This window comes from Mauremys reevesii, linkage group 10, assembly GCF_016161935.1.
Source record: "Mauremys reevesii isolate NIE-2019 linkage group 10, ASM1616193v1, whole genome shotgun sequence".
NCBI classification, from domain to species: Eukaryota; Metazoa; Chordata; order Testudines; family Geoemydidae; genus Mauremys; species Mauremys reevesii.
The window spans coordinates 59063963-59136051 of NC_052632.1; the positions used below are offsets into that span (position 1 = coordinate 59063963).

The following is a 72089-nucleotide window of genomic DNA, read 5'->3' on the forward strand; positions in this document are numbered from 1 at the left end:
GAGTCTCCCTTCCCTCCCAGCCAATTAGGCTGAGCTCTGGGAGGGGGTCCAGCATATACGAGGCCTCCTCCCTCACAACAATAGGGGTGATGTCACTCTGAGAGGCTTTGCATGCTAAGCTTTCCTTGTCTGAGGACAACTGTCCTAACTGGGGTCAAAGGGCTAGCTGGAGCTGAAGTTGTCTGAGACCCTACAGCTGGCCTAAAATGTAACCCGCCTCCCAGCAGAGCTGGGAACTCCTTTCTTAAGGAGAGAATTAATACCTGCCTGAATCCTCCAACTCCAGGAGGAGGGCTGGCACTCCAGTCTTAAGTAGAGACAGAAGGACTATTTGAAGTATGACCAAGCTCCAGGAGGAGGTCTCAGCAGGGGGAAAGGAAACATACAGGATTCTTATGTGGACCCAGAGCAAGAGTGAATTTAAAGGATTAAACAAGGCTTTGTATTTTGTAAAGAGAGTTAATAAACCAGACTATGAAGCAAGGGGTGAGGGGTATTGGAAATAATCTGATTTTGGTAATTGATTGGAAGTACTGGGGTGAGGCACCTGCAGGGCCATGATGGGGGTGTTCTCTGGTGCTCTTTATTAAAAGGACACTGCAAAGGAACCTGATCACTGTAATGTATTTTAATTGAGCAATGCATAAACAAAATACCTCTTCACAGTATGGGGAATTTCACTGCTGTTCTGAGGGACTAAGACCTCTTAAAAGACCTTAAGTAGTATTTAAGTTGAATATAAGCCTAGTGCTAGCCCTCTGGATAGAGGAGTAAATTTCTTCCAATAACAAACAGTTGTAAATTGGTGTTTGCTTGAATAATGTCCTGCTGTGTGGTTGTTGTTTTTTTTGTTCACTTTAGTGATTTGCCAGCTCTATTAGGAACACAGGAACTGCCAAACCACTCAGCTAATCCAGTGGTTCATCTCATCCAGATCCTGTCTCCAGCAGTGGCCAGATGCCACTGTCACTGAGTTTTTTTTTATTTTAATGTGTTAATAATTTGTAGTCTGCTTGCTTCTAAAGTAAAGTTATTAAGCAGAACTATCTACCAGTACAACAGAAGGCAACCAGGTATCCATGAAATGGTTCTGTGCAAGAACCTGACTAGAATAGCTTAATTGTATGTTTCTGTTTTCAGGAGGGAGCGGGGGTACCAATTAAGAGGATTCTATTTGAGTACCAGATTATTCAAGAGGGAAATAGGGTCAAAACCAAAGAACCCTGATCTTAAACTGAGAGAATGGGTCATGAATGAAAATTCGACTAACTTGTGGCACAGATTGCACTGCTGCTGCTGGCTGTGAGAGTCAAACTTGCAGAGAAGAACATACCTAAAAGGAGTTATTGCAGGTGCTTAGAAAATAGAAAAAATTACAGTTTAAAAAACTGAAGAAAGATGATGGCTGAGGTGGTCTATCTGGGCACTCCAAAAAAAAAATCTACCTTATCACTCTGTCTCTAGCTGAGTAATGCCATTTAGGCTCTTGTTCCATATTATGGGCTCGTTTTGGATGACATCTAGTCACCAACAATATGAATGTTAGAAGGTGGAGAAATAGAAGGAATGACCATCCTTACAGATACGTTACTAATGAAACTCAGAGATGACAAACTGAAATAATTGATTGATAAGGCTACATCAACAATTCTAATACCAACCTTAACAGCCACTGTATACACACACACTCTAATGAAAATATTCTAATGACCATCCCCCCTGCCTTCTCAGGTCTCAATTCTTCTTTGGGATCCATTATCATGGACACCTTTCCCTTTGCCAGTGGGCTTCTGAAACAGGACTGGGGCTTAGTAAAACCATTGACATACAGAGGAGGAGGGACAACTGAACAATCACATGTCTGCAATTTACTGTCAATTTTTTTAAACAAAATTATGATAGAGTAGAGTAGATGCTAACTATTCCTATCTGCCCCACAACCTAGCCTGGGTACAGGGCTCCAGGCCAGCAGATCCCAGTGCAGATTCAGGCTCTTAGACTGTAAGCCCTTCAGAATAGGGACAGTATCTCCATAACTGTTTGTACAGAGTGGCAGAGAGGTTATGCGGAGTGTGTATCACTGTGTCAATATGATGCTCAGTGATTTGAGGTAATGCAGGCCGTGGATGGGGTGCTAGGCTCACAGGTATTTTGGGGATAAGGTACGTTGCAGTGGTCCCTGATGTGCACATTCTTTTTCAGCTAGTTATCCTGTAGCTGCGTGATGTGACTGATTGCCTGTAGTTGGTACTGACCACTGTCCGAGGCAGGATACTAGACTGACCAGTGTAATGATCTGATTGGGTGTGGGAATTCCTATGTTCCCATGAAACGTTTTTAATACAAAAAATAGACACAAGGTGAATGCGGTGTTATATATTATATATTTTTTTGAACCAGCTTTTGTTGGCGAGTGATGAGCTTTCCAGCTTACACAGAGCGCTTCTTCAGAAAGCTCAAACGCTTCTCTTTCACCAACAGAAGTTGGTCCAATAAAAGATATTATCTCACCCACCTTGTCTCGTTAATATCCTGGGATCAGCACAGCAACAAAAATGCAGTGTTTTTATATAAAAAAAAAAACAACCTACAACCTTTTGTAGAAGAATAAAGCTGAAATAACTGGGAAAAAATAATGGATTAGGTTCAACAAAGGGCATAAATGAGACTTAAATTGTACGTGTGTTTTGTGCTGATTCCTTGTGTGGGGTAAATTTCAAACTTGGGTGTAAAAATCCTGGCCTCTATTGAGTGGCAAAAATCCCATTGACTTCTGACCCAGCATTTCTCTCTTGGTGAATAAAGAGAGTAAATTAACTTATATGTGGCAGTTCATCTAAACATCAATCCTAAAACTACTTTAAAAATGGGGGGTGAGGGAATATGTGCAAAAAAAGCCCATTTTCTTTTTTGGTTGAAAAATTTAATCAAAACATTGAATTTTGAAAAACATCAACTGTCCCTATGGTCATTTCCAATTCAATAAGTTATTGTACTGAATAGGAAAAAGGTTATGCTTTTTGCTTAGAAGCCTACTTGCTGAATGTGTCTTCTTGAATATCTTCAACATTATTTATAGGGCATGTATCAAAATGGTCAGAGATTTACTCTCAGTAACAGCAGTTCAACACTAGTGGCAAACAGCATGATTTCCCTGGTGCTTATGTTGTAATACAGCATAAATGATATGCAATGCACAGCTGGTTTTCCTGGTTTGTGTATAGTCATCATACACTTTAAAGGGAACAAGCTATTGAAAAAAATATTTTCAATGCGTGAGTAAAAAGCAGCACTGGCAAAGTCGAAAGTGGGAATTACAAAAACACTCATTCCCAGCATTGTGTTAACAGTAAAAAATAAATTATAAAACAGGGCAGGTCAGATAGAAGGAGGTCACTGTGACTTGCTGCCAACAAGGCATTAATAGAAAATATAGTCATTCTACTGCAGTTCTGTGTCACCTAAAGATGTTTTATTTACATCTCGGCACCTATTACCATTTTCTAATAGCAATAATGAACTAAGAGCAGGAGTTTGCATTCAACAATGCTTGGGAAGATTAGTTTACGGTGAGTATTTGAACACACATGCAGCTTACAGATCATCATTGCTTTAACCTTTATTTTCCTTTCCCTCCCACTGTATAGTTTAATCAATCAATAGCTGCTCTTGGAACAGGGGATCGATACATTTAAAACTGGTTAGCATGTCAGGAGGACACCACCTCTACCAGTAATAAAATATTGAAAACACACTGGTAAATATATAGATCACATAATAGAAAGGAATCTGATAAACAAGGAGACAGATCCCTCCCTATGCAAAAGGTCTGTGTAATGGTTTTTTTTTTTTAAATAAGCAATAGCTCAACACTCACCATATTCCTTGACTAGCAACTCTAGACTTACCCAGGTATACATGAGATGAACGTAACACAGGAGTAGAACAATATCCTCAACCTACAATGGATGAAAGTAGAGGCCAGAACGGATACTGTGAACACTGTTCCCAGTCCTTTGAAGTACTAAACACCACCTTCAAAGCACTGAGTCCCTCAACTCCCATTAAAATTGTTGACCTGAGGAGCCCAGCACATTGGAGGATTGGATCCTAAACCAGGAAAGTGAGGGTGGCTACTATGTGTTCTCTAATCCCTGTAGTAAACTGATAGCTTCAATCTAGAGTCTCATAAATATTTTCCTCCCCCCCCCATCCTATATACACTGTAAGGTATTATACAATCAGTCCAACTTCCTTCTAGGATATAATTCTCAAATTCATCTCCAGTGTGGAACTTTGCCAGATTTATTCTTAAAAGTTGCACTATGTTGTTCTTTGTCTCTTTGCCTAATCTAGAATTAACACGCAAACAAACTCCATGTTAAAGACAAACTACTGGTAGTTTGAACATAACAACCATACTGGTTCAGCCCAATGGTCCATCTAGCCCAGTATCCTGTCCTCCAACAGTGGCCAATGCCAGGTGCTTCAGAGGGAATGAACAGAACAGGTAATTATCAAGGGATCCATCCTTGATCAAGTTAGTCTGAACTATTCTCACATGTGACAGTAAACATGAACTCAAGGCACAGCCAAATTTTAACCCTATACCACTCTGCAATTACATGGGGAAACATATAGTTGGCATGAAATTCCTTACTTGACTGAGCTTTCAGTTTCCTCTGTATGAAAAATAAGCAATTCTTTTAGTAATGAGAGTTTTTCATTTACCTGAAAATGTTGAGAGGCACTAGTTTATAGGTTGCAATTTACAGATTTGGCCAAGCTTTCAGTTCATGTTCCTTTGTGCAAAGCATTTATAATTTTTTTTTAAACAAAGCAAATCTTAGCTAGCAGACTTAATGGAAAACATGAACCATCTGTGAATGTTACTTGCAGCTCATTTGCTTCATTGGCAAATATTAAACTGTGTTGTAAAGATCCAGTGGAATTATGGAAATGGGTTTTAACATTAAAATCAAAGTGCAGTTAGAACATTTCACTGTATAATTGTTTGGCAGAATATGATAGTAAGCAGAAGATACCCAGCTTTCTGATTTATTGGTCACAGGTTGTTTCTTTAGACCTACATAAGCTGTAGAGGGGTAGGTGTGCGTATGTTAAAATCTACATAGGCATGAAGAGAGTTCATGCATTTTTATTTTGTCGCTTTTTTTGTTTTCAGTCCATTATCTGCATTTCCTCTAACCCAATATTAGTTGCAGCTTGTACAATTCAGTGAAGAAAAGACAGCAATGACTTCATGCTCTACTTTTGTGTATGTCCTTGTACAAAAGGTATAGCATATTTGTTTTTAATTAGCACTTAGATAGACATAAGAGAAAGCGGTTAATCACTGACATGGCCCAGAGTGTTTTGTAAGTAAACACCATATTGCAATAGACATGCAATTAATTACACAACATACCAATTAAACATGTTCAGAATTTAAAAGGAAGATATAAAAAAGGATATCAGCGATTCAGTGCTGAAATCCCCAAGCAATTAAAAACCACCACAACGTAGTCAACTATGTTAAATAAAAGTTTTTTAAAAGTTTGATATCCTTTCTCAGGATCTAATTCTTTCAATAAACAATGTGCCCATTTTATAGATGAATACTAAGAGCTGGCTTCTGCCAGCCTTACTCACATTCTACGTCCCTTAGGGCTGAACTGTGGACTCTTGACTCCCTTTGGTGAACAGTTACATGAGATTGTCTGAGAGAGTAAATGCTCATCAATGAGAGTAAGGGCTTCACAGTACAAGCCTCATTTCGTAGTCTCATTCAAATCCGTTAGAATGAGTTGTCCCATAGAAATCAGTGGGATTACTCACTGTAGGCCAAACTGTGAACCTCTTACTCCCACTGGAATATGATTACTTATATGAATAGCCCCAGTAAACTCAGCTGACAGTGAAGGGGTTCATAGTCTGGTCCCAGGCAAGGCACTGTTCAGTATGAGTAAGGTTGCCAGAAAGGTATTGGCCTCAAACTTATATAGAGTATCTACTTTACAACCTGATTCTGCAAGCTCTTTGGCAGCTGGAGTTGCACCTATCTGGCACCTGATGCATAGAAGCTCTGTTGACTTCACCAGGGGTGCTGGAATAATTTGTATAGTGGGGGTACTGAGGGCCAATGAACCAAACTTAAACCCTGTATATAATGGAAATCACTTCAAACCACAGCACCCCTAGTTCCAGGACCTATAGACTTTGTTGAGTGTTCAGCACCTCAAATTCAACATCTTGCAAGAATAAATGAAACTTGTGCCCAGTTCTACTTAGATCAGGGGTAGGCAACCTATGGCACGCGTGCCACCTTCGACACGCGAACTGATTTTGAGTGGCACTCACACTGCCCGGGTCCTAGCCACTGGTCCAAGGTGTGCTGCATTTTAATTTAATTTTAAATGAAGCTTCTTAAACATTTTAAAATCCTTATTTACTTTACATACAACAATAGTTTAGTTATATATTATAGACTTATAAAAAGAGACCACCTAAAAACGTTAAAATGTATTACTGGCACGTGAAACCTTAAATTAAAGTGAATAAATGAAGACTTGGCACACCACTTCTGAAAGGTTGCCGATCCCTGACTTAGATGGTAAGCTTTTGATAGCAGGGACCATCTTTTGGTACAGCATCAACGCAAGGGGGTTCTAGTCCATAACTGAGGTTCCTAGGTACTACTGAAATACAAATGATAAATGTAATTGCACGTGGTGGGATTACAAAATCAGGTTTGGAAGTAGGCACTATAAATACCTCTGATATTGGAGATTTACTTAAATTCCTACATAACAATGTATAGGCTGGTTATATGAAAGATAACATTAGTCCCAGGAAAAAAATGGTGTCAAGCTTTTAAAATGTATTATTGATTTCAGCTGGAGTTCTTGGCACTGTGCCAAATCTGACCTATTTCAAGTAAAGAAATATAGCAGATATAACAACCACTCCACTGAAATGGTGTAAGGAGTATTGTCCATTACAAGACAAGAGATCTAGCTTTTGCTGTGCTGTGAAAGTGAATTATTCCTCAGGTGGCAGTGATCTTGCTGCATGGACAACAACAGGGTTGGGTTGAGGGCTTCTGTTAGATGGATACTGCTGTTGGTTACTGAAGTTGTAATGAAGCGGCTGTTGTACAAGTCAGCAACAGGGGGGGTAAGGAGGAGACCAAAGCTCATGTCCCTTGACGCAAGAGGATAATACTATGAAGTAGTCGTTCCCATGGTAGTTAATTCAAAAGCCAGGCATTTCCAGCCACTCCAGCAACAGTTCTGATGTCATGTCCTTGTCACAATATCATGGACCTCTAGCTATTGTTCTAGCTTAATGGGTTTTAACTAAAGCAAAAATATTTCAACCTGAGTATGCTCTTTTAAAAAAAAAAAAAAAACAACCTCCAGTTGCTTCCTTCTTCCTGTGCTTCTCCTCTTATTTTTTTACATGCCCACTTTTTCAAGGTGATATTTCTTTAAAATGCTCCTTTCCCCTTCCCCGCAGCGCCTCCTGATGCCACGGGCGAAATATCTGATCTGTGGTAGGTGCTGAGAGGGAGGGGGAGATGCTGACTGGCGGGGCCTGTGGGTAGGCAGGAGGCATTGTGGGGAGGGGGAGTTTCTGCAGGAGGTCTCCTCACTCCCACCCCCACTGGCCTGCCACTCGCCACCCCATTCACCTCCTCACCCTACTTGCCCTCCCGCCTCACCTCCCTGCCTCCCTCCTGTGGGGTCCCCCAAAGCACAGGGTCCAGAGAAGTTGCCTTAATTCACTGTACCCTAGGGACAGCTCTGCTGGTGGTTACTCTATCATGAGTTTATACCAAGCCAGTAACAAAAGTAAACTTCTAGCTCATCACACGGGTTAACAAGAAGCCAGAAATGCAGTCTTCTTAGGCATTCCAGCCCTTGTCTTGCCACCCAGACACTGGACTCTATGACGGGTGGATACTGAAAACGAATTTAATCAAATAGTGTATTCTTCTAATTCCAAGAGATCAGCCACTTAGCCAGTTCAAGTTATGCCAGATCTTACCCAATAATCATGCTGATATCAATCCTTTAGTAACTAGAGGTTTAAAAATAAAATAAGATTAATAATGGCTAATAGATCATATACATACAAATAATTGTGAAGTCCTCATATCAGGTTGGTAGCAGTGGTGGCTTCTGATTTCTCTCTGTTAACTTCCAAATGATCGGAAGGTCCTCAGGCCATAGTTCAAAATGCTCCTATTACACTGGTCTACAATTTTTGAGAAGTCGTCTGCTTCAGAGATAAAATGTGCTATTTATTATGTATTTTGATGTGCTGAATTCAAATATGACAATTAAAACAACTGATTGGCTACTGTTTCTAAGATATTTAAGTTTTTACATTTTATATCTATGTATATTGTGTAGATAGTAGAGTTTTAATCATAAATTGTAAACCTAGGTCTTTTCATGTGTTTATGATTGCTTTACATGATAATATTTCACCTGTCCTGTTTATGTAACCCTTTAAAAATCAGCAAAAGGGTTATATAACTACAATTTATTATGAAACAAAAGGCAAAAAACTATTATGTACATAGTTTAGTCCTATTCAGTGTCTACTCGGCGCTTCTTGGCTTGTCTCTTGTATTCAATAAATGGAGCATCTCTTGTCACTGTCCAGCAATAGTCTGCAAGCATTGATGGGCTCCATTTGCCCTGATAGCGTTTCTCCATTGTTGCAATGTCCTGGTGAAATCGCTCGCCGTGCTCGTCGCTCACTGCTCCGCAGTTCGGTGAAACAAAATCTTGATGAGAGTGCAAAAATTGTATCTTTAGTGACATGTTGCAACCAAGGCTTTTGTATGCCTTGAGGAGGTTTTCCACCAACAACCTGTAGTTGTCTCCCTTGTTGTTTCCGAGAAAATTTATTGCCATTAACGGGAAGGCTTTCCATGCCGTCTTTTCCTTGCCACGCAGTGCATGGTCAAATGCATCATCTCGAAGAAGTTCACGAATCTGAGGAACAACAAAGACACCTTCCTTTATCTTAGCTTCACTTAACCTTTGAAATTTTCCACTGAGGTACTTGAAAGCTACTTGTGTTTTGTCAATGGCCTTGACAAAGTTCTTCATCAGACCCAGCTTGATGTGTAAGGGTGGTAACAAAATCTTCCTTGATTCAACAAGTAGTGGATGCTGAACACTTTTCCTCCCAGGCTCCAATGACTGTCGGAGTGGCCAATCTTTCTTGATGTAGTGGGAATCTCCCATTCACAGAGAAAACAGCAGTACTTTGTGTATCCAGTCTGCAGACCAAGCAAGAGAGCAACAACCTTCAAATCACCACAGAGCTGCCACTGATGTTGGTCATGGTTTATGCACCTCAAAAGTTGTTTCATGTTGTCATAGGTTTCCTTCATATGGACTGCATGACCAACTGGAATTGATGGCAAAACATTGCCATTATGCAGTAAAACAGCTTTAAGACTCGTCTTCGATGAATCAATTAACAGTGTCCACTCATCTGGATCGTGAACGATGTTGAGGGCTGCCATTGCACCATCGATGTTGTTGCAGGCTACAAGATCACCTTCCATGAAGAAGAATGGGACAAGGTCCTTTTGACGGCTTTTGACGGTCACGGAACATGGAAATCCTAACATCACCTGCCAGGAGATTCCACTGCTGTAGTCTACAGCTCTGCCTTACTCTTGGGTAGTTCCAAATCCCTGACAAGGTCATTCAGTTCACCTTGTGTTATGAGGTGTGGTTCAGAGGAGGAGGATGGGAGAAAATGTGGGTCCTGTGACATTGATGGTTCAGGACCAGAAGTTTCATCCTCTTCCTCTTCCTCGTCTGACTCAAGTGAGAATGATTCTGGTGCATCAGGAACCGGCAGTCCTTCTCTGTGGGATACTGGGCGTATAGCTGATGGAATGTTTGGATAATGCACAGTCCACTTTTTCTTCTTTGACACACCTTTCCCAACCGGAGGCACCATGCAGAAGTAACAATTGCTGGTATGATCTGTTGGCTCTCTCCAAATCATTGGCACTGAAAAAGGCATAGATTTCCTTTTCCTGTTCAACCACTGGCAAAGATTTGTTGCACAAGTGTTGCAGCATATGTGTGGGGCCCACCTCTTGGCCTGATCTCCAATTTTGCAGCCAAAATAAAGGTGATAGGCTTTCTTAATCATAGTGGTTATACTGCGCTTTTGTGATGCAAAAGTCACTTCACCACAAACATAGCAGAAGTTATCTGCACTGTTCACACAAGTACGAGGCATCTCTGCTCACTTTGGTTAAACAGAAATGTGTCCCTTTGCAAAATCAAACACTGACAAATAAGAGAGCACAACACTGTATGATTTCTAGAGTTGATATAGGGCAATTTGTTCAGCAGAGTGATGTAAGCTTCGTTATGATTGCATCATCCATGACTTCTAGGAATAACATGATGCAATTCATATCATGTATGACGCAATACCAGCTTCAGATTGCATCATTCATTGTTTTGCCTAAAAAGCAAGTACTGTCCAAACCCAGTCATAGATTTATTCATAGAGCCTGTCAAAGATGTATTTTAGTTTCTGGTTTAAATTGAGATCCCTTCCCTTTATAACTCACTTATCCTCCGCTATTCCCAAGTCAAGGGTCGCATATACTGACCCAATAGCATAGCTTGAAAACTAGAGCCAATCAACAATTTTAAGCATCATTTTTGTTCTCAGTGACCCAGAATTAGTAAAGTTTGACTACATTTATTTCAGAAGCATTTTGGCTGTAGAGCAGTGTTAGTTGTAAATCCACAGTCCAGAGAATTAGGGCAGAAAAGAGGCAAAAATCAAAATATCTCAGGGATCTTTTATATCCTCTGTCCATATACCTGGAAATGTATTGTCTCAAACCAAGCTCATAGCCCAGGGTAACATGAGCATATTGCATGTCCTTACATGCTTTGATGAATCATGGGACAGCCATTGCCCATATTCTTGCTGATGTGACCACAGGAAGAGCTATCTGGGAGGAATGAGTTTCTTATATGGCCCATTGTGAGAGCTAAGTTTCCTTGATGAGCCATCACTATATAGCAGTCTGGCCTTAATGTAAATTTTATCCAGTGGGTGTTACCCATAAATACAACACATGTATAAAATAACTGTACTAAGCCCATATTCTTAACTTCAGCTACATGTATATAAACAGGGTAATCATACTTAACAAATCATAACTTTTCCATTGACATCTTACTTGACATAAATGATCTGGAAAAAGGGGCAAAATTTGCAGATGATACAAAATTACTAAAGATAATTAAGACCCAGGCAGACGGCGAAGAGCTACAAAAGGATCTCTCAAAACTGGGTAACTGGGCAACAAAATGGTAGATGAAATTTAATGTTGATAAATGCAAAGTAATGCACATTGGAAAGCGTAATCCCAACTATACATATAAAATGATGGGATCTAAATTAGCTGTTACCACTCAAGAAAGAGATCTTGGAGTCATTGTGGATAGTTCTCTGAAAATATCCACTCAATGCACAGCTGCAGTCAAAAAAGCAAATTATGAAGGGGATAGAAAATAGGACAGAAAATATCACGTTGCCTTTATATAAATCTATGGTATGCCCACATCTTGAATACTGTGTACAGATGTGGTCGCCCCATAGCAAAAAAGATATATTGGAATTGGAAAAGGTTCAGAAAAGGGCAATGAATATTATTAGTGGAATGGAACAGCTTCCATATGAGGAGAGATTAATAAGACTGGGACTTTTCAGCTTGGAAAAGAGATGGCAAACGGGAGATATGATTGAGGTCTATAAAATCATGACTGGTGTAGAGAAAGTAGATAAGGAAGTGTTGTTTACTACTTCTCATAACACAAGAACTAGGGGTCACCAAATGAAATTAGTAGCCAGCAGGTTTAAAACAAATAACAGGAAGTATTTCTTCAAACAACACACAGTCAACCTGTCGAACTCCTTGCCAGAGGATGTTGTGAAGGCCAAGGCTATAACTGGGTTCAAAAAAGAACTAGGCTTTGGCTACACTTGCATTTCAAAGCGCTGCCGCGGCAGCGCTGCCACGGCAGCGCTTTGAAGCGCTAAGTGTAGTCAAAGCGCCAGCGCTGGGAGAAAACTCTCCCAGCGCTGTCCGTACTCCACTTCCCTGTGGGGAATAACGGACAGCGCTGGGAGCGCGGCTCCCAGCGCTGGGGCTTTGACTACACTGGCGCTTTGTAGCGCCGCAATTTGCAGCGCTGCAGAGGGTGTGTTTTCACACCCTGCTGCAGCGCTGCAAATTTGTAAGTGTAGCCAAGCCCCTAAATAAATTCAGGGAGGATAGGTCCATCAATGGCTATTAGCCAGGATGGGCAGGAATGGTGTCCCTAGCCTCTGTTTGCCAGAAGCTGGGAATGAGCGACAGGGGATGGATCACTTGATAATTACCTGTTCTGTTCATTCTCTCTGGGGCACCTGGCACTGGCCACTGTCAGAAGACAGGATACTGGGCTAAACAGACCTTTGGTCTGACCCAGTAGGGCCATTCTTATGTTCTTACTTTGTACAAGATTATTGCAATTGTATAACAGTGATAATATCAATGGCATAAATGGTCATATTCAAGCATACAGCATCACATTGCATTAGGAAGATTGCATTGCCACTGTCTGTGCTGGATCTATCCCATAGAATGTCAGTCTGGAATTTTCCACCAGCACTAAATTTACAGACCAAATAAAAACATTTTTCTAAAGATAAAGATACAACTAAAAATCTCACCAAGGATCATGCAAATGAATCCATCTTCTCAATATCATTTTCTGACTTCTTGCAAACATCAGCAGTACAGTGTAGGTCTTTATAATGTGATAAATCAGGCGACGCAGCAGGGGCCTTACTGAAGGAGTGGCAACTTTTTTGAGCTCCTCTGGAGACTAATTGATGAAAGACTTTAAATTTGATAATCTCAACAGGAGGATTTAGATGTCATCTAGAAAATAACACGTTGTATATCCTTTCCTACAAAATATTTATTTAGCAGGAGTTGTTACTGTGAGCAACTGAGATAATCTGTCCCTCTAAGTACATAATTATGAGTTTTCCAGATTTAATCTTAAATATCTGCATATCACTGTGAAGTCCAAGATTATTTCAGATTTCTTCTGGGAGTTCATACTTCAGTCTATGTACACATTAATCCACAGGGCAGATTTAGCAAGGAGATGACTTCTTAGCTGTAAATCCCCTGTGCAAAAGAGAGCGAGACAAAACAAAGGACTAAAGCAACTTTGCAATATCAAGCTGGCACACAGTGCTGATAAACTGTTGACATTGGCACAGCTCTGCTGTTTAGCTTTCAACAGTGCTAAAGTTTTGCTGCTACCACTGGGAAAACTAATAATATAACAAATGAAACTATTGTTCGGTTTCATTAAAAAGAAATCTGATAAGATGGGTAGAATTGAATTAGCCAATCTCAATAGAGTTCCTACTTGTTGGTGCAAAAGGACTATTATCTCTAACAGAAAAGTCCCAGATAATTTTGGCTAGACCAAGCATCCACTGTCTGCAAACAAGATTCATACTGAATGGAACAACTAATGTTAGCATTAGTGGGTCAGCAATTTTTCCCCCCTCCACAACGGCTCTACAGCCAATACTGGCAATTATGCTGGATAGATCAATGTGATAAACTGATGGATCTTGATCGCTCTTGGCAAGATGGACTGGCCTTCCCTCCAATGAGGCTGATATTCCACTACTAATGCTTCTGTCAAGTAAACATTCCCTCGAACGCTGACAGGATGAATCTGTGCGGTATCCAAAAGCAGACGTGGTTTACTGTGGAAAGAAAACAGATTTTTAAGAATGAAATGCCAATTATATAAATATAGACTTCCTTTTATTGCTTGTGGAAATAAATGCCAGATAATGGAATGCCAGCTATTTTAGTGATAGCTGTAATTGACGTTAATGAAACAAACTGCAACAAAGGTGTGACATGGAGTAATGGTAGATGGGCATGTTGCTCACTGAAATGATGCAACTTTGTATATGGCTCTGTTGCAGCAGAGCATTTCAGATTCTGCCCGCACTGGTACCTGTAAATCTACATTAGCATCAGGTGGGCTTGCACATGTGTCAGGACAAGTGCAATCTGCCTTACAATACCGCTGTTACTGATGATGATGCATGAGCTGGAGAAAATCCAGTTTCACTGCTAGAATCTAGGCTGAGTTTGTGTGGATGACAGTTAAACTCCCCCATCTATTTCTTTGAAAGATAAACGTGTGATACTGTGTGGGGCCCAGTGAACATAGACACCCTCCCTCCACCCCCCCATGCCATTTTTATAAAGTCCTCCTCTAGGGCTGAACAGCATGTGAAATACAAATACATTGTTAGAGTCTAATGTAACTGTTCCTCTTTTTGATCCATCTCATCACTTACATTTTCTTTCTTTAATCTACATGTGTTTTGCTTCCTCTGTTTATAAATAGTTGTGAAGCTTTGTGACACGTTGCTCTATGTTAATTCACCATAAGTGTCTGTGTATAAACTGAAAACTGAGTGTTAAAGTTCCATTATAAGTTTTGGGTGATTTAGCTTAATGTTCAATTATGGTAAAATTAAGAGTTTGGGAAACAGAGGTGAATGTTGGGGCTGTAGAAAAGCTTTATAAAGTCAGGAGGACCTTGGTAGACGGGAAAGAAGGTGCTTCAAAGAAACTATGGGTCACCAACTGAGCCATGGGCCAGAAACTGCCTGAGTGAAGAGCAAGACTGCAAAGAAGACAGAACAAGGTCTCACAGATACTCAGTCTGTGTTACTGAGAGACTGCACAGGTATTCATAAGAAGAGTATTAGGCAAGGTTTGGTTAGCCTATATCAATAACTTATTTTATAAAAGGATCTGATATTACAACATCCCTGTGCAGATCAATATTATTACGTTAATATTACAGAAAGGGAAATTGAAGCATAAGCGAGTGTACAAAGCAGCTCTCCTCTAAAAAAATTCCTTTTGGAAAATTTCTATGGGATTTAATGAAAAATACACACCTGTCTGTAGATTTTTATGTAATTTCTATAGAACGCAATTGGTTTTATCCATATAAAATTAGGGTGATTCTGTCCAAATGGCACCATGGGTTCTATGTTTATTGTATTTCTATATCAAGTTTGCTCATTTCTTTTCTTTTTTTTTTTTAAACCAAACTTCCAGCCCTGCATACTCAGTCAAAGCTCAGAGAGTCAAGCTAGATTCTTAGACCCAGATCCATAAAGGCACTTTGATGCCTAAATAAGGGGTTTAGGGACCTAAGTCCCAGTTTTAGGCTCCACCATGATCTGCAAAACTCCCATCTAAGGGGAAGGTAGGACCCACCTATCTTGCATATGGGGTCTGAGCCAATAGTCCTGCTCAGAGGCTGACCCATTCAAATTCTGAAAGGAGGAGATGCCACTTTTAGTGTAGGGGGTAGAGCATTCACCTGGGATGTGTGCAGTAAGAGAGGTGCCTAACTCATTCTTACAAAAAATGACTTAGGCACCAAAGCCATCTGACTCTAGTAGAGGGGTTCCTGGTTGTGAATCACTAGCAGAAATAGCTGCCTCCCTGCAGTCTGGATTTAGACAGTACTTAACTTGATGAGAGGGGTTGAGTTTAGGACACACCCCTTGTGTTGGTATCTCCCACTGGCTAGTTCAGGTGACTTCCCGCCTAGCAGGCTGACTTTTGGAGATCACATTCTGAAGTGCCTAACTCAGGCTTTGTGGATTGCAGTGTTGTTCCTGTGATTTTTCTAGGTGCCTAAAAGTTAAGCATTGTAACGCTCAGCATCACAATGCCTAAGTCCCTTTAAGGATCAGGCCCTTTCCTTCTTACACATCAGTAGCAATGCAAAAGAGACTGCAAGCCAATTTTTGAGCTGGGTGACAGCTGTGCAACCCTAGTGCCTGTAGATTATTCTCTCATTTGCATCTAGGAAACCCTGTTGGCCTCTACCTGCACAAGTGTTGGCATAAATCAGCCCACAAATTCTTTATTAGAGGTAGTGATGGTTAAGCCAGAAATAAATTAGCTTGATTTTCAGAGTGTAGGTGTGTTTACAGGAATCCAGTGCAAGAATCCTGATTCCCAATTCCTGCCTTTAATTGTTCAGACAAAACTGATTACACTTGGGTTTTGTTTTTATATTGTATATAAAATTATGTGTTTATTTTTAGAATAGGGAACCTAGGTGATTGGTTTATAACCTGGGCCAATTATCTCCTTGTGGCTTTCAAAAAGATAAACAGTTAGTGTCTGTAGTGAGGTAAAAAGACACTTTCCTTGGATTTCTTAGGATGTCTGACTTGGTCATCATACAGCCTGGTTCTCCACTGCCTTGTGAAGTGATTTACCCCCAGGCAAAGTGATTATAAAATGCTATCAGATCAGAATGGTAGTCCCATACTCCCACTTCACATTCATGTCAATAACTATGCAAGACAGTGGTGAAATCCAATCCTACATCTCTAACTAATGTGCAAATACATCAATGCAACCTGAAGCAAAATTTTATATTATTAAAGCCCATTGTAATGGAGGGTGTAGCCTTTATCCACTATTTAGCAGTATGAATATTAAGATAATCTCAGGTGAAGAGGAACTAAGGTGTCTATAGAATATGAGGGTTAGAAGAGACCTCAGGAGGTTATCTAATCAAACCCCCTGCTCAAAGCAGGGCTAATCCCCAGACAGATTTTTGTCCTAGAGTCCTAAATGGCCCCTTTAAGGATTGAACTCATAACCCTGGGTTTAGCAGGCCAATGCACAAACCACTGAGCTATTCCTCTCTGCCTGCTAGTGCACTACAGACACTGTAATAAGCCCACATAATGGGGGAAGGGGACTTGGGCATTGAAGGGAAACTAAAAGAATGCAGAGATGTTACAAATTAGCAGATTTCACCTAAGACTAGGATTAAGGAAAAAAACCTTAACTACATATCATGTAACAATAATCTACTGCTAACAGAGGGAATACTTTTCTTGATGACTTTCTTGTTCCAAGAGCAGGATTGATAAATTATAGGATTTTTCCCAGCATGCCTTTCTCCTGGTGGCCCTTTAAATTTGGCACAGTCAAGTTGCTGCAGCCCTAAAGTAGCCATTTTGCAATGCTCTCCTGCTTGTTGCATCTGTTTCTTCTCTGTAAGTACCTCTCACCGTGTGCTAAGAACTGTACAAATATAGAGTTCCTGCCTCAAAGGTCTTACATGATGGGTCAGCAATTTTCAGTAACCTGCCATTATTTCTCTGCTTTTCTCTGTATGTGACTTAGAAGAATATTTAATGTCATTTTACAAGAGGCACAATGTGATTTACTTAATGTTTGTAAAGTAGTTTGACATCTTCAGATGAAAAGGTTCTGTACAATTTCAAAGTATTCATATTTCAGATCACCAGGCAACTTCTCAATAGTTCAGTGGAAACTGTTCAAGTCTTTAAACACACACACACGCACGCACACTACATGATGGGAATAATACAAATACAATTTAGGGTCTTATTCTTAAAAGCATCTTTCTGAAGAACTCCAGTTCTTTTATTTAACTAGAACTACAGTTTTAAAAATGGCCCTGGTTCAGTTTACAACTGTAAACAGTTTTGGAAGTGGCACATTGGATGTAAATTGGTCAGAAAATAGGGGCGAGCAGTAAAGTGGTGTAACTTGAATCAAATGTGGGTATGTGAAGCGAGTGTAATGTACATACCAGTGGGGGCAATGTAGCAGGAAAAGTATGTTTTGGGAGAGCACAAAGTCGTCCTGGTTCAAAGGCAAAATACAGGGCATTAAAAAGTATTCAAAGCAAGAGAGTATCAATTTAAACATATCATAAGCTTATATATAGACTGATTCTTTAAACACGTAAGGTAGCTTGTTTTCATAGAATCATTGAAGATTAGGGTTGGAAGAGACCTCGAGGTCATCTTGTCCAACCCCCTGCTCAAAGCAGGACCAAGCCCAACTAAATCATCCCCGCCAGGGCTTTGTCAAGCGGGGCCTTAAAAACTGATAAGGATGGAGATTCCACCGCCTTCCTAGGTAACCCATTCCAGTGCTTCATCACCTTCCTAGTGAAATAGTTTTTCTAATATCCAACCTAGATCTCCCTCACTGCAACTTGAGACCATTGCTCCTTGTTCTGCCACCACTGAGAACAGCCTAGCTCCATCCTCTTTGGGTAGTTGAAGGTTGCTATCAAATCCCCCCTCACTCTTCTTTTCCAGAGACTGACTAAGCCCAGTTCCCTCAGCCTCTCCTCATAAATCATGTGTCCCAGACCCCTAATCATTTTTGTTGCCCTCTGCTGGACTGTCTCCAGTTTGTCCACAACCTTTCTGTAGTGGAGGGCCCAAAACTGGATGCAATACTCCAGATGTGGCCTCACCTGTGCCAAATAGAGGGGAATAATCACTTCCCTCGATCTGCTGGCAATGCTCCTACTAATGCATCCCAATATGCCGTTATCTTGCAGAACTGCTGCTTAGCCAGTTGGTCCCCAGCCTGTAGTAGTGCATGGGATTCTTCTGTCCTAAGTGCAGGACTCTGCACTTGTCCTTGTTGAACCTCATCAGATTTCTTTTAGCCCAATCCTCCAATTTGTCTAGGTCATGCTAGACCGTATCCCTACCCTCCGTCGTAGCTACCTCTGCCCCCACAGCTTAGTGTTATCTGTGAACTTGCTGAGGATGCAATTCATCCCATCATCCAGATGATACCGGCTGCCAACTATTCATAGAACCCTTGATGACTATCTACCTTATAATCCATTCATCCAATCCATACTCAGCTTTTTCCACATCATCTGTCACTAGGTTTCCTCTCCCATTTAGTAAGGGTCCCACACTTTCCCTGACCACCTTCTTGTTGCTAACATACCTGTAGAAACCCTTCTTGTTACCCTTCACATCCCTTGTTAGCTGCAACTCCAATTGTCCTTTGGACTTCCTGATTACACCCCTGCATGCTCGAGTAATATCTTTATACTCCTCCCTAGTCATCTGTCCATGTTTCCATTTCTTGTAAGATTCCTTTTTGTGTTTAAGCTCACCAAAGATGTCACTGTTAAGTAGGGTTACCATACTTGAACATTCAAAAAAGAGGACAGTCTAGGGGGGGTGTCGGCCCCTCCCACGCTCCACCCCCACTCTGCCCCAGGTCCCCACTCGGCCCCACCACCACACCCCATCCTCACCCCCTGGCCCGCCGCTGGCTTTCTGCCTCCCTCCTCAGTCCCCCACCCACTGCTCGCCTCCTCCCACCTGCCACTCACCTCCTCAATCCCCTGCCAGAAACCCCCATGCCTGCCCTGAGAACCCCCGCCTGCTGCTGGCTTGCCACTTCTTGCCTCCTCACCACCGCCCACCCACCTGCTGCTGACTTCCTTGCCGCTCACCTCTTCAACCCCCGCTGCCCACCTCTGGCCTTTTCACCCCCCCCCCCTTACTCACCCCTCACCTACTCAACCTCCACTGCTCACTGCTTTCCTCTTCACCCCACCCTGCTCGCCTACTCACCCCTCCTGCCACAGGTCCCTCTGGCTCCTAGGATCAGGGGCAGCCGAGGGGTCTCCATGTGCTGCGTCTGCCACAAGCACGAGCTCCATGGCTCCCATTGGCTGGGAAAAGCACCAATGGGAGCTGCCAGAGCTGCAGAGTGGGGCTTGCAGGCACTGGTAGCATGCAGAGAGCCCTACGCCCCTCCCACCCCCGACCTGACCCTAAGAGCCAGAGAGACCTGCCGGAGGGCGAGGTGGGGAGTCCCAGTGGTGCTTACCTGGGGCAGCTCCTGGGGAGCATCTGGCAGGTCCCTCTGGTTCCTAGGGTTGGGTCAAGTCGGGGGGGGGGGAAGGCTCTCTGCCCGCTGCTGGTGCCTGCAAGCCCCGCCACCACAGCTCCGACTGGACAGGAGGGAGCCGGTGCAGCATGTGGAGATCCCCTCCGCCTCTGTGCCTAGGGGCCACCCACACTGCCCACGGGTCAGTGCCAGGAGCTGCCCAAGGAAGCACCGCCAGCCTCAGGACTTTGGACTTAGGGTTACCATATGTCTGTATTTTCCCAGACATGTCCGGCTTTTTAGTTCTTAAATTGCCGTCCGGGAGGAATTTTTAAATATCTAAAAATGGTAACCCTACTGTTAAGCCAAGCTGATTGCCTGCCATATTTGCTATTCTTTCTGCACATGGAGATGGTTTGTTCCTGTGCTCTTAGTAAGGCTTTTTTAAAAATATAGCCAGCTCTCCTGGACTCCTTTTCCCCTCATATTAGCCTCACAGGACATCCTGACCATCAGCTCCCTGAGGGAGACAAAGTCTGCTTTTCTGAAGTCCAGAGTCTGTATTTTGCTGCTCTCCTTTCTTCCTTTTGTCAGGATCCTGAACTCAACCATCTCATGGTCACTGCTGCCCAGGTTGCCTTCCACTTCCCCTGCCAATTCTTCCCTATTTGTGAGCAGCAGGTCAAGAGGAACTCAGCCCCTAGTTGGTTTCTCCAGCACTTGCACTAGGAGGTTGTCCCCAACACTCTCCAAAAACTTCCTGGATTTTCTGTGCACTGATGTATTGCTCTTCTAGCAGATGTCAGTGTAATTGAAGTCCCCCATGAGAACCAGAGCCTGTGATCTGGAAACTTCTGTTAGTTGTCCGAAGAAAGCCTCGTCTACCTCATCCTCCTGGTCTGCTGGTCTATAGCAGATGCCCACCATGACATCACTCTTGTTGCGCTTGTCTCTAAACTTAACCCAAAGACTCTCAACAGGCTTTTCTCCATTTTCATACTGGAGTTCTGAGCACTCATATTGCTCCTTTACACACAGTGCAACTCCTTCATCTTTTCTCCCCCGCCTGTCCTTCCTGAACAGTTTATACTCATCCATGACAGTGCTCCAGTCATGTGAGTTACCCCACCAAGTCTCTGTTATTCTGATCACATCATAGTTCCTTGACTGTGCCAGGACTTCCAATTCTTCCTGCTTGTTTTCCAGGCTTCTTGCGTTGGTGTACAGGCACCTAAGATAACTAGCCGATTGCCCTGCTTTCTCGGTATGAATCAGAAGGCCTCCCCTGTTGCACCCTTGTCCTTGTGTTTCCTCCTGGTATCCCACTTTTACCTCAGGGCTTAGGTCTCCATCTCCCGGTGAACCTACTTTAAAGCCTTCCTCACTAGGTTAGCAAGCTTGCCTGCGAAGATGCTCTTCCCTCTCTTTGTTAGGTGGGTCCCATCTCTTCCTAGCAATCCTTCTTCCTGGAACAACATCCTGTGGTCAAAAACTCCAAAGCCCTCTCTCCGACACCACCTGTGTAACCCCGCATTTACTTCCACAATTTGATGGTCCCTACCTGGACCTTTTCCTTCAACAGGAAGCAGGGCCGCCCAGAGGGGGGGGCAAAGGGGGCAATTTGCCCCAGGCCCCGGGCTCCGCAGGGGCCCCCAAGAGAAGAGCGCAGGCTCCCGCCTCCGCCCCTCTCCTGGAGCCTCGGCGCATCAAGCGCCGAGACTCCGGCCGAGCCCCTGAGCCCCGCCCCGATCCGAGCTGCATGGTGAGGGGGCGGGGCTGGGAGCTCCAACGGGGCCTGAGCCCCGCCCCACTCAGAACGGCGTGGGGAGGGGGCGGGGCAGCTGCCTCCGCTCGGCGTGGAGCTCACAGCCCCGTCCCCTCACCACGCGGCTCTGAGCGGGACGGAGCTCAGGCCCCGCCGGAGACGCGCTCGGTAAGGGGCCGGGGCCGCTGCCGGCCTGGCAGGAGAAGCCGCTGCCGGGCGGGCGGGCGAAGCCGGGGCCGGGGCCGCTGCCGGGCGGGCGGGCGGCGGGCCGGGCCGCTGCTGGGCGGCGGGAGAAGCGGGCGGGCGGGCGGCTGGGCCGGGCCGCTGGGCGGGCGGAGAAGCGCCGGGCCGCGCCGGGCGGGCGGGCGAGAAGCCGGGCCGCGGCCGGGCGGGCGAGGCCGGGCGGGAGGGGCCGGGGCCGGGGAGAAGCGGGACCCGCCGCTGAAGCGCAGCCCGGTCTTCGGCGGCGGGGGGCCCCTTCCATTCCGGGACCCGCCGCCAACTTCGGGGCACTTTGGCGGCGGGTCCCGGAATGGAAGGGGACCCCCGCCGCCGAAGACCCCGGGCCCCCGGAATTCTCTGGGCGGCCCTGACAGGAAGGATAGATGAGAACACAACTTGCGCCTCAAACTCCTTTATTCTTTTTCCCAGAGCCACATAGTCTGCAGTGACCTGCTCAAGGTCATTCTTGGCAGTATCATTGGTGCCCACATGGAGAAGTAGGAAAGGGTAACAGTCTGAGGGCTTGATCAGTCTTGGCAGACAGTCCATCACATCCTGAATTCTAGCTCCAGGCAAGCAGCACACTTCTCGAGTTTCCTGGTCTGGACGGCAGATGGATGACTCTGTCCCTCTTAGGAGGAGGGAGTCCCTGACCACCACCACCCGTTTCATCCTCTTGGGAGTGGTGGTCATGGACCCCCATCCCTAGAACAATGCATCCCATACTTTCTGGTCAATGGTGTCTCCTTCTGATCCCTTCCCTCAGATTACTCTTCCTAACCATTCTCCTCCATAGTACCCATGCAGAGAGTCTGAAAACTGTTTTATACCTCCTGCAACACTACTCTATTTGTGTGGAAAATGAATGGAACTTACACACCTTGATGCAAGTTACACCACTTTACCACCTACAACCACTTATTTCCTTGTTCTGATCATTTTCTTTTGTTCTTATCACCAGTGAACTTGGCCCATAGACTCTTCGGATATGTCTACAGTGCAATGAAACACCTGCATCTGGCCCATGCCAGCTGACTCTGGCTGTGGGACTGTAAAAATGCAGCATTGATGTTTGGGCTCAGGCTAGAGCCCACGACTGGGGAGGGTCCCAGAGTCTGAGCTCCAGACCAAGCCTGAATGTCTACACTGAAATCGTATAGCCCCACAGCCCAAGCCCCACAAGCCTGAGTCAGCTGACAAGCCAGCTGCACATGTTTTATGGCAGTGTAGACATACCCATAGGGATATGTCCCCCACTGTTATAGTTCAAGGCCCCTTTACTTTTTTAATCAGGGACTAGGAAGGAGTTGCTAAACAAGGGGAACTGTATAGTACTGATGCCATTTGATAATTAGTGTCCTGATGGAGCTAAATCCTAACCGTCTCAGCTGGGAGCTGCAAGATATCTAGTGGTTCCCTATCTTTGTCCCTTGTTGTGTCTTTTTCATGTCTTATTTTTTTTATGCAGCTACATGACTGTAGAGGCTTTTGGAAATCATGTCCACATTCACAGAAAATTGAAAATTCAAAGGTTGATAGAAACTGCTCTCTCAGCTTACTTCTGAATCTCAGGAAAACCGAACTGCTGTTAAATAATGCTTTGTACTCTATAAGATGTAACATCTTTTTGATAGGGAACAGGAGAAAGCTCCCATTGGTGCACAACTGGTACAACATTACTGAGCTAGCAAAATTAATACACTAATATCCTGGCCTAGCCCTCAGCATATGTCATCTCATGGAATCTGTAGTCCAAGTAACCATTTCAATTCCTGTGCTATCTGTAATGTATGCTGAGACTGAGCCTTTACGCTGGATTTCCTTTCTGAGATGATAGATTTAAAGATGCAGAAAAACTTCCCACCAGCTGGCGATTAGTAGGTATGAAAGTACATTTCCTTCCTGGAATAACTATTTCTTGTAATCTGTGGTGATGTGTTTTTTAGGGGTGGTTAACATTAACAGGCAAATGAGAATTAGCACCTTGGCTAGCTGGGGTGCTATTGCTCACTGGGCTAAATTCAGACCTGGTGAAAGCAGAGTCCACTCCATTGAAAAGGATAGAGGAAAGCATTAACTGGAAGAGGAAAATCTCAGTCTTGCATGGTGTTCATATCAGCATCACTGCCAAAGCGTAGTGTCTGATATTTTGCAATAGCCTGTCCTCCACAAAATGTTCTCCAGCATTGTATACGCTTCTCATTGTTACTGAGTGAACTGTGCCTTATAGCCCTTTTTGTTTTTCTTGAGTACACTCCTCTGGTGACAGGTCTGGCTACCTGCACCTCATTCTCCATGGCCCCTATGCAGTCCTACCACTCTGACGAGCAGTAGCTATGTCATTGGAAGAAACCATCCTATCACCATAGCGCTGTCTATACCGGGAGTTATGTGGGTATAACTGAGTCGCTCGGGGGGTGAGGGGGATTTTCCACACCCCTGTGCAGATACGACTAGTACCTGCTGATACTGGGGGAGGGGGGGACAATTTAAACGGGGGTATGTGACCGTTCCACATGTTGCCTCTGGGAGAAGCCTTCCAGCCCCACCTCCCTGGCTAGGGCAGCCAATCCCCTGGCTCCTGCAGGGCTGGGGCCCAGAAGCAGGAAATATGTGCCTCTGGGCCAGCCCCAGTGGGGGAGGCTCAATACACAGTTTCTCCCTGAAGCCCCCATGCCCTCACGGAGATAGGAGGAGGGGCATAAGTAATGCCTCTAACTCAGGATGAGCAGATGGAATCTGTTCCCGGTGCTTTCCCCTGTGGATCTCCCCCCCCCATCTTGCACCAGGCCACGTTATGTCCTCCAAAGTTACCTATGGGGAGCCTCTGTCCTTTTCCCGCTACACCTCCCCCTTGGCATGTTTTCAGCTCGCTTGACCCCTACTCTCTGGCCGCCAGGCCCAGGTGGGGAGCAGAGGAGGAGGGACCTGGAGGTCCTTCTCCTGTCAGTGGACGGTGGCCACTCTGGGTCACTGCCTCTAAACAGTGTGGCAGTTGCCTGTGAGAGAGCCCAGTTGGGAAGACAGCGGTGGCCTGCTTCCTGCCCTGGTCTAGCAGCCAGGCTCAGGGTGGGAGCGAAGGGAACAGGCGGCTGCTGCTCCCCCCCCAGCTGAGATCGTGCAGGCAGCCTCTTATACAGAGGCAGCGTGCAACCCAGTACAGCCACCCTTCTCTGCACCACTGTATTGCCTTTAGTTCTGTGTGGAAGTCTAGGCTTCCGTTGGGGCTTGGGCCTCCTTTTCTCCTCTTCGTTTTCCTGCGAAACAATTTCCCCAGCAGAATGCTTTTCTTAAGCATTTGTGAAGACTTGAAACTTAAGCATTCCATAGACATCAGCATGTACTCAACACTTCATAAGCATGTGCGCAGACCAATTATTTAAATGAGGAAATGCTCAATAAGCAGTTATGCAGATAATGTCAGCAGTTCAAGCACTGCTTAGTGGGGAACTACTGCGGCTTCAGTTTTTGCTGTCCTAGAATGAAAGTCTTTCTGCTGAAGGATCATCACATGAAAAACTCCTCCCCCCCCCCAACCTCCAAACAAATTAACTTCTCTTGACTCCCTTTCCAATTTCCTCTATATAGCACCTCTGACATTCCTTCCCTTTGCCACATACACACACCACAAGAAAGGTATCCTAGACACTGGCTCTGTAGGTCAAGTTGTAAAGAATTCTTTAAGCTCTGGTGGTTCTTAGTTCAATCCCTGGTGTGTTGGCTGAGGGAAAACAGAAGAGTCAAATGAAAAGAATAAGTGGGAATAAATTTCCTGTTCTGGATTTTGAGAACACTGAGTTCAAAGGGGCTCTCAGTTTGGAAATATCAATAATGTTCCCCGAAATTCATGCCCAATTAACAATTTCTTATAATGTGTATTTTTAATGTTGTTTTCTCCTGTGATCAGCGTGCGTGGGGATGTGTGTGCGTCTGTGTGTGTGTGTGCGCATGCTGCACAAACAGGTCCCAAGAAGATCAGTCGCAGATGTGTCACTCAGGCAGAATTCCTTGTCCTCTGCTTGCAGTCACAGCCAGAGCAGTAGAAGCAGCATGCTGTATTATTTAGTCAAGGGAATGAGGATGCCCTTCCCTACCCACACCTCTGCTCAGCTCCCTCACTGTTTTCTGGCTCCAAATTAGTGTCTGGAAAGTGAGGTCTCCCTCCCACTCTGATTGGCTGGTTCTGGCTCCTCAGTTCAGTGCCAGGATTTGTGTAGTAAAGGAAGTCTGATGCTACCTGTCTTCCTGGAGGGGTCCTGGTTGTAATGGAAATAGGAACATCTTTCCCCACTATGCTCCTGTATTCCCTGGATCTGCAAAAACATCAAGAGATGCCTTTAGGCTCCATTACAACTGCTGACTCTACTATTTATAAGGAGGTGATTCAGATAATGTGTGATGCTCCTGTTGCACCACTTGCCTCCCAGCTCTATGGAGAGGCAAGGGGGAAAGGAGAACTGTCTGCCTGACCTTGCTGTTCCATCTCCCTTTTGCAGCTCTCAGTGGGTACAGGAAGGCGCACTCTCCCCAGTTTAATGTAGAACTCCAGGGAAGCATGGACCTCTACCCAAGTGCTCCTTTTCCTGGCTCCATTCACTGGTGGCACCATCTCCCACCTCCCTGACACCTGAGGGAGTCTTGCTGGGAATGGGAATACAGCTGCCTGGCTATGCCCTCACTGGCTTTTGCAGAAGCTGTGAATGTCTCATTTACCTTATGCATGCCCATACCTGTGAAATGGAAGTAGCACCACTGTTGTAAACGTTTCAGCTAAATGCTCCCTCCAGAGCAGCGCATGTGAGTGTTATGTTGTCCTGCTAGTGCATGAGACTGGTACATGAAACTGTCAGGCCAGAAGTAAAACTGACAAGGCCACAAAGCAGTGTCAGGTGCACAGTATTCCTCTTTCAGTGCTTAGTTTCTCATCTAAAGTCTCATCTACTTGTGAACATGGTAGTTTAAAAAAAAACCCAATCCATTGACTTATAATACAGTAACTCCTCACTTAAAGTCATCCCAGTTAACATTGTTTCATTATTAGGTTGCTGATCTATTACCGAACATACTCGATTAAGTTGCGCAATGTTCCATTATAAGGTTGTTTGGCTTGCCCTGCTCCGCCCGCCTGGCACCCCTGCCAGGGAGTGGGGTTGGGACTCGGGGGCTTGCCCTGTTCCATCCGCCCAGTGTTCCAGCCACAGAGTGGGGTCAGGGCGCGGGGGCTTCCCCTGTTCCACCCACCAGGCGTTCCAGGAGCGGGGTCGGGGTGCAGGGACTTGCCCATTTCTGCCCACCCAGCATTTCAGCTGGGGAGCTGGCAAGCGCCTGACCCAGCTCCCTGGCAAGAGCACTGGGCAGGTGAGCAGGGCAAGCCCCTGCACCCTGACCCCACTACATCCCTGCCTCAACCAAGCTTCACAATCATCATTGGTGGGTATCGTATTAAATTGTTTACAATTATTTAAAACTTATACTGTATATGTATATAATGTCTTTTGTCTGGCAAAAATTTTTTCCCTGGAACCTAACCTAACCCCCACTATTTACATTAATTCTTATAGGGCATTTTTCAGGAACATAACATAATGTTAAGCAAGGAGTTACTGTATCAAGTTGACAGCATTCCTTTAATATTTAGCATTCACCCTGTACTTTGCATATTCAGAACTGTGTACAAACAGTGCACTTCTTAGCAGACAAAGAGTAGATTAAGGAAAAACAGAACAAGAGAGGGGAAAAAAGTCTCTGTGGCAGAGCACTGTCTCTCTCTCTCTCCCCCCTCTGCATTGCTCTCCCTCACAAAGTGGAAGCTGCTCCTGAAGAATCAAATTCTTAGACAAGGTAAAGGTGGAGAACCCAGAAAGCTTAATCACAGCAGTTGCATAGCTACATGCACCACAGTTCGGTTTCTTGGTGTTCATCACAAAGAGCCAAATTTAGACATGCTATGAGTCATTGTCTCCAAGAGTCAGACCTGCATACATTAAATTACAATTTTAGCTTCAGTTACAGGTATAACTCCACTGTTACAGTGGGAGTTACACCTGGACAAGTGAGGCCAGAATTGGGCCCTACATCTGAAATTTGCACTTTTTTTAGCAAATGGGATCCTCAGTTGTATGTGCCACTCCTATTAATTTTAGCGGTGTGGAAAGCCAGTGCAGAATCCAGCCCTAATGACATAGTGGTGGCAGTTGTAGAAACCTGGTGGAAAACGGAAATGTAACTCAACTGTTTCTCTTTGACTGCTTCGCTTCACTAGAATGTACTGTCATCTCTCACACACTATTCATCTGTTTAAAATATTTTGTAAAGGCCTGAATATGTATTCTGCAGTTGCAGTGGTACCATGGCAGTATCCTTGGTTGCCTTAGTGCTAGCTATGTGGCCATACGAATGATAAACCCTTTTTTAGCTGAATGCATTGCTTATGGTACAGGTATCTGTAGGTCCCAATTTGATTCATTTTACCTTATTGCACCACAGATTAAATCATGTCATTTCTATCTGTGGTTACATATGGTTGATTTGTGGGATGTGTCTAACTGTGGGAAAACATAAGATTGATTATGATACCATTGCTGAAAGTGCAATGATAACTTCTTATGGCTTTCAGCTCCATCACTGTACTTGTCATGCTGTTCTGAAAAGAAAGTCAGTTTGGGATCCAGCGTAACACATGCCATGTTATTTTACAGAGGGGAAAAAGCAGGGAAAGAAGCAGTATGCAAAGGAACCAAGAAAAGAAATCCTGATTTCTTCACTGTCTCTTTCTGTAATATAAAAATTGTCAAAGTACTTACTCAGATATTTCATAACACCATGCAGAGGAATACATTTCCTAGATACAGTGGTGACTGTTACTCCATAAATGCCTAAAATAGAGTAAACCGAAATCTGAAATTTGGACTTATAATTCAACATTAAAGAAGACTCTTTTTCATGCTGCCTTAAATTAATTCTGAGTCGTGATAAGTAAATTCCCACAATGGGGAGGTGAAGGCTGAGTAAAGTCATAAATGAAAGTATTGTAGTTGCCTGTGGCTAATCTTCCTTGCGTTCAGATACGTATTGGACGACATTTTCAAAAGTAGCCAGTGATTTTGGATACCCAACTTAAGGCCCCAAAATAAATGGTCAATTCTAAAAATATTGACTATCCTTTGTACAAGTTGTTGTTTATTTTACAGTAGCTCACAGAGTCCCCAGCTGAGACTGGGTCCCCATTGTGCAAAGTGCTACACACACACACGAGATAATCTCTGCAATTAAGAGCTCACAATCTAAGGGTACGTCTACACTACGGGACTATTCCGAATTTGCATAAACCGGTTTTGTAAAACAGATTTTATAAAATCGAGTGCGCGCGGCCACACTAAACACATTAAATCGGTGGTGTGCGTCCATGGTCCGAGGCTAGCGTCGATTTCTGGAGCGTTGCACTGTGGGTAGCTATCCCGTAGCTATCCCATAGTTCCCGCAGCCTCCCCCGCCCCTTGGCATTTCCGGGTTGAGATCCCAGTGCCTGATGGGGCAAAAATCATTGTCGCGGGTGGTTCTGGGTACAGCCTCACCCCTCCCTCCCTCCCTCCCTGACAGCGGCAGACAACCGTTTCGCGCCTTTTTTGCTTTGCTTGGTGAACCGTGCAGACGCCATAGCACAGCAAGCATGGACCCTGCTCAGCTCCATACCGCAATCGTGGATGTTTTAAACACCTCGCGCACTCTCGTGCAGTATATGCTGAACCAGGACCTTCGAACCGAGGCGAGTAAGAGGCGGATACGGCAGCGCGGCGATGACAGTGATGAGGACGTAGACACAGAATTCTCTCAAACCGCGGGCCCCTGCGCTTTGGAGATCCTGATGGTAATGGGGCAGATTCTATCCATTGAACGCCGATTTTGGGCCCGGGAAACAAGCACTGACTGGTGGGACCGCATTGTGTTGCAGGTGTGGGACGATTCCCAGTGGCTGCGAAACTTTCGCATGCGTAAGGGCACTTTCATGGAACTTTGTGACTTGCTTGCCCCTGCCCTGAAACGCCATAATACCAAGATGAGAGCAGCCCTCACAGTAGAGAAGCGAGTGGCGATAGCCCTGTGGAAGCTTGCAACGCCAGACAGCTACCGGTCAGTCGGGAATCAATTTGGAGTTGGAAAATCTACTGTGGGGGCTGCTGTGATGCAAGTAGCCAAAGCAATCACTAAGCTGCTGCTACAAAAGGTTGTGACTCTGGGAAACGTGCAGGCCATAGTGGATGGCTTTGCTGCAATGGGATTCCCTAACTGTGGGGGGGCGATAGATGGAACCCATATCCCTATCTTGGCACTGCAGCACCAGGGCACCCAGTACGTAAACCGGAAGGGGTACTTTTCAATGGTGCTGCAAGCACTGGTGGATCACAAGGGATGTTTCACAAACATCCACGTGGGATGGCCAGGGAGGGTTCATGACGCTCGCGTATTCAGAAGCACTACTCTGTTTAAATGGCTGCAGCAAGGGACTTACTTCCCAGACCAGAAAATAACAGTTGGGGATGTTGAAATGCCTGTCGTTATCCTGGGGGACCCAGCCTACCCCTTGATGCCATGGCTCATGAAGCCATACACAGGCAGCCTGGACAGTGGTCAGGATCTGTTCAATTACAGGCTGAGCAAGTACAGAATGGTGGTGGAATGTGCATTTGGCCGTTTAAAGGCTCGCTGGCGCACATTACTGACTCGCTCAGACCTCAGCCAAACCAATGTCCCCTATGTTATTGCTGCTTGCTGTATTCTCCATAATCTCTGTGAGAGTAAGGGGGAGACCTTTATGGCGGGGTGGGAGGCTGAGGCAAATCACCTGGCCGCTGATTACGCGCAGCCAGACACCAGGGAGATTAGAAGAGCACACCAGGAAGCGGTGCGCATCAGAGAAGCTTTGAAAACGAGCTTCATCAATGGCCAGGGTACAGTGTGACTGCTGTGTTTGTTGATGAACACCCAACCCCCTTGATTGACTCAGTCCCTGTAAGCAACTCCCCCTCCCCATTGAGTACAGCTTACTTATGCAAATAAAGTCACTTATATTTAAAAGCATGAATTCTTTATTGATTCATTAAAACGAGGGAGAGAAGTAAGGGTGTGCTTTGGGAGGAGGAAAGGAGGGATGGAGAAGGCCATTAAAAAAAAATTCAGAGTAACGGCATCCTTCTGGTTGGGCTGTCCACGGGGGTGGAGTGGGCGGGTGCACGGAGCCTCCCCCCACGCGTTCTTACACGTCTGGGTGAGGAGGCTAAGGAACATGGTGAGGGGGGAGGGTGGTTATACAGGGGCTGCAGCGGCACTCTGTGATCCTGCTGCCGTTCCTGAAGCTCCACAAGATGCCGGAGCATGTCAGTTTGATCACGCAGCAGCCCCAGAGTTGCATCCCGCCACCGCTGATCTTCCTGCCGCCACCGCTGATTTTCCTGCCGGTCTTCCTGTCGCCACCTCTCATCTCGGTTGTCCCTCCTGTCCTCACGTTCACTGGCCTCTTTCCTGTAATTTGAAACCACGTCCTTCCATTCATTCAGATGAGCTCTTTCATTGCGTGTAACTTCCATAATATCCGAGAACATCTCATCTCGCGTCTTCTTTTTCCTCCGCCTTATCTGTGCTAGCCTTTGGGATGGAGGAGGGATGGTTGAAAAATTTGCAGCTGCATGAGGGAGATAAATATTTAGAAAGATACATTTTACAGAACAATGGTTATACTGTTTCACAGTGAACATCACTATTCACCTAGCACATGTGATTTCCCTACAAGGTCGCATTTTCATCTTAATAGTGACCGCTTGCAGCTCTGGGTTTACAGATCTCACAGACACATCAGGTCCAGGCATCAGAATTCAGCTTGCATGCGGCCATGGTAAGCCACTGTCTCAGTGATTTACCCTCCCCCAACGCATGGCTAATACCACGCTAGCTCCTGCTAATCAACAACCTTCCCCTCCCCACCCACCGGTGACCAAACAGAAAAGATCATCGGCATTTCACTCCTCCCCCCGCCGCTACGTGCAGGAAAGTGTCTTTTTTAAGCTGCTGCATTCCACGAAACCAGTAGAAAAATGGCCACCCCCCTTACTTAAATTCCTGATTTTTAACCAGGTTATCCTGAACGATATCACTTTGCTGAGGATAACAGAACAAGATAAAGAGCGGATGCTTCTTGAATGCCAGCAGTCCCCGGGACCATACGCTGCGATGCTTTGCCACGCAATGATACCTGATTACTTGCTACATGCATGGCATGGTAAAGTGTCCTACCATGGTGGGCGGAACAAGGATGCCTTGCCCAGAAACCTTCTGCAAAGGCTTCTGGAGTACCTACAGGAGCGCTTCATCGAGATGTCCCTGGAGGATTTCCTCTCAATCCCCGGACATGTTAACAAACTTTTCTAAGTAACTATACTGTCTGCGAATGCATCCCAAGTCCTCTGGGCAAATCAATCATTAAAAAAGGCTTGCTTAAAAAACACTGTTTGCTATTTGCAAAGGTACACTCACCAGAGCTCCCTTCCAGGGCGTCATTCTCTGGAATAGTTGCTTGTGAGGGCTGGGAGCAGGGTAATTCCGTCAGGGTGATAAAAGCTCCTGGCTGCTGGGGTTCACGGAGTGCTGTGTGCTCTGCGAGGTCTTCCTCTTCTTCTTCCTCTTCATCTTCCCCGTCTGCATAATCCTCAGACATGGCAGAGATTACAACCCCCACCTCGGAATCCACGGTCAGGGGTGGGGTACTTGTGGCGCAGCCCCCTAAAATTGCGTGCAGCTCAGCATAGAAGCGGCATGTTTTTCGACCTGCCCCGGACCTTCCGTTTGCTTCTTTGGTTTTCTGGTAGGCTTGTCTGAGCTCCTTAACTTTCACTCTGCACTGCACGGAGTCCCTGCTGTGGCCTTTATCCGTCATCGCCTTAGAAATTCTTTCAAATACTTTTTCATTTCGTCTTTTGGAACGCAGTTCTGTTAGCACTGAATCATCTCCCCATATAGCGATCAGATCCATTACCTCCCGAGCGGTCCATGCTGGGGCTCTTTTTCGATTCTCAGGAGACAGCATTGTTAACTGTGCTGATGAGCTGTGCGTGGTCACCTGTGATGATGAGCTCTCCACGCTGTCGGCGGAAATGAATTTCAAAAGTTCGGGGCTTTTCCTGTCTACCTGGCCAGTGCATCCGAGTTGAGAATGCTGTCCAGAGCGGTCAGTGGTGCACTGTGGGATAGCTCCCGGAGGCCAATACCGTCGATTGCGGCCACACTAACCCTATTCCGATATGTTAATACCGATATTAGCGCTACTCCTCTCGTCGGGCAGGAGTACAGAAACCGATTTAAAGAGCCATTAAAATCGATATAAGGTGCCTCCTAGTGTGGACGGTTGTGGCGTTAAATCGGTTTTACGCTCCTAAAACCGATTTAAACGCCTAGTGTAGACCAGGCTTCAGTAGACAAGACCAGGGTGGGAAGGGAAATAGCAACACAGAGAAGTGAAATGACTTGGCCAAGGTCACAGAGAAGTTCAGTGGCAGAGCTAGGAATAGAACTCAAGTCTCTTGTCTCTTAGCACTGTGCCTTGTTCATTAAATCACACTGGATCACTTGATGTGACACACAGCCACATCTTGTGACAAGTTTCATTTACAAGGCACCTTTGACTGCCTCACCTCCACTCTGCCCATTAATATCTATCTCCTCGAAACTTCTCCCTCCCACTTTTTTCCTCAAACTGACAAAGAAATGTTTGCTCTTTCCTGTTTGTCAAATGTGGAATTTTCCAATGATAGGAAGCACAGGACAAACAGTGCTCAGTCCTGGACTAAAGAGTAGCTTAAGATCAGATATTGCAGAACCTGAGAGAACTTAGAATTGAATGCTTTATACCACTGGAGAAGCCAGGAGTCTCCCTCTCCAGTGGAAAAAGATTTAATTTACTATGGAATTACTTCAATAGGAGAGACTGAAAACAACCTGCCCCAGAATACCCAACAAGCCAGGGGATAGTGCGCTCTCCTTAGGAGGGAGGATACTCAAATTTAAGTCCCTTCTCTACATCAGCCAGAAAAGGAAATTGAACTCTCATTCTGGGTTAAAAGTTATAAGATGAATGGCAGGACCACCACTACCTCCTCCTCCAGCATTATTTGTAGGGGGCCTAATCTGCTAAACACCTACCAGATTGGGCCCTGAAGGCGAGCTAGGCAGGGGAATGCCTAGTTGTGAGCTGGGATTCAGAACTGGGGTGGGTGTATGCAGTGCATGCTCACTCGTATGTTTTTAGGTGCCATGGGGACTTTATCAGAGGAAATTTGGGTTCTGTGGGAACTTAGATGCCTACAGAGTTAGATGGCAGTTTTTGAGGATCTAAGGATTTGGAAGCTCTAGATTTTGAATTTAGGCATGCAAATCCTCTTGAGGATCAGATCTATTCCTGAGATATCTAAATGACCTGCCCTATGCTTTGAAATAATTGTAAGCACAAAACCACATTGACAATTATCTGTGTCTGCAGTTTGTGGGTCCTAAAAATCAATGCCATTGTTTTAAAAAAACAACTAATTCTACAAGTTCTGAATGGACTCAATAGGAAAATGACATTGGTTCTTTTTAAAAAGTCTGGGGTGGCAATTTACATATGAAGTTAGAAATTGTTGTGGATTAGAAATGGTTTCTAATGTCTCTCTCTCATTTTTTTAAAAAGGTTTTTATAAACAGTTTTCCTTCTCTTGACAATATTGAATTAGTATGTTAAGTAGGATTGATGTGATAACAAAAAATCTGTGTGTGTGAAGTGAAGGGGGGGGTGTGAATCAGATAACCCCCTATAGAATTGTTCAGTTCTTATGCATTTCAGTCTGAGAACCTGGTGCACACTAGACTTTTCGTTAATTTAAGCAAAACTTAATGTCCTCAGAGGAATATATTAGTAAAAAAGCTGGTGTTTTTGCTGGGTTTGATCCAACCATTACGTGTTAGTAAAGAAATTGGACCAATTACTATATTGGAAAAATAATGTAAGCAGACTTTAATTCTGTCTAAATACAGTTCATTTAGAGTATATAGCCAGCTGCAGGAAAAAATATTTTTAAGGTATTGACTTAAACCAATAAAAGCAACAAATGCAAAGTAAAGACACAAAATCTTGGACAAATTAACATTCCTTTCAAGGGTCTAAATAGAAAGTGAGCTGTAATACCTAGGCAAACTATGGTGAGACTTTCAGAGGAAGCTATCTGCGTGGGCTTGCAAATTGTTGCATAGGTACAGGTGATCATCTCTTCCTACTCAATGTTCAATTCAGATTGCATGATCGAAGTTGGATCTCTCTGTGATGGGTCGACCCCCATTTTGGGGTGTCACCAGATGTGCTGGGGTCTCACTGAGCCTGCCTGTCCCAGCAGCCTGCTTTTCCCTTACTCTGTGTTGTTGTGATAGGCTCTAAAGCCCCTTTCCAGCACACACACAGGTGTAGAATCACAAAGAGCCTGCAATCAGCTCTCTGTGGGAGGACTCAGCTAGGGGATTTCCCAGCACTCATGTGCTCACCTCCTTTGGGGTATAAACCCAAAATAATATTGTTTTGTGCTGTATAGAGAGATCTGCACAGTTCGAGCTCATAAAAATTGCCCTCTTCCTTAATGTGGAGGAAGATATGCACAACCTCCCATCCAATTATGAGGTGCATAAACTGTTTTGGTATAAACAAGAAATAAGTTTATTAACTACAAAAGGTAAATTTTAAGTGATAATAAGGGACAGCAAACAGAGCAAAGCAGATTACCTTAGTAAATAAACAAAAAAACACAAAATGAGCTTAATACAGTAGATAGGTAGGATATAAATTAGCAAATTATCAGCCTGAGTGATAAACAGGCTGGCAGATTCTTAAGGCTTTCCCAGGTTTTTATACACAGGCTAAAAATCCTTCTAGTCTGGGACCATCACTTCCCACAGTTCAGTCTTTGTTCCTCAGCTGTTTCCAGGTGTGCTGTAGGGAGAGTGAGGTCCCCCATAATGTCATTGTCCCCCCTTTTATATCTTCTCTCCACTTGCTGGAAAGCTCTTTCGCTGTGACCTGGGTCAAACAATTCCCATTGTTTAGCGCCATCTCTCAGAGGTTTCTATTGTACACAGTTCCTGGGGTAATCCTTGTGCTTGTGTGCATTTCCTCAATAAGCCATTAACATTGTTTGGCCTGTTTACTGTTGTTCCTGAAAGGCTGCTTATGGGTGTTTTCAACCTCAGGACATGTTTCAGCAACACATACATAGCCAAACTTCGTAACTTCACATATGATGATAGCACATACAATATAACAAGATGTTACTGTCTAGCAGATCAAAACTTTTAGAATGACACCTCACAAGGCATACTTTGTATAAGACATATCCTAATTACATGACAGTGGTGAATATTGGGGTGTCGGGGTGTCACACCCTCCCTACCCAGCATATGTTTGTGCCATACCTGAGGACATTTGCGGCTTCCATCTTCCAGACCCATTGCTTTTCCCTACTCTTGTATGTGATTTAATCCTTAAACACCTGCCCATTTCAATGTCAGCCTCTTCTTTGCTCTCTGCTGTTGCCTTCTGCCTTTTTTAATATGGTCAGGGCGGGCTTGGGAGATCTGGCCACCTCTCTGTACTCTGGGTTGTCCCAGTTCCTTGCGTGCCAGAGGACAGCATGTCTTGATCAGAAGGTCCACAGATGGAAGTAGTAGGATCAGAAATAACAGGAAGCCCCACAGCATAACAATGCCACCCTACTTGGTCAGTTTTCATTGTAAAAGAGGGGTATGTACTGAAGGAGGAATGGTAATCTGTGGGGATTGGATATGGCTAATTTATCTGAATGTGAACAGAATTCCAGTTGAGTTTTTTTTGGGAGGAGCAGTTTTTGTTTTGCCTGATCCAGTTCACTTATCCACGTAAAAACTAATTTCTAATCACAAATAATTGACTCTATGAAACATCTTGCTGGAAATGAGCTGTCCCATCAGGTCACTGTAGGTGATACGCCTGCACAGTAAATCTGTATGCTATAGTAATATGAAAGGCTACTTACTGTAACCAAGTTTCCTAGTTTATTACCAGGAAAAGGGAAAAAAACAGAAAGAAATGTAGAGGTGAGCAAATTCTGTGGGATTTGGCTGACTCTGTGTCTGGCAAAATGAACACTGGAAGTCACGCGTGACAAAAATCCAGGGTGCAACTTTGCAAATGTCTCCTCCCTGTGCAATGCATCCTCATGCATTTGTACGTCTATTGTATTCAGTGTTTGCATACCTGCATTTCTGCCTCTGGGGACCAGTATTTTGTAGCTCTTTCCAGAGACTCTGCAATAACCTGTAGCTCTGTCTTGCGTTGCTACAGCACTTCCAAGTGTTGGCACTGTGACCGCCTGTCACTTCAGTTACTTATTCTAATCACTGACACTATTTGAAAACAATTTACTATAAACCTCAGCTGGGTAGCATAACTACTTCATTTTAAGCCCTGCTTCATACTAAAACTGTTTTATTTTCCTGAAAAAAGAGAGAGAGAACATCCTGTATCCGTTTGCCTTAGTAAATGTAACACTTTGAGAGTGGTCCTATTTTTATTGTGAAAGATGCTAGGAAATTGAGTTCAGAGTGCTGAAGACACAGTTCAAAAGTTTCAAAACCTGGCATACCCGCTTTGTTGAAGAAGAAGAATGAGGCAGAATAGCCACAACTGCTAGAATAGTCTCACTCTATTGAATTGCATCAGCTTTAGACAAGTGGATTTGAACTGTGACATGTGAAACAGAATGTTGTAAATAGCATGGCTGTATGAATTGTACAGTGTCTCTCTTCCTGACGCCCTTCCATAGAAGCCCTTTAAATTTAGATCTCAGTGCAAGCCTCTTTTTTGCTAATAAAAATGAATTGTAATAATTTTGAAGACCAGTGTGATTCCCCACCTATTGAGAAAAGAGCTCTCTGAACTTCAATTCCAAACTCTTTGAGTCTGACATATATCTTTTCCTAATCTCTCATACTTTCTGAATCGATCATAATCCATTCACGTCACTTTGCCATTAGATTACAGTTAGGGCTCTATGTTGCTAGGTTTACTTGGTCCTGCCTCAGAGTAGGGGCCTGGACTTGAGGACCTCTCCAGGTCCCTTCCAGACCTGCATTTCTAGGATTCTATGAAAAACTGAGGTGTTAGTATCGGAGATAGGTGAACTAGTGCAGGGGTTCTCAGCCTTTTTCTTTCTGAAGCCTCCAAACATGCTATAAAAACTCCATGGCCCAGCTGTGCCACAAGAACTGGTTTTATGCATTTAAAAGCCAGGGCTGGCATTATGGGGTAGCAAGCTGGGCAATTGCCCAGATCCCCATGCCACAGGGGGCACCGTGAAGCTAAATTGTTCAGGCTTCTGCTTCAGCCCCAGGTGGGCAGAGTTCAGGGCCCCAGGCTTCAGCCCCATGCAGTGGGACTCTGGCTTTCTGCCCTGGGCCCCAGCAAGTCTAAAACTGGTCCTGCTTGGCGAACCCCCTGAAACCTCATGGTTGAGAACCACTGAACTAGTGCTCAAAACTCCTCTGAGGTTAATAAGTGAGGATCATGTACTTCTTGTGTGTTTTCTAATTTTCACACACTTTTGTAATTCCTAGTCCTGGAGATAAGCAGATGGACTGAAATTCCCCCCAGAGACGCTATTTTCACAGGACTAGATTAATTGTTGTATCTGAGAGAACAATTTGGCCTGTAGCATTTCCAGCCGAACTAAAATCAGAGCATTTAGTAACCTCACAAGAATACTAGTTTTGCAAGATTTTCTGTGTAATGTGGCAGGTGAGGAGAGGATGTTTTTGTTTCCTTAAAATTGACCCTGGGCCCATTTTCATAAGTAGCATACAATCTATCGATAAATAACAGTAGACTAGACCTCACTGAAGGCTGAGTCATGAGGGATGGAATAGAGAGGTCTGCTGCACTCAGGGAGGGCTGGGAGAAAATATAACCCTGGTGGTTGGAATGACGGTGGGGTGGATGATGCCTTCCCTGAGGGTCAACCCAGGGAGAAGATGGAGAGTTTAAAACTAGTTTGGTTCTGCATGAGCCCATGGAGTGGAAATGGGTGTGAATTATCATATTCCTTTGCTGTTTTGTCCATGCATCTTCCCAACCAAGTACATCTTACTTCTTGGGCTACAGTGGACCTCTGTGGCACCCCTTACACAGAAGGAAAGTTGTATCTGGTTTATTGATGTCACACTGCTCTTCCCTAAGGGCCCAGACTCCCATTTGTCTGCAGAAGCTGCCAAGACCTCAGGGTAATTTTCCCACCCATGGTATTTGCCACATATTCCTTCTTTCCTCCAAGATGAAGGGGGTCATGCAAAGGCATCTCTATAACCACATAGTGCTCATCTCAGCAGAGGGAAGGAAAGACATAGCACAAGACTATGACATAGTCAAAGACATAGACAGAGCAGCACAATTTCAGAAAGGGCAGTGGAACTTCAGTGAACATCCCAGAAGCCACAGCAGAGGGCTGAGAAGAACTTCCCAAAAAGCCCCTGATGAACAAACGTGCTGTGAATGCACCATCTGCACTTTGACCGAGTTATATTACTGATTATGTGGCCACATCCCAGACCTATTTGGTCTGGGTGTAGCCCCTTAGAACCTGCAAGGTACTTTCCCCCAAATATCTGAACATGTTTTTCACTCCTTGCAATTTTCTTTGCTCATTATAGAACACATTTGGGTCCTGTACTGGGTTAAAACACAACCTTGAATCTCTGAAATCCCCCAAACATTGGATCCAGATCTGAACTTTATATGTAGAACACATCCATGGCAGGGAGCAGTGGATAGTATGGCATTAGCCCTCCATTAAGAACTGAGTAATTACCCCCATCTTTTCCGGTATTTGCTGTTTGGAAACTGTAGGAAGGGGTGGTTATACACCTTCCTTTTAATTACAACTTGGATTTAAATGGAAAGAACTAAGACTTGAAGTGATTTAAGGAAAAAATATTTGTCTTTTCCCTGAAATATGCCAGAAGAGCTTCAGTATGAGGGAAACAGAACAGGAAATATTTTGTTACCCGAGTAGCTGTCATTCTCCTTAGCTTTCCAAGCCAGCACAAAAGACGCCAAACTGTATGACTGGGCAGAAAAACATACATAATATTCTTTCCTCCATTATCTGTGGTCTGAAACTTAGCTCAGAATTGAAGCAAGAAGATTGACTAAAACTTCCGTAAAGCTATCAGTTTTATCTGCAGCATAGCAACGGAGGCTGCCGGCTGGAATGAAATTTACTACCATAGTGAAAGCATAAACACTAGAGCACGGTGAATTTTTTTGGATTAATAGCTTTTGCTGAAAAATGCAACTTCAGTCTACCCAAATTTATTGGTGAATTTGTTATAAATGTGCTGAATAGTTTTGGCTGATTCCCCCCCGACCCCCTTCCGCCCCAGGATTTAAAGGCCAGAAGGCAGCTTCCTTTTTAACCTTTTCGCCCACTGGTTAGAGCATTCATTCGGGGCATGGCAGACGTGAAGGAGAGTATCCTAGCCACTGAACTATGGGATATTCTCGGGCATGTCTCTCTCCTGTTGAAGCTCTGTCTGTGGCCTGGTCTACAGTACGCGTTTAAACCGGTTTAAGGAGCGTAAAACCGATTTAATGCCACACCCGTCCACACTAAGAGGCCCTTTATATTGATATAAAGGGCTCTTTAAACCGGTTTCTGTACTCCTCGCTAACGAGAGGAGTAGCGCTGGTATCGGAATTACCATATCGGATTAGGGTTAGTGTGGCCGCAGATCGACGGTATTGGCCTCCGGGTGGTATCCCACAGTGCACCACTGACCGCTCTGGACAGCAATCTGAACTCGGATGCAGTGGCCAGGTAGACAGGAAAAGCCCCGCGAACTTTTGAATATATCCTGTTTGCCCAGCGTGGAGCTCCGATCAGCACGGGTGGCGATGCAGTCCGAAATCAAAATAAAAAAAGAGCTCCAGCATGGACCATGTGGATGTGATCGCAGTAAGGGCAGGCAAATCTGTTCTATCAGCGCTCCGTTACAGAAGACGAAATTCAAAATCATTTTTAAAAAATCTCCACACAGACGCCATAGCAGGGACTCAGCGCACTGCTGCGTGACAAGCGTAATGGAAAGCCAAAGAATCAAATGGACGCTCATGGAGGGGGGACTGGAGCGGGGACTGGAGGACTCAAGCAATCCCACAGTGCCTGCAGTCTCCGAAAAGCATTTGCATTCTTGGCTGAGCTCCAAATGCTTCTAGGGTCAAACACAGTGTCCGCGGTGGTTCAGGGCATAGCTTGGCAATTTACGCACCCCCCCACCCACCCCCAGAAGTGAAAGGGAAAACAATCCTCTCTTGACTCTTTTACATGTCACCCTATCTTTACTGAATGCTGCAGATAGACGCTATGCTGCAGCAGTCAACACCAACATCCTCGCTCCCCCCCTGCTATGGGTGGCTGATGGTGCAATATGGCTGATATCCATCGTCATCATCGGCCTATTGGCACATGGGGCAGTGCAAAAGGACTGGTAACCATGCCGACTAGCATTCAGTGAGGTCAATCATGGGCGCCTGTATAAAAAGCTCCTGATTTTTCCTGGTAGATGGTGCAGTATGGCTGGTAACCGTCTTCATCATAGCAACAGGGGGCTGAGCTCCATCAGCCCCCACCCTTCATATGTAAAGAAAAGATTCAATTGTCCCTGGACTAGCAGCGGGATGCTGGGCTCCTCTCCTCCACACTGCTTAATGTCCTGTCTGGACTATCATAGCAGCTGGAGGCTGCCTTCCACTCATTTCTCACTAACAAATCACTGTGTCTTATTCCTGCATTCTTTATTACTTCATCACACAAGTGGGGGGACACTGCTATGGTAGCCCAGGAAGGCTGGGGGAAGAATGGAATCAACAGGTGGGGTTGTTGCAGGAGCACCCCCTGTGAATAGCATACAGCTCATCATTTCTGCAGGATCTGACACAGAGCAGCTGTGCTCTCTGGTTCTATGATACAGTGGTTCTCTAGTACACTTGCCCATATTCTAGGCAGGACTGATTCTATTTTTAGATACCAAAAAGGAGGGATTGACTCGGGGAGTCATTCCCAATTTTGGCTTTTGTGCCCCTCGCTGATCTCAGCCAGGGGCACTTATGACAGCAGCAAATGGTGCAGTGCAAAAGGACTGGTAACCATGATCATCTTATTACCAATTTATGGTATGGTAGATGGTACAGTATGGCTGGTAACCATCTCTGCTGTCATGCAAAAGCATGCACTGTGTAGCGCTGCTGAATCGCCTCTGTCAGCGGCATCTAGTACACATACGGTGACAGTCACAAAAGGCAAAACAGGCTCCATGATTGCCATGCTATGGAATCTGCCAGGGCAATCCAGGGAAAAAAGCCGTGAAATGCTTGTCTGCCGTTGCTTTCCCAGAGGAAGGAGTGACTGACGACATTTACCCAGAACCACCCGCGACAATGATTTTTGCCCCATCAGGCACTGGGATCTCAACCCGGAAATTCCAAGGGGCGGGGGAGGCTGCAGGAACTATGGGATAGCTGCGGAATAGCTACCCACAGTGCAACGCTCCAAAAGTCGACGCTAGCCTCTGACCGTGGACGCACACCACCAATTTAATGTGTTTAGTGTGGCCGCGCACACTCGATTTTGCTAAACCGGTTTATGTAAAATCGGAATAATCCCATAGTGTAGACGTACCCTGTGTTAAATAGTCATTGGAGCAAGGACTTGAATTAGAATTTCCTATGTCCTAGGTGAATGCCCTAATCACCAGAAATTCTCACTCTTCTACCCAGGCCAAGTGACTATTCAGTTATAAGGAGGGCAGGGGGGATAATGTTCTTCAGAAGTAACTTTGAGAGCTAGGGATAGATTAGTAAAGTCTAAAGAGTGGGAAGTAACTAAAGGCAGGGGAAAGAATCACTTCATTTTGGACACTTGAAATCAAATGTTGAGCAGAACAGAGAGGAGCACCAACTGATTTTAGGGATGAATTTGTCCCAGCATGTCTGTTGGTGGACCCCCTGGAAACCTATTAGAATTCAGTGAAAACATTTTCTTGGACACACAGCCATGTATAATAATGAAAATATTTCACTTTTATATTGCACTGCAACACAGATCTAACGTGTGTTACAGAAGAGGGCAAATATTAGACTAAGGCAGAAATGTTTTTCACATCTTGCGAAAAGCTTTGCAATTTTTGAAAATGTTTCCTGTCTTGAATTGGGATAAAATGTCAAAATCTCTAAAATAAAATAAAATAAAATAAAAAAATTGTGAACCAAGAACTTGCCCCACCAAAAAAAAAACAAAAAACCAACTAAACAACAACCAAAGAAACAAAAACAAAAATATTCACTTTGTGTCAAGCTAAATGTTTTGTTTTGTAATTATCAAACTTTCATTTTTATTTTGACCTTTATTTTTTACTGTAATTAGCTTAACTTTCAAAGCAAAAAGTTGTCTTGAACTGAATTTTTTTTTCATTTTGAAAATGTAAAAAAAAAATAAAAAATCCTTTTTCCCATTTTTTTTTACCTCAGAAGCTTGGTGAAATGGACCCTTTCCCATGAGCAGTTTCAGTTTTGACAAATTGGCGTTTTCCAATAACAAAACATTTAGTTGAAAAATTCATGACTAGCTCTAATAAATATAACTACATATCAGGAGTTGTTCTCTGTCAGCTTTTAAGATGTGAGCTATTAAACTTACCAGTGAGCTAGTTATACAAGCAGCTGCCTTTAACCTCTTCTTTGGGTTATCATTTCAGATATCTTTCAATAACTTTAATGGTTTCCTTCTTTATTTATTTATTTGTTTGTTTTGATACAGAGCTTTTCCACTGTCATCTCTCACATCTTTATATCCTGTAACCTGCCGTTAGAAATGTACTTACCTTTTCTTCCATATCTATGAGTAATTTGTTGGCCCTGACAATTCCTTTCATTTTGAAAAATATTGCTTCAGAAGACTCTGGTTTAAAAAAACACTAGAAGCAAGGCAGGCTATTTTTATCTGTAGCTGTTCCAAAGAAATACCAGTTGCCAACTTGTCTTGAATACCGTAACAGTAATCAGCACCTCCAGGTAACGGCTCCTGACACACGTAGTACAAAATGTTACTGAAAACTCATGATCTGGCTCTTCGTTTTACGGAAACAAAAGAAAAGCTTGAAAAAATCAAAGCATTTACTAACTCCTTTAATAAGGGGTATGTGAACTGGGAAGAGGAGATGCTGGGGTGGGATCCTACAGCTGGCAGTGGATGAGCAAAGGGACACTTTTGTTGTTTCGTTCTAAAGGAGCTGTCACTTTAAATTATGTTGCTGAGCCTTGGCAGAATGCCACCCCCAGTGTGGGCATACTTCGAAGGGAAAGTACTATAATGGGTTCAGCTTCCCAGGCACACCAGCTTGGAGAATGTCACCAAAAAAAGGAAAAAATGCTTGCTTGCCAACATTTAGAAAATAAATAAAACTAACAAAGTTTCTGCCTCTCCAGTTAGGATAATTTTAAAACTGTGCTCAAATTGTTTTTAACATTTGAAAGTTAAATGATTGGAAAATTAAAGCCTGGGCAGTGAAATGTGTGGCTGAACCTAAACCTTCTCACACAGAAGTCTCAAATATTCCTTTAAGAAACATACTGTGGCCAGGTTGGTATGGAGTCGTACCAACCCAGAAGAAGCTCTGTGAAGCATGTGCCTCAGGTAGGCAAAATGTGCTCAGGACATAGGGAGTGCATGGATGGTAAATCAATCTTGGGAGAGGCTGTAAAGTGAGTTTTCCAACCATTTATCTTCTGATATGGTGGTCAATTCTGTTGGACAATGAAGAAATGCTTGGGAGGAATGGCCCCGCTATATCCCTACCACTCTGGGGAGTCTAGCTCTGAGAGCTGGTGAAATCCTAGCTCCACTGATATCAATAGGAGCTCTTTTAGTGACTTCAATTGGAACAGGATTTCACTCCAGTAGTCTTTTAGGGCTCAGGGCTCTAGATGACTTGCCTGTGAAGCAGAGTGAGAAGAGAGGGGAGAGGCTCCTGTACAAGGGCATGGCACAATCATGGCCTACATTTTTGTTGTTCTATATCAAAGGTGTTTGGTGGTGGTGGTGTTTTTTTTTTAAAGGTCTCTCTTCTTCTCTGAAAAGTAGGGTTTTAACGATCTGCAAAAAGTTTGTGAATGGGTTAATGTATCAGCTCCCCCCAGAAGGTTCAGAAAACCTCCAAAAAACCTTCCTAGCTATTTTGCATAATTTATAATTGAATGGGGATATAATGATAAAATTCTGTTGGGTGGCAATTAAATTGTCTGGTACTAATAAACTCCTCCTCAGGAAATGAAGAGAAATAGGTATAGTGAAATACCAGTATTGGAGTTCTGCAGGGGATGAGGACAATTTGAATTTGTTTTTCTTTTTTTCTAATTTATTTGGTGATAATTTCCCTTGTCATTCTGAGGTCTGCTTACCATCTTTTCTCACGTTTGTGGCCTGGAATCCTCATTCCCAGAGATTCAGGATCCAATGCTGCACCCATTGGAATCAATGTGAGTTTTGCCATTGTCTTCAGCGGGAACAGGATTATGGGAGCATGAGGAAATTCACTAAAGTCCAGAAGGACCATTTAAAGCACCAGATTAGCTCTGTGGTGTGCTTCAACAGTGTGGCTGAGCAGAGCCTCTCTACGTTCTGCACACTTTGGGGCGTGGAGGGGTAAGGTTGTGAAATAGTCTTGGATAGGCTAGGCAGAGAAGGGCTTCTATAGTGATTCACCGGCTATGAAGCTGGAGACCCGCTAGGGGGATTAGAACCACACTTTGGTAAAGGAGAGGGGCATGATTGTTCTTGCAGCAATGGTGCCACTCTGACCGAAATTAACAAGCAAAGAGTATATACCCTGTCTCTGATTGGTTCCCGTGCTATTAGGGAAGGGGACACACATAGTAGCAGGGTAGGAAAGCAGAGACTGAATGAGAGAAGTCATGGGGATTTGAGAACTATCATAGTCCCTCACCTACTACAGAAGAGCTACCTAGCTGCAGCTGAAGCAAGGAAGTGGGGAGTATCCTGTGAATCTTTTAAAAGTAAGTTGTTTGCTCAGTAACTGAAAGTATGTCTATGCTACACGCTCTACAGCTCTGCTGCTGTAGCACTATACTGTAGACCAGGTGTCGGCAACCTTTCAGGAGCGGTGTGCCGAGTCTTCATTTATTCACTCAGATTTAAGGTTTTGCGTGCCAGTAATACATTTTAACATTTTTAGAATGTCTCTTTCTATAAGTCTGAGGAGAAGGGGAATCATTAGGGCAAAAGGAAAATCAGAAAGAGAAGAAGAAAGGAGAGAATGTGGGGAGGGAACTGGGCAAGAGAGAAAAGAAGCTCAGAATTGGAGGGCTTCTATGGAAGCAGAAAAAGGGAGGAAAATACTAGGAGAAAGGTAGCAATACCTTTGGCATTCCACACACAAAGCCATTATTCAGGCTCTGCACAGGATGGAGTCAGGTGTGTATATGGATTTTACTCTTCGTTCAATTGAGATGAGTGTCTAAATCTATTTTATTTTTAGTAACTCTTCCTTTTTTCTGGGTTGGGGAGTGCCCAATGAGAAAACCATCATGGTGTGATGCCAGTTTGGCTCATTCAGCAACCTAAACCTGCCTCATCGAATCCCCATGGCAGCTCTACACATACCAACTACAGCTCTATTGTGACTGTTTGCGGGACTGACTTCTTCTGGACTGGTTGAACAAATGCACAGCTGAAATGTGTGCCGTCTCGTGGCTTGTGTTCTCCACACATCTGACTATATATTTCTGCTGAAAAGGGCCTCATGAAATTAGAGTTACCAGATGAGTATCAAAATATATTCTGCATAATATATTGTTGGGGCAGCAAGGGGAGGGAATTTTCATTCCTAGTTTTAGGAAGAAAATATTATTAATGTTCCATGTAAGCTCAGATGCCTTGATTGTGAAAACTTGGTCCATATTAAATATTTTTTCTTAAACATATACAAATTTAAGCCAAGGTTAATATATCTATGTTCAACAGTTGAATTGAGAAACATTGGTTAAAATCTAAAAAAATTCTTACTACTGTTTGTTGTACTATAAGGACATTTTGATCATATAAAACACCCTCCCGGAAAAATGGAAATGGAACCAAGTCCCGTCGGCCTCTAAGATGAAGATGTTAGCTAAAATGTAGAGACGTCTCCTAAAAGAAGACCTTAATGCTCTCTCTCTAAGGCCCTATGCCTGCAAACACTCATTGACTTTGACTTCAATGGGACTACTTACATGAGTAAAGTTAAGTGTATGCATAAGTGTTTGCAGGATTGGAGACTAAAGCTGTGTCCTGGAGCCAAGCATTCTCTGTGTTTAAGGAATTGATGATGATACTTCAAGAGAATCAAGAGCTCAGGGTATAGGATCCTTGTAAAAAAGCAACCATAAGCTTGGAGCTGACTGTTAGAACCACATGCATTGAAGGACAAAATGTTGCCATATAGTTGAGTTATTTATTTTATTTTCTGGGTTACATGAGTGCAACCCCCATTGAAATTGAACACGCGTAATGAAGAAAGGAAATTGGTAAAGTATTTAGGAACCTAGGGTTTGCTATACCAAATCAAACCAATACTAATTAAAGCCCTGAACCTGCAGTTAGCTCTTCAGGGACAGACTCTTGCAGTCTACGGAACTTGGCACAGTTCAGGATTTGAGTCTGTATATGGTAGCTGGTTCTGACAGAGATCTAGTGGTATGCCTGATATTCCAGGGAAGGTAACAACCTCCCAGTAATATGCTGGGACTCCCAAATTGTGCAATGTTATATATGGGGTAGGAAAATTCATATTTGAACCCTGTAGTGGTAGTTTGCAGTGGAATCGAGAGACTTTCCCTTCCTGCTTTTGGTTTTATATGCTGCTTTATGCCTGTTTTAACCAAAAAAACCCAAAAATCTTCTGTAGCCAGAGCACGACTATAAATCTGTTATGTCTTTGAATTCACCTGCTTTGATTGCTATATTTATCTATAGGCTTGCTTTTGTAAATGTAACAGTCTCTCATTTGCAATTAAAGTATTGTATTTTATTATACCTGAAAACTATTAATTAAAAATAATATACATGCTCAATTAGTCATAAAGCCATCCACTCAACCCGGATATGTGCAACAATAATGTCCAGGTAGCAAATTTCTGAAGACCATCAGCTCTATGAAGAGGGCATAATTAAATATATATTTTAAATTGAGTGCAGTTAAATAAGCCCATTGTTTTGAGAAAAAAGGTTGTATCCATCAGGAGTGCTCATTGTGTTGGCTGGTTGCATAGCAACACATTAACATTACAGATAATTTAATGTGAATTTCCAGACTGAGTTAATTTTAAATCTTGTCTGTATCTCTTTTAAGATACAGAGTTGTTTAAATTTTTTTTTTATACTGATGGGTTTTGCAGGCTCAAGAAACCCTGGGTAATAGTCAAAAACTCAATGTAGTGTAATACCATACATAGAATCTATGGTCACTAAATATTCAAGGGATGCTGGGTTGGTTTTTTTCTCCATCCTCCTGCCAGCTGGCATCTGAGGCACACAGATTTATCTGGTTAAATGCTATCCCATTTTGGGTCTTTCCATTCCATCATTGCTGGGTTTTATGAAACTCAGAGGTTAGGAAAAGTAGCATCCAACTCATTTCACATATATTGGCTGTTTGGTGGCCTATGTAACAGTTTTCTCTCTCTACCAGGGGCTGGGTTTGAACTGGAAAGCTTGAAATAAAAGGCCCCATGTCCCTTCATGCAACTGATCTCCCATTTACCTATTTGAAACACAGGAGTTGTCTACACTGCCACTTTACAGCGCTTTGCATGGTGTCAAGTATCAGGAGGTAGCAGTGTTAGTCTCTATCCACAAAAACAACAAGGAGTCTGGTGGCACCTTAAAGACTAACAGATTTATGTATTTATTTGGGCATAAGCTTCCGTGGGTAAAAAACCCTCACTTCTTCAGATGCACTCCTTCTCCATGCATCTGAAGAAGTAAGGTTTTTTAACCACGAAAGCTTATGCCCAAATAAATCTGTTAGTTTTTAAGGTGCCACCGGACTCCTTGTTGTTTTTACAGCACTGCAACTTTATCACTCAGAGGTGTGAAAAAATTATGGGCAGCTATCCTAGCATGCAAGTGACTGCAACATACTTTTAAAATGGGATGGGTGGGGTGGAGTGTGACAGGGAGTGTGTTGTGTCTATGTGTGGGGGGAGAGAGTGGGTTTTTGGGTGGCTGAGAGCATGTCAGCATGCTGTCTTGTAAGTTCAGACAGCAGCAGACCTCCCCCCCCCACGACCTCTCTCTCTCACACACAGCATTTCGCAGTAACGGCTTGCATGCCGGCTGTCAGAAACGGAGCTTTGAAAGGGCATTTCTGCATTCCTACAGGAGTTCAAAACAATGACAAGAGTGGCCACTTAACTTAAGGGGATTATTGGACGTTTCTGGAGGCCGATCAGAGTGCAGTAACGCAACACCTTGTTCACGCTGACACCCGGGCGTTGCAGCCAAGGTGCAGCAAACGTTATTCCTCTTGCCGAGGTGGAGTACCAGCAGCACTGTAGCCGCAGAGTCAGAGCGCTCTACGTGCCTTGCTAGTGTGGACGGGGAGTGAGCTAGTGCGCCTGGGGCTCCTTTCTTGTACTGTAACTCGCAAGTGTAACCAAGCCCTCAGTTTCTCTGTGATGGGGTATATAAACCACACTGGAGAGCAAGGTGTTAAGGAACCACTCTGGGCCCAGGTGGCCCCCCCGAAAAGCCTGCACAAGCTGCAGACAGGGCTTTAAAAGAGGGGAGGAGAGCAGTTCAGAGGGAGGTGGTGGAAGGGAGCAGAGGGCTACCCTGAGCTCTGAAGAGCAAATACTACCCAGAGCTCATTGCCTAGGACCTGGTAACGCAGGCCTGTGCAAACCCACAGAGGAAAGGCAGGTGTCTGAGATTGTAGGCCAGAGACTTGATTAGAGTGAGTTACTGTGGGAAGCAAAAGGGGACTGGAGTAGGAAATGGTCCAGGGGTGGGCAGTGGTTTACCACCCCAAGGTGTCAAGTATAGCTGCTGACCTTTGGGCCCTGGATGGGAGCATGGTGGAGAGGGTGGGCCCAGGCTTCCCTACCACTCCTAGGGGATGTTATCACACCAGGAGCCTTCACTTAGGAGAGAAACCTGCTGGAAAAGGCCTTGACTGTTCAAGGATGGTGTGACAGTTTGGGATCCCTGGGATGTCACCTGAGGTGCTGAAGATACCACTGAGCCCACCTTTTTCTGCCAGTCTGGGCCCTCTTGAATCCCATCTCGCTGAGCCAGGCTCTTAAGCCTCCTCCAACAAATCGCACAGGCAGGGCCACCCCCAGCTGCAGAAGATACAGACAGTGAGATCAGCTCTGGGAGGACTCAGCTTAAGGGACTTACTACAGCATCCAGATGTTCACCCCCCATTGGGGTACAAAACCAAAGTTATATGAAGTTCACCTCCTCCCTTGATGTGGAGGAAGGTATGCAGCAGTTCCCATCACCTACCCCAGCTAGAAATTACATAAATTGGGTTATATTATAAACAAGAAAATTTTATTAACTACAAAAATGAATATTTTAAGTGGAGAAAGAGGTGGCAAACAGAGCAAAGCACATTACTAAGAAAATTATATGAAGCACACAAACTAATCTAGATTCACTAAAGAAACTGGTTACAAATAATAATTCCTCTCCCTAGATATTGGTTCAGGTAGAGTCCTTCACAGGCCAGAGGTGTCTTTTCTAGCCTGGGTCCAACAGTTCTTCCCTCATCCTTTCAGTTACATTCCTTTTGTTTCCAGAACTTTTCAAGTATCTCTTTGGGGTTGGGAGCAGAGGTGAAGCAAGCTGAAGACAATCATTGTTTTCCTCCCTCACCTTATATAGAATTTCCATTAGGCAGGAATCCTTTGTTTGATTCCCCACCCTTCTGTGAAAAAGTACATCAGACTTAGGTGTTGATTAGGACTGTCCATGGGAAGGCCAAGCCTTTTCACAGTCCATTGTACTAGCTGATGGGCCATTAGCCCTGTCTGGCTTTTCCATTGTAATACCTGAAGCATCAGCAGTGGGAGTGACCCAAAGCAGCAAATTTGAAATACAGATACACAGGTCAATATTCCTAACTTCAGATACAAACAGGGGTGAAAGTAACTTACAGGATTTACCAATACTGCCAGAGTCCTGAGGGGGGCATGGCCTCATCCGGAAGGGGCGTGGCCTCTCAAGATTTAAAGGCCCTGGAGAAGTAGCTGTGACTGGGAGACCCAGAGCCTTTAAATCAACCAGTGGCTCCCAGCTGCAGAGGTGGCTGGGAGCCCCCCGGGGCTCAGGGGCAAATTAAAGGGCCCGGGACTCTGGCTGCCAGGGGGAACCCCAAGCTTTGCAGGGCTGGGGCAGGGATTTAAAGGGCCCAGAGCTCCTGCCGCTGAGGGAAGCCCAGAGCCCTTTAAATCCTGGCCCTAGCCCGGCCGCTAGAGCCGTAGCCAGGATTCAAAGGGCTCTGGGCTGCCCGCAGCTGCGGGGAACTTTGAGCCCTTTAAATCCTGGCCCCAGACCGGACGCTAGAGCCGCGGCTGGGATTCAAAGGGCTCTGGGCTGCCCGCAGCCGCGGGAGCTCTGAGCCCTTTAAATCTCAGCCGTGGCCAGGATTTAAAGGGCTCTGGGCTGCCCGCAGCTGCGGGGAGCTCTGAGCCCTTTAAATCCCCGCTGTGGAAGTCGATGTGGTCCAGCACAAGAGCCAGTACGCCGGACCGGTTTACTTTCACCTCTGACTGTATGTATTTGTATGTGTATGAATGTGTCACAAACAATGCAGCTGCAGCCTGCCACCGACCAGCAATGACCCCAGCAACCGGCCCCTGTGGGCTGCTGCCTGCAGAGAGCCAGCAGGTGCTGCTGGGCTGAGTCTGCCAAGGAGTAAGTAACCAAGGCAAAAACCACAGCCAGCCAGGGAGGGAGCCGGGGGCAGGGAGGGGAAATCAGGGGTGAATGAAGGACAACTGGAATAGCCTTCATGAAATTTACAAGATATTTAGAGAAAGTTTTGTCAATTTCAGCCTCTGCACTCTGCAGGCAGGAAGAAACAAAAAGAGATCTGAGATTGCACCCGGTGTCCTAAGGACATTTCAGGTGTTTAAATCAATATATAAAGAGGGTGGATTGGAATGAAAACTACTATTTCTTTCAAAGGAGGCACAATAATTTTCCTGAATATTCAGTTTTCCCCTCCAATCCCTTTGTGGTTTTGTCTATGGAGGCTATTTGCTTTCCCTGTGAATCTTTAGTTGCTTTAGCAAAATTGCTTTGCCCAAAATAAACCCTAATCATCATGACACATCTCTCCACCATGTTCTCCATGTTTTTTGTGTTGTTTTTTTTTAAAACAGTAACATTTCGAAGAGGATCTGCAAGCAGTTTGGACATCACAACCATGATCCTCTGCTGGGGAGGGAATGGGATAGATTTGAACTTGAAAATGGTTCCTGATTTTGATTTTGTTTAGGAGATCCCCTCACTCCAGGGGCAGAAAAGAACTGCCCCTGCCATGGTCACACACACCCTTCCCCCGCCCCCAACAACTGGGAGTGAAATTAACAAGGATGCCAGAAACGGCTCCTAACTCTGGGCACTGAACTGCACAGGGAACAGCTGATTTTAAACTGCTCTTTTGCAGGCAGCAGCAGCAGGCGTCTCAGCCAGTCTCCCTACTGCAAGCTAGATCCTAGAGGAAAACCCCTGCTTGGGGGGGGGGGGGGAATGGGGAGGAATGCAGAGCCTTGTCTGCAGCCTGGCTGGAGGAGGGGGAGGGAGGAGACGAGAAACCAACATTACAGTGAGTTTTCCCCTTCCACCTGCTTTTATTAGCTCTGGATTTAAGCTGTGCAGCCAAATGCTTGTATTTGTTGTGTATATTAGTATTGGAGAGATCCCCTCATCCCGGGGGCAGAAAAGGACTGCCCCTGCCATGGTCAAACACACCCTCCCCCCAGCTACTGTGAGTGAAGTTAACAAGGATGCCAGAAACCTAGCCCTGGGGGCTGAATCATTAGGGAGCAGCTGAGTTTAAACTATTCTTATGCAGGGAGCAGACTTCTCTCTCCCTCCCTTAGTCAGTCTCCTTTTCTTACCAGTCCTCCGTACTGGCCCGTACCAGCTTACTTTCACCTCAAATGGGATAATCCTATTAAGTAAATCATAATCTTTCCAATGATATCGTATATGAGTCATCTTGCTAATGTATATTTCAGTTATGGCATATTCATATCAGAAGCATATTTTCATAAAGCATAAGAATGCCACATCACACCTCCCCTCGGAGATTACTGCCAGAGGGTTAGTCACTGACCACTGCGGAGGCAGTATGCCTAAAATCCCTTTTTGGCTTTGGTTATGAAACCTCCAAGTGGAATTTTCCTCCAGGGCAGATTGGCAGAGGCCCTGGAGATTTTTCGCCTTCCTTTGCAGTCTGGGGCATGGGTCACTTGCTGGAGGATTCTCTGCAGCTTGAGGTCTTCAAACCACAATTTGAGGACTTCAATAACTCAGACATAGGTTAGGGGTTTGTTATAGAAATGGATGGGTGAGATTGTATGGCCTGCATTGTGCAGAAGGTCAGACTAGATGATCATAACGGTCCCTTCTGACCTTAAAGTCTATGAGTCTATAAGTGTTAGCAAACACTGCAATGTCATCTGTTGGTGCTTTTGTAAAGTTCTGGGGTTTTGTTACCAGGTTACTTGAAAACATTTTGGTGTATAGCATTGCTAACATAATGCAGATATCAATATCTTTTAAAGTATAGGTGTCTTGGCATTTAGCTACTAATGTCATGAGATGATGTGCCTCAGTTTCCCCTTCCACACAGTAATCTAGATTGGTTATGCTTTCTCTGATGTGCTAAGTTTGTTTACAGGTACTAGCTGAGAAGCTGTACTCTTATAGGACTTTCTATAGGACTTATTCCCAGTCTGTACCAAAGGTTTTTCCAAAAATTATGCATGTTATGTATTGTTAAAGTATTTACCACCAGTATCCAGTTCTCTGTTTTAACCCACAGAGTTTGTGGGAAGAGACATAAAATTACCAGCTAATTTATGACAGGGAGGCACTTCCAAGTATGATGATCATACCACACCTTCTGTCTAAACAGTTCACTTTGTTTCACATTTACTGTATTTCTCACCCCCTGAGTAAAGGTTCTTGCTTTAGGTATGTCTTTGGGGTTTTGGCAACGAAAGGGTGTAAGGAGACCTTGTATGTTACTGGCCCACCCCCTGTGGAGTTGCATTTCCTCTTCAAGGGTAAGCCCATGGGAAGAATCCTCCCCCTCTCCTACAATCCATTTGTGTTGATCACCCCCATCACTTCAGTGTCTGAGGCTCAGCTGTGGGGAGGGGTTTATCTGCCTGGGAAGTGGCTGTCACTGCCCCTTCCTCTGGTGGTTCAATAGCATGTTCACAGAAACCAGACTGCTTGGAAGAATCCACTTCCTGCCTTAAAGAGACAGAGTTAATTTCCCCAAGTACAGCAGGAAAAATATTTTTCAAATGTGGGTCCTGTATGGGGATACCTGTTGTCACCCCCCTCTCTGTCCCCAAGAGGTCAGCTGTGTGGCTGCTCCCCTCCAGGAGGTCAGATACACAGTTCCCCTTTAAAACTTGAGCCACAGGTTAGGAGCCTGGGATTGCAGAGGCAGAACCAGCAACTTTCTCTTGGACAAACCTTTCCCTGTAATAAGTTAGGAGACACTCCTGTACTCCTCCACATTCCTTCTTAACTTGGGGCCCCATCAGGGTAACCTGTCCCCTGTTCAGCTGTAGGCTCACAGATCTCAGCCATGACAGATCCTTCCCTGGTGACCCCTGTATCCTTCTCCCTCTTTGAATTTGGCTGGCCCCAGCCACAGAGTCCATGGAATCCTCACCCTCCGCAGAGGTTTCTCAGACCCCAACTTTCTCCTGAAGGCTCCCCTCCAAGACACTTTTCCCTGTGCACCCTAGAACAGGATTTATCCCTTGCTTAGCTACAACTTCCTGGCAGCCAGCAATCTGAACAGACTCCCTACCATCAGGCAAAACATCCCCCTCCCTGAGGGGATTACCATGGGACAGGAGCTGGCTTTATCCACCCCCACTCCTTGTGGCAAATAGCTTTGACTCCTGGAGAGGAATTAAAGAGACACTCTCCCATTTCCTCAGCAGTAACTCTAGCTTTGCTCCTTCCCCCTGGCAGTCTGTCTTTCTTCTGAATCAGGTCTCTCCTGACCACAAATTTCTGCACCAGTATCTCTCCATGCAGGGAGTTCCTTGCCATTCACTCTTACAGCATTCATGTGTTTATTGCCTAACTGTGCAATGGCAATCTTTACAAATCCTGTGTGATAAATGGCAACTGCCTGAAGTGCCTCTGTGCTCTGGATAGCAGCATTTCCATGGGTTACCTGCTGCATGTTTCCACTCAGCATAGGGCATTTATTCCTCAGCTGCTCAGTGGAATTATGATAGCACCTTCTGGGTTCCTCTGTTTCTACAGGAGATTTGGGACAAGGACTGGAGGAGTGAACTTGGGGAGATGAATGCCTAGCCTTCCATCCACCCTCCTTCCCAGGGATAAAGTGGGGACCTTGCTTCCCACCAAACTTAAACCCCTCTGTCTGTGATTTACCCCTACTAGGTGCTTGGGATTGCTCGAATTCATCAGCATAAGAAACAAGTTCTTCTACTGTTTTTACCTTTTTATCCCATAAACACTGTTTACATCATCATTAGACATAGTCAGGAACTGTTTCTGAGCAACCAAATCACACATTCCTTCAAAGCTTGTAATACCTTTTCCCCTCACCCATTTATCCAGTAAATCTCTTATTTGGTTCACATAAACTACATTACTTAACTCAGCCCTCCTCTTGAGGTTTCTATATTTTACTCTGTAAATTTCAGGTGTAATCTGAAACCGTTTCAAAACCAAATGCTTAAATTTACCATAATTGGAAGCATCACCAAGTGGCATCTTATTGAATACGTCTAGAGCTCTCCCAGTCAATTTTGCAACCAAAGTGGTCATCTTTTGATCATCAGGAATTGCACGGAGCATACACAGTCTCTCAAAGGTGATGAAGTATTCAGCAACATCCCCCCTTTCACTGTATGGGGTGCACAACTGCCCCTACTTATGGATTTTTGGAGAGGTGGTGCCCCCTGGTGGGGGGTTCTGTCTCTTCCACTCCATTACAGCCAGTACATGCTTCATTTCTTTGTCTTTCAGTTCCATGGCTTGTTTCTCAATTTCTTTGTCTTTCAACTCCAGGACTTGCTTCTGGATCTCCATAGCTCTCTCGTGGGCTGCTTTCTGTTCATCATTTTCCATTTATTTCAATTCCAACTGTATCTCATGTTCTTTCTTCCTTTCCTCGGCCTGGAACCTGCTGAGCTCCAACTTTCTTGTAGCTTCACTTTCAGTAATTTTGATGCTTTTCTGTCCCCATTTCCCTTTCCCGAAATAAGCAAATGGAAAATAACAAACCCGTAACCACCTTGTTTGCTCTTTAGCCACCACACTTAAAACTCACTTAAAATCACCACTAGTGTTTCAGGGCAATAAGTTGTGCATACTATTCTGCTCGATTATGCCACTGTGATGGTTTGGGATCCCTGGGATGACACCTGAGGTACTGAAGATACCACTGAGCCCACCTTTTTCTGCCAGTCTGTTTGAATGCTGTCTTGCTGAGCCAGGCTCTTAAGCCTCCTCCAGCAAAGCACACAGGCAGGGCCACCCCCAGCTGCAGAAGATACAGACACTCAGATCATCCCTGGGACATACTATACAGACACTCAGATCATCTTAAGGGACATACTATAGCACCCAGATGTTCCCCTCCGGTTCCCCCCCCCAGTACAAACCCAAAGTTATATAAAGTTCGCCGCCTCCCTCGATGTGGAGGAAGGTATGGACAACTTCCGCGCCCCCCCCCCTTAGAAATTACATAAACTGGCTTATATATAAACAACAGAATGTATTGTATTATATTATATTTATTATATTATAAACAAGAGTCTGGGAGGACTCAGCATATTTTCATAAAGCATATGGAATGCCACATAACAGGTGGGGTCCCAACAGAGTCTGTGCTAAAGGGAGTACTGGAAATCATTGGAGCAGGGACACTGAAGGACCAGACTGTGCTTTCAATGGGGTTCTCCCAAATTCTTGCCTAACCATTAGGCTGCACTGTTGGTGATTGTGCACCTCTGACATTCTGTGATTGAATTCAGTGAGTAGGAACATCTGGATTTGGTATATGATTTTTAGCTTTCTGTGTTTAAAGTTTAAAGTCAAGAAAGTTTTATGGAGCAACCATATGACATTCAGGACTCTGTCGGTTTCTGTATTAGCACAGATACAGAGCTTGGTCACAAGTGGTGTCAAACAAGCCTCAAAACAACCTTTTGATTTTATGCCTTCAATCTTTTGAAGGTACAATTACCTTTAGAGGTCAAACTACTTGATTTAGTGCTGCCATCTCGTAGCTAGATGTGGTTATCTTAAAAACTCTGAGTCATTACATAAAAGAAACCTGTTGAGAGAAGTTTGTAAATTACTTTGAAGTATGGTATCTCTGCACTCAGGTATCATGGCATGAATCAGAGGTTGACGTGACAGATCATCCCCTTTGAATTACAACATTCAAGATAATTAGCTGAGGACGAGGAGGTTACACCACTGAAATAGAAAGTTCATTGGAACGAAGGTCTTGGTAAATTGCAAGCCAGCCTGCAAACGACAGCACTTCTGGTTTTATAACATGCAATGCCAGCTGCAGCTTGATTTCATAAAACAATAACCCCTGGCTGATGGAGTGTAATGTGGCACATCTTCAAGAATAAATGAGACAAAATATTCCAATTACAGAATAATCTTTCTTCTTTCTATCCTGAGCCAAGAATTTGCCTTGATTGTTCAGCAACGAGTTACCCAGCAGCACGGAACTACCACAGAGGATAACAAAGTGGCGTCTGCTCAGAGAGATTAGCTGTTGAGCAGATTCTCATATCGAGAGTTCTTAAAGAAAAAAGAAAAATAATTCAGAACAGATGAAACAATGATGTCTTGTTCTTTGTCTTCTGTGGGGCCCTCTGTGGTGTGTTCACCAAGATATTTCAGAGGTTGCTTTTGAATATTTTGAGTGTGCCTTGTGTCAGAACATGATGTAATTTAAAAAAACAAAACATACAACCCCTACAATATTAATTTTATGGGGTCAAACTCTTAAAGTGTTGAGCAGTTACAAACCACACAGATAAGTGTTATTTGCATGTGCTCAGCTCCTCTGAACAATTTGACCCATGAATTACAATAAAAGGGAAGCATTTGACTTTTTTATATTTCTGTTGTTATGATCATGTCACTAGAACTAATTCCTCTTGTGCCTCCTTCTACTATACAAGAAAATGGCCAGGATATAAAGACATAACTTTTTAAGAGCTGGGTTATTTTGCCGAATGTGCTGAAAAGAAGGTGTACCTGTGCATAAACAGAGATGAACCAGAAGTAGTATTCTTAAGCTTGCTGTAAACGTGTACAAATACATCTATTGTTTTGTGAAAAAAGTTTTATGCTGGGCCATCACATGTATGAGATGTAACTGAACTGTTGAGGTCTTTGACTTTGAACTGATCATATTTCTGTGCAGATATGTTTTTCACCTGATGTAAATATATTTATGTAGTCACTCAAATGGGGAGATATGCCAGTCTTTCCGTGTATGTTGTACAATGGACTCATTAATGTTGTGTGTTAAGACCAGGGAACCTATGCAAACAAATTCTGAAGCAGAAAAAGGGGTAAGATCAAATATTGTTTCAGTGTTTGATAGGCTAGTGCATATTTTCCACAGCTGGAAGGGGGACCACTGGCTATATTAGAAAATATGATTTGTTACGTATTTTTGTCCAACAAGAGCAGCTTGACTTTGAAATTTACAAAGGTAGTCTTAGAATGTCTCTATCTATATGCAGTGTTGTCTCCCTATATATCTATGATTTAGTTAGGGTTGGTCCTGCTTTGAGTAGGGGGTTGGACTAGATGACATCCTGAGGTCTCTTCCAACCCTAATCTTCTATGATTCTATGATGTGGACTGAACAAGAAAGTTCACCAAAAGCTTCAGAGGATGGTTAGCAGCCACACAATTCCAAATGCAGGTCAGGGTCAAAAAAAGCCTATTTGAGTCTATTTCACACAGCTGTTCTCTAGCATTATATACCTAGGGCTAGATTCACTGAGAAGGCCTGGGAATGTATAAGATAGAGTTCCAAGCATCAGCTAATCCCACTGTGCCATAGGGGTATTCAGGGACAGCAGGCGGTGTTTAAAGAAAGAAGGCTATCTAACAGGATTCTAAATTCCTTCTAAGGTAGCCTAGGAAGTAGCTGTTATTAATTGTACAGCTCTCTGTTCCTCAATTTATAAATGGGAGTTTTGTTGATCTTGCATTGAGACTGCTCTTTTCTCCAATCATCGATTAGAATGAGTTGAATTCCTCCATCCCTTTTAAAATTAAGTATAATAATCAGTCAATGAGAGTTCGACATGGTTGGAAATCCGGAGCAGCATTATGTACAAATGATGAAAAATTTGAGGGGGGGAGAGAGTAATTTTCAGTGTATAAAATTTCACAGTATTCCAGAAGATTAAGATCAAACATGAATCTTTACTTTCACCACAACATTCCATTTGTTGCTCTGACATCATTGCTGTTGGATAATATCAACATAACAAAGTAAGAAAGATGAATTAGATGCTTCCTATTTTTAAGGAGATATTGGAACTAGTGTCCGTGTTGGTTAGTGTTTAGAAGTTCAGGTCATGGGCAGTTGTATCAGATGGGAGGGGGAAAGGAAGAATAAGAAATATAAAACAAAAAGAGTTAGATAAGAATCTGAATCTTTCAAAATCCTTGAAGTTTTGATGTATATATTTTTTTCTGATCACTAATAGATGGAGGGACTTGGCCAAAGATAGCAAGTGTGTAGTTACCTTATTCGGCTCCTGGAAGCTGTGTTGCAAAATATTCAGCCAATTCACAACATCAGACTAAAGAATGACTTTTATATGACTGTTCCCATTTTGGTTCCAGGATAGAGAGACAGGAGATGTGTAGCAACACAAAATATTTCCATAGCATGAATATGCAGATTGTCTGTCTGTGATGCTATAAACCAGATTATCAAGGTGTTTGCCAAATATTCTGAATTCTCACAACGCTTGTACATATTTGAAATGTCTGCAGTCAACCAACTGCTGTAGACTTGACCAGTCAATACTGGTTGGCAAATAAATCCAACCATCCAAAACTAGACCGTTGATCTAACATATCTGCTTAAGGAAGAGTTGCTGTTCATTTAGCTGCTGATATTAAGGCTTACATTTCACAGGCTGCACTTGAAAGGTGTAACTGCATACAGTGTTACATGTGATAAAGTCTTGTGTTCCCTGCTGCACATGTATAAATGCCCATGCTCTAAATATTTAATATGCATTTTCCTTATGAGCATGATCTAAGTGGCTTCTAGATGCTGACTTCCTTCTTTTGTTTGAACTGCAGCTTCTGATGCTGATCTTTTTAAAAGAGTTTTTTTTTAAACTGATTCTGATTGAAAACTACAAATTTCATTAAAGTTTTTTTTTGGCAAAAGCACAGTTTAATTCTCCAGGTATTTATCATATTGGGGGCCTGTAGCAGGGTGGTCACTCCGCTCCGGCCCTGAAGGGGTTAAAGCAGCCCTGGCAAGGGCTGCAGCTGAGAAAAAGTAGGCTGATGGGGAAAGCAGACTCTCTTTCTAGCTTCTTGAGAGAGAAGAACCTGGCTGCCTGGGAGCTGAGAAGGGTACCTGAGGTGGAGCAGTGCTGGGGAAGGGCAGAGGGAGCTGGGCAGCTCCGGCCAGGAAACCCCCAGGCTGCAGGCCTTGCTAAAAAGGGCCAAAAAAGTACTGGGGCTGCAGAGAGACAGCCCAGAGATAGGCACAGGCAGCAGGTCCTAACCCCCTTGCCCATGATGAGTGGTTTACAGACTGCAGTCAGCCCCGGGGAGCAGGGGCTAGATGATGACTGGCAGTAGCCACTGAGGCAAGGTGGGGATAGAAGGTTGGGGGTTCCCCTGGGTGGGAAGACCCAGATTGTGGGTTATTGTTGGGGGCATAACCCTGATATAGAGGAGCACCGGGGTCTGAGAGGGACACGGGGGCCAGCGGCAGGCGAGACACCGTCCTGCAGAGAGCGCTCTGGCTGGAAAGAGCTAATTCCCGAGACGACCAGCAGGAGGTGCCACACCAGTGAGTCATCGCCCTGCCACAAGGCCCTTTGCTGAATGCTAGTAGATTTGGGGTGTTTGCAGTGAGTCATTTTCTCACAGAGAGAGGAATTGGTGATGCAGATTCAGGCTACCTTCTAGAGTAATTGATTTAATTTCAAAATATGCATGTGTCCTGCTGACTTCGAACAGAGATGGCCAAAGCTGCACACCGGCAAATACCACTTACAGAATCCCCAGGTAGGGCAACTTTGTGTGCAGCACTGTACCTAAGAAACATGTTCTTTTGTCCCTTGATGATGACATGTTGTTCCTGTGTACTGTCTCATCTCCCCACTGGGGAAACTCCTTGGCTCAAAGTCTTCAGTCTTTAACCAGGTCCTGTCATTGTCAGGGAAGAATCTCCTGTCTAGAGGGCAGTTGCTTACATGGAGGGAGGGAAGTGCTTTTCTTCCTCTGTGGCACTTGGGTGCTGCAAGGAGTAGCCTTCTCCTTTCCCTACTAAGGTGGCTGCAAGCTCCTCTCCTCCAGCAGCCTGACAGAGGACAATGTCTTGTGCTGCTTCCTCCTTCTGCAACAGAAGAACAGACCAAGCCCATGGCCACATCTGTTGCATCTTACTGATGTATCTCTACCCTAAAAGTTACAGGCAAAAGATGAAGGGTCATATGCAGCCATGGAGTATGCAGATACAACTCCACTGAAGTGAGCGGAGTCCTGTCATGGCTGAATTTGTGTATACAATGAAATGTGACATGGCTGGAAGATGTATAGGAATGCTAAAAAATTCATAGAAAATGTTTACAGAGCACAGGAGATGGCTTCCAGGTAATGCCCTGAAATGTGTGCCAGATCTTTAGGGTATGATGTCCTACATTTTAGATTATGAAGAAGTTACTAATGATAGTGAACTAGATGATGAGGAAATGATGGAGACACAGGAAATAAACAAAGAGGGGTATGACAAGAAAATGTACTCCTGAACCACTGCAGTAGGATTGGTGCCAAATTAATTTCCACATATAAAATATATTAGACCATCTTCTTATGTAACTAAATTTCTAAATAAATAACTTTAGTCCTTCTGTAACTAAATAATAAAAAAGGGTCATAAACAGGAAAGAGGTTAAGGAACTGTTTGTAAAGAGGGTTTTTCTGTGCATTTGTTTGTAAAATGGTTACCTCACTTTAATTTTGTTTGAGCTGTTGCCTGATACTATGGGCTACAAATTCAGTCCATGTGTAAATTTGCACACTTGCACTGATTTCAATGGGAGTTTGATCTGCTTATGTCAAGGTTGAATTTAGTTTCATTTATGTCATTAGTTTGGGGCCAAATTGTGCCTTTGGATATGGAGGTTGCTGCACTCATTGCATAACATGGAAATGATCCCTACCTTCCCAAAGCAGAAATTGGCCCTTTATTTTTTTTTGGTGGTTTTAAAATCAATTTTCTCTTTTATAATGATCTGAAAACAAAATCAATTCTGCCTGGGTTACATCTAAAAGTTTGCAAGGTAGTTTCACTGCAGCAAACCTGCTTAATTGATATACAGGTGTGAGCGATCACATCATTTAGGCAATTTAAAGCAGTCAATAAGCTGCTAGACTTCCTCTCTGTGGGCCATTATGAAGGGAATATGCAGCATAGTTGTATGTTTTATTTACTATGTGTGTGTGTGTGTATGTAAGTAAAAGTAATATGTAGTAATGTTGCTTCGTCAGTATGATCTCTGATGTGCAGGAAACCACGAGTAGATGCTATGGCAGGGATCAGCAACGTTTGGCGCACGGCACGCCAGGGTAAGCCCCATGTGGGGTGGGGCGGGGCGGTTTGTTTACCTGCTGCATCAGCAGGTTTGGCTGATCGCAGCTCCCACTGGCCACGATTTGCTGTTCCAGGCCAATGGGAGCTGCAAGAAGACGTGGCCAGCACATCCCTCAGCCTGCGCCGCTTCCCGCAGCCCTCATTACCCTGGTGGGCCGCGTGCTGAAGGTTGTCGATCCCTGTGCTATGGTCTCAGTGGTGGAATAAATCCTCGCTTCCTGACTGGTGAAAAAGGTTGCAAATTTATTTACAATACCAGTAGCCAGAAAAAAAGCACCATAAAGCTAATACTGTATTTGAAACTCGGTCTGCAGCTGACCAGCAAAGAAGCCTCATGGGAAGAAGATGCAATGTGTTACTGTTTGCAGTCAGTAAGGACAATTTGTATAACTAAAAAATCCTTGAAAGTCTTACTTGCTAAGTTTTTAACTCTATTGTTATGCACTACTTAGTAGTCACTTTTAAAAGAGAAAATTACATTGTCAAGGGATTTTCCAGCCACAGAAGCTCTTTCCTTTTCTGTCGGTAGCAGTGGGACTCAGGCTATGGCTACAGTGCAGAGTTTATAGCCGCACAGCTGCACCGATGCACCTGTGCTGCTGCTCGCGCAGACACTGTAAGCAATGGGAGAGAGCTTTCCCATTGACTTAATTACTCCAGCCCCCATGAGCGGCAGTAGCTATGTCAGTGGGAGAAGCTCCTAGGTTGGTGTAACTTAGGTCACTTGGGGGTGTGAATAAGGCTATGTCTACACTACCGTGGTTAGTCAACCTATGCAATGCAACTCCAGATACGTGAATAACATAGCTGGAGTCAACATACCTTAGGTTGAGTTACCATGGGGGGACCCTACCTTACTCTTCTCAGTGGGGGTAGAATACAGGGGTCGACTGGAGAGTGATCTGCAGTCGATTTGGCAGGTCTTTACTAGACCTGCTAAATTGACCGCCAATGGCTCGATCTCAGAGCATCGATCCCGGCTTTAGTGTAGACCTGCCCTAAGGCGCCTCCCTCAGTGATGTAAGTTATATCGACGCAAGTGGTAGTGGGGTCATCAAACACAATCCCATATCCAAACTCATCTAGGTTTATCTGTACTAAGTATAAATTACTGTGTATATAAAACAATGGGCACTTTTTCAAAATTCTACTTCAGTCTACAAATGGGTAGTCAGTGCACAGACAAATATAGGTAGGTAAAGTATAGGCCAAATACATTGGCTTGTAGAATGCACCAGACACATTAGTTTTCATATTTTCAAGAGGGTAATCTGCCCTATATGTACGTACAATTGATTTGATTTAAAATAATTTGTTATATCCTCTTGTATTTAGATTTGGATACAGAACTCTCATTCATACATTTTGAAAAATATTGTGTGTGTGTCTTCAATGCCCAATTCATTGTTCGGAATCTGCTGATGACCTCTGTTTTTCTAATCAATAGTAATGATGTAAACTTGGTAAAAAGTCGATTTATTTAGTTTTCAGAAAACTGCTTCTGCTTAAATTAATGGGAAGAAAAAACAGACATTGAAGTCTGGTGCTAATTTTAAAATCTTGCAGTAGAACATTAAATAGTTACATCCTGCACAGTAAGAAATGATGGGTAACAGGAGAGCTAAGAAGGTATTTTGGATTAAGTTATGGAGAGATTGCACAAATCGTGTAGGCTTCATCCTCAATTATCCTTCCAGAGGCTGAGTCCTGGTAATTAATAAGCTGGTTGCTTCTCTATTATGGCATTCATTAATTTGTTTTGATCCTCTTTGAGGAGCTGTGCATTGATGTTGACTGGATTTCTTTGGTGACAGTATCCACTGATTGAAACAGTGTGATCTCTATTTCCAGATAATGAAGGAGGATGGGGACTGATGGATATAATGAACAGAACCACAGCCTTTAGACTCCAATTAATTCAGATGCACTGTGCAATTCCATTGATTTAGTGGAGAATATGACCATATAGTTTGACTATTATAAACAATGTTATTACTTGTATTATGATAGTGCCTAGAAGCCTCTACTGAGATCAGGGCCCCATTGTGTCAGGTGCTGTACAAACACATAAGAGAGAATTCTGCCCCTGAGAGTTTCCAATACAAAATATTTTAGATTAGATTTAAAACAAAAACCTTGATTCAAATGTCTTGGTACTTTACTGCAACAGAAATCTGAGAAGATTAATTATTATTTTTTGGATTGTGGAATAGCCTTTTGTTTTTTATTGAAAATCCAAGCCCCATATGACTGGAGTGATATTGCATGTTTATTGTCAACTGTTTTTGCATTGTGGTAATCATAGAAGTTTTGCAGTATATTTTATGAATAATACATATATATTTTGAAGGTTAATTTTACCAGTGATCCCATATTTCACGATTTTAGTGAAATTGGCAAAATGGCAAGTTAAGTAGGCACCTATTCATTATGTTTTGCCCATCACTAGTTTCAAATGAATGGAATCTCTTGAAATAGGGGGGAAAACATTTCTTTTGCTCCTTTAAACATTTATTCTCCCACTTTCCCACTCACCATGGAGACAAATACAATTCCTCTTTTCTCATCTACACTTATTTTGAAACAAACCCTTTCTCTCTCTTCTTTGTAAAAATGATTGAAATGTTTTCTTCTCTTGCTCTTTTCATCTGCATATAACTCCCTTCTTTTGCAGGTAAATACCATCTCTCTCTTTATCAAGCAGCAGTCTTTTCCTTTTTTAAACAATCAATGAGATTTTTTTTCTTACCCTTGTGGCAAAGCCACACAGCTGGTAAGGACAAAAAAGAGAAAAATCTTGGGTTATTCATCCTAAACTGCATTTTGCTGGACTACATTATGCCTCATTCTCTTTTAACCTGCTGTTGAATGTCTGATGTTGCCTTAAGAGAGTCAAATCTAGCTTTCATTATGCACACACATTTCCACTGATGGACTGCATAAGTGAGGCAAGCAGGATTTGGTGCCTGCCTTTGTAGGCATAGAATCCTTTCTCTGGCAACTTAAATAAATGAGAAGTTGTCATCTTCATGTATAAAACAAAAGCAATCTTTTCATGACATTTGGAACTGCACCTCCTTTCCTCCCAAAATGATTCATAAACATTGTCTGTTTAGCAATATAAAGAACTGGCAGTAGAATTCCTGGGAACAGGAAAACATTAGAATTATTTGGGCCACCTTAGCCTAATCATACTTACATATTCCTTCACGTGAGTATTTCTGCCTTTTGTGCTCTCTCTTTTCTGTCAGGAACTTAGGCCCACTTGCTGCCCTTGGTTGTAACCAGAGGGCAGAGTTTGGTCTTGTGAAAAAGTTATATGTATGAAGCAGCCTTATTGTGTGGTGCAGACATGGATCTACTGTGTATACAGGGAGAGCAAAACTGAGCTTTGACCTCAATTATATGATTATTTTTATGTAATTCCTTCTCTTTGGTGTCTGCAAAGTCATCCTTGCACCAATCTCGATGTTTTCCATCCCTTTTTAAACTCATGGGATCTTCTGTTTTTTTTTTCAAACTAGTAATTAAATGCAGATCCAAATTCTATGGCGATATACCCTATATCTAGACTTATTAATTATTGATTTTCAGGGTTGTTAATCAGTTTTCCAGGCCCACATTTCCCCTCTCCTTAGCCCCAGAGAAACTACTCCACAGATGACGTAATATTGAGAGCCTGCTAGGTCCTTATTGATTCTACCCCCGTCCCCAATTCACTGGTTAAGCATGAAATTGCACAATTTTTATTCCACCATAAAATCTCTCTAAGCAAACATTTGAAGGTTTACAGAATTCTAACGCCAAACACCCGAGACTCAATTTTAGTTGGTGTTTTTGAGGGCCAGAGAGAAGTAATTTAATAATGCATTGTGTACTGGGTGCGTGACACACACACAACATTCCAGAATTAAGTGGAACACTGAAGGTGGTAGCCATTGGTCTGCAGTTTTAAATACAAAATACATGGATGACCAACACATAAAGACACATCAGTCCATCTTTTTTATTTACGCATGTATGAATGATCATTGGAAAAGGGGTTATACAGCAATATAACAAATGTCCTTTTGGTTGTTAGCCCACAGCAATAAACAAATGATGAGAACAAGGAAAACTACCAACTTTTGCATACATCAGGTATTCCCCTACATTCCATGTTAACTTTTTTCCTATATTCTTGTAATTTCATGCTTTAACAAAAAGATTTAGAAAGTGTACAAATCCTTGAAACTGATGTGTAATAGAATTCATCATCCTCAGATTTTAGTGTTTTCTATGATACTGTTCTGTCATCTAATCACAAAGCCAAGAGTGGGGTTCATGGAGCATTCTTATTGTTTCTCTTTGCAGGATCTTGGGAGCTCTGCTTAGTCTATATGTATCTTTCATGTAACAACTTTTTGAGGAGGGGGGGAATGAAAAGCTTGTATATTGTTTCAGAACTATTTATTGAAATGACCTGCTTAAAATAAGAGCTTTTATTCACTTCCATAACATATACAGCACTACAATGGGGAAGATTGGATACTGTGCTGTGATTTCCAACAATCTGTTGCAGAGCATGGCAAGTGTATCAGGAGTGTAGTGCATGGGTTGCTATGGTATGGTATTGAATAGTAACATCACCATGTAAATTGGCCACAGGACAGGTTAGAGTAGACTATAGTATTTTTTTCAAATATATTCTGTGTTCCTCGCTTGAATGGCTAACCTGTTTCTTTTTGCTTGCATACCCTATGAGGCCATGAGACAGCATTAAAATTGTCCTTGTACCATTGGTGAAGTTGGATACCTGAATAAAATGTGGATGAATCAGATAATAGAGGATAAGAAAGTGATGGCTTGAGAATTTTTATCTATGATATAAGTGAAGATTATAGAGAACTTCCATAAGCTTCACTTACTGCTTTTCATAATTAGGCTTTGTCTTCAGCTCTTTATGTTTTTATTGCTGCTTCTACCAACAGTGCCTGTTTGCTTTTGACACCACTGGAACAGACAGGTCTGGCATATAAAGACACACTAAATTCCTGAGATTAGTGCTAACTTTTGTGGTGGTTTCTAAATCTCTGTGCATTATACCATTCATTATGGTGTTTGAGAACCTGACAAAATTACTACAGTGAGCTCCTCTAGCCAGACTTACAGTACTCTCTTTGTTTTTTTCCTTTCACTGAAAATTTCCAACCTGAGGATGAGGCAAAAATATAGGTGAAACAATTTGGGTAGCATTATTCAAAGCTAATTAATTCAAAACTCTGAGCCCTTTTTTGAACCTCAAAAAGCCTCTCTTGAAAACCAAACAACGTTAATTAGAATTTTATTGTGACACTTTAAAATCTGTTATCACTGACTGCTTATAAGAAGTTGAACACTTTGACTGCAGTGTGTGTTAGATTTCTTTGAAACCTCTTTAGAGTACCCCATGTAAATGTGCTTGATAGTAGAAGAATCCTTAATGGGTAATTCTCTTGCTAGCCAAATTCCCCTAGAAACATTTATATAATTGTGAATTAATTCCCCAAACTTCTTTATTTCATCACAGAACCAGAGGATAGGAGAGTGGATGTTTCCCCCTCCACTTAACCTTCCCAACAGCAGCTTGGGGAGTGGGTGGTGTTTAATTACTGCATGTGGGATGGTATGAAAAATCCTGCAATGATTTTTTGCTAAAACTCTTTCTACTCTCAGAACTCTCAAGTTGTCCTATAGTCATTGGAATCGATTTTGCATGAAGTTCTGACACTCATTTGTTGTGTATGTACAAGTAAATACAATTTTACTCTTAGGGTTCATCAACATGCAATAAAAATCCCATTGGCCTGGGTCAGTTCGTTTGGGCTGTGGGGATATAAAATAGCAATGTAGATGATAAAGTCCAGGCTCAAACCCAGGTCTGGAAACCCTGTGAGTGAGAGCAGCAAAGAGTCCTGTGGCACCTTATAGACTAAGAGACGTTTTGGAGCATGAGCTTTCGTGGGTGAATACCCACTTCGTCGGATGCATGTGGGTATTCACCCACGAAAGCTCATGCTCCAAAACGTCTCTTAGTCTATAAGGTGCCACAGGACTCTTTGCTGCTTTTACAGATCCAGACTAACACGGCTACCCCTCTGATACTTGACACCCTGTGAGTGAGGTGGGTCTCTGAGCCCAGTCTCCAGCTCAAGCCCAAATGTCTTTATTGCTATTTTAGCTACTTGGCCTGAGCCCTTGAGCCTGAACCAGTCGCCCCAGACTCTCTGCTGCATGTTTTTTTTCTTTTTTTTAATCACAATGTAGACATAGCCTTAAAATATGATGTTTCAGTCTTGGAGGGAGAATCACTTAGTCTTTCTAAAGACAGAGTCCGACTTCTTAGTCTTTCCTCGGAATTGCAAACCATTCACCTAACCACTGAAGAGAGACTAACATGGTAGGCCAAATTCATCTCTGCCATAAACAGTGCAACTCCCTGGAAGTCAGTGGATTTGCTCCCATTTTTTCAATTGGTGAACTTATGCTAGAGTAATTAAATACTTGGTGGACCCAACTGAACCTTAAAATATTTTTAAGTTGCATTTTTGCTGAGTTCTTTTAAAATAATATGTAATATTTTCCTAAGTACATCTGTTTTCTTTTGTATTTATTTCTTTGGCAATCATATTTTACAGTAATTCTTTTGCTGCTGCTGTTTTAATATGTGAATTTAGTGCTTGAGACCAGGGCCACTCGGGGCGGGGGGCAAGTGGGGCAATTTGCCCCAGGCCCCGGGCTCCCATGAGAGTTTTTCGGGGCCACTGGAGCGGAGTCCTTCACTTGCTCTGGGGGCCCCGGAAAACTCTGGTGAGGCCCGGGCCCCTGGAGTTTCTTCCGCTCTGGGTCTTTGGCGGCAATTCGGCGGCAGGGGGTCCTTCCACTCCGGGACCCATCACCGAAGACCCCAGGCCCCCGAATCCTCTGTGCGGCCCTGCTTGAGACAGGTTTCAGATTATCATTTGTGAATTAAGTCCTCTTTTCAATAGAACAGTTACAAAATGGGAAATAATAATGTGATCTTCTCTGCACTGTCCCACGGATTTGTAAGTGTTTGTTAGCGGGTGGAAAAGGAGCTGGTTGTCCACTTTGTGTGCAGGTATCCTTCTCATAATTGTGGCATCCTCAGCAGAGAGTGGATGCTTACCTTGCCACTGCCTGTGCTGTTCAAATTCTTTGAACGAGGACTTTATTTTCCAAGGATGTCAATCCAGAATCTTATACAACACTAAATTTAAAATAAGTCTCTTTCAAGTAGTCTGGGACAGATATGCACAGCTGTACAGCCTTGTGTTGCTACGAATCCAGCAGTAATACAGGCTTCATACCAGTCGTTCACCTAAAGTGAATTGAAACCTCTTTAGAGTCGTTCACCTAAAGTGAATTTGAAACCTCTTTAGAGTACCCCATGTAAATGTGTTTGCTAGTAGAAGAATCCTTAATGGGTAATTCTCTTGCTAGCCAAATTCCCCTAGAAACATTTATTCCCCTAGAAGAATCCTTAATACAGGCTTCATACCCGTTGTTTACCTAAAGTGAATTGTGAAGAGCATCCTTTCTGAGTTCACAGATATATAGGAAAAAAAATACCCCTTGCTCTTTTCCAAGTTGGGTGCCAATAAAGGCTATAGGTAGCCTTACCTGAGCCCCTCATTTTGGGTAACTAATTCAAGTCTTGTAATCCAACATTTTCACTGAGTTCCTTAAGATTTATTTACTACCTCAATTTTGCCTGTTCTTGCTTTCTAAATCTAAACCATAAGAACAAGAAGGTGATAGATGGATGGATACCTTCTCACTGCTAGTACCTCTGTCTTATTAGATGCCATGCCAAAGCATGGAAATTCCTATGACAATGTTACCATTTTGCTAATGGTTCATGCCCTAGTGGATACCCTCCATTGCCCTACAATATGCAATCATTTAATTGCCATTGCAATCCTATTATATTGCCATTATAGAACGTCTGGTGGGGAAAGCTTTGAATATTTTATTAGTGCTGAAAGGGACAATTTACTGAATCTCACTAAATGCCATCACTTTCCTAAAATGAATCAAAATGACTTGATTATGCATGTCTTGCTTGAATATTCTGCTCAGATAATGATTGGAAGCCATTGCTCATTCTCCAAGATGGGTTACATATTGTTGAGTTTGTGGCAGTAGTGGAAATGTTTAAAAAATGCCTGTTTGGGCACCATCCTGCATTCCCTGAGAACCCAAAACTTTCATTGAACTGGGAGTTCTGGATGCAGGATCAGGTTCTTAGTATTGAACTGACACATACCACTATACTCTCATCCTTGATGGTAAGCGTCATATATTTTTAAAAAAAAAAATGCAACCTTAAGATTTTAGCAAGGGGAAGAGTATGAGGAGGGGTGCTGTAAACACAGGCCTTGCTGTTTGAGCAACCTCTGTGTTTCTATTAGGTTATAGTCCAAAGGAAGTAACTTACTTGGGGATAAGGACTCATTGATAACACAATTACTACTAGCAGCCAAGACTAGTGGCACATTTTTGGGGAAAAAAATATCCTCAAAATTAGTCGCATGAAGAAATAAAGCATGTGAAAGAATTTGAGTTAAAAAAGACAGCCAGCCTTATTACGATAAAGTAAATTTTGTAATGTATGGTTACCATTTTTGGAATTTGAACAAGATAAATATAAGAGGTTGACCAAACATACCTGAGTCTTTTATTTCTTAATACTTCTATAAAAAGTTCATGTATGTTAATAATGATCAAATAAACATTTTTTTGTTTAAAAAAGCCATGAGTAGGCTTTGAGCTCATAAACCTGTGTCAAACGGAGCTTTCCTCAGCCATAACATAGAAGAACAGTAACATTTAATTAGATTTAAACAATAGCTAGTTATAATTCGGTAAGTACATGAATATTTTTAAAGCCAACAATATAAACACCCTGAACTGTTTATGAAGCAATAATTGGAGTAATTG

At 43.5% G+C, this 72089-nt stretch overlaps 1 long non-coding RNA gene across 1 annotated transcript; it reads left to right on the forward strand.

The window, feature by feature from the left end:
- Positions 1–17116: 17116 nt before the first annotated feature.
- LOC120373675 lies at positions 17117–47947 on the forward strand. The gene is made up of 3 exons (XR_005585643.1): positions 17117–17202; positions 45360–45447; positions 46467–47947. It is a non-coding gene; the product is annotated as an uncharacterized LOC120373675 (long non-coding RNA).
- Positions 47948–72089: the final 24142 nt, after the last annotated feature.